Consider the following 72,089-nt stretch of genomic DNA (forward strand, 5'->3'; position numbering starts at 1 on the left):
TGTTAAAGATGCCCTCTTTCTTCCATTGTGTACTTTTGGCTCCTTTATCAAAAATCAGGTGTTCATAGGTTTGTGGTTTAAGATCTGGATTTTCTATACGATTCCATTGGTCGACTTCTCTGTTTTTATGCTAATACCAAGCTGTTTTCAATACTGTAGCTCTGTAATAGAGTTTGAAGTCAGGGATGGTAATGCCTCCAGAAGTACCTTTATTGTATAAGATTTTTTTGGCTATCCTGGGTTTCTTGTTTTCCATATAAAGTTGGTTATTGTCCTCTCAATCTCTGTGAAGAATTTTAATGGGACCTTGATTGGGATTGCATTAAATCTATAGATTGCTTTTGGTAGAATTGCCATTTTCACTATGTTGATCCTCCCAATCCACGAGCAGGGGAGATCCTTCCATTTTCTGGTATCCTCTTCAATTTCTTTCTTCAAAGACTTAAAGTTCTTGTCAAATAAATCCTTCACTTCCTTGGTTAGAGATACTCCCAGATATCTTATGCTATTTGTGGCTATTGTGAAAGGTGATACTTCTCTGATTTCCCTCTCTGCTTCCTTATCCTTTGTGTATAGGAGGGCAACTGATTTTTTGGAGTTGATCTTGTAACCTGCCACGTTACTGAAGGAGTTTATCAGCTGTAGGAGTTCTTTGGTGGAGTTTTTGGGGTCGCTTATGTACACTATCGTATCATCTGCAAATAACGAAAGTTTAACTTCTTCCTTTCCAAATCGAATCCCCTTGATTCCCTTATGTTGTCTTATTGCTATTACTAGAACTTCAAGCACTATATTGAAGAGATAAGGAGAGAGTGGACAGCCTTGTCGTGTTCCTGAATTTAGTGGGATAGCCTTGAGTTTCTCTCCGTTTAATTTGATGTTAGCTGTTGGCTTGCTGTAAATAGCTTTTATTATATTTAGGAATAACCCTTGTATCCCTAATCTCTCCAAGACCTTTATCATAAAAGGGTGCTGAATTTTGTCAAATGCTTTTTCAGCATCTAATGAGATGACCATATGGTTTTTTTCCTTCAGTTTATTTATATGATGGATTACATTGATAGACTTTCGTATGTTGAACCAGCCCTACATCTCTGGGATGAAGCCTACTTGATTGTAATGGATAATTTTTCCAATGTGTTCTTGGATTCGGTTTGCCAGTATTTTATTGAGAATTTTTGCGTCAATGTTCATGAGTGAGATTGGCCTGTAATTCTCTTTCTTGGTTGAGTCTTTGTGTGGTTTAGGTATCAGGGTAACTGTAGCTTCATAGAAGGAATTTGGCAGTGACTCTTGTGTTTCTATATTATGAAATACCTTAAGGAGTATAGGTATTAGGTCTTCTTGGAAGTTCAGATAGAATTCCGCATTGAAACCATCTGGTCCTGGGCTCTTTTTGGTAGGGAGGTTTCTGATAACAGTTTCTAATTCTTCGCGACTAACAGGACTATTTAGAGCATTTACCTGGTCCTGGTTTAACTTTGGTACATGGTATTTATCTAAAAACCTGTCCATTTCTTTTACATTTTCCAATTTTGTGGCATATAGGCTTTTGTAGTAAGATCTAATGATTCTCTGAATTTCCTCTGTGTCTGTGGTTATGTCCCCCTTTTCATTTCTGATCTTATTAATTTGTGTGTTCTCCCTCTGCCGTTTGATTAGTTTGTCTAAGGGTTTGTCAATCTTGTTGATTTTCTCCAAGAACCAGCTTCTTGTTTCATTGATTCTTTGGATTGTTTTCTGTGTTTCTATTTTGTTGATTTCTGCCCTCAGTTTGATTATTTCCAGTCTTCTACTTCTCCTAGGTGAGTCTGCTTCTTTTTTTTCCAGAGCTTTCAGGTTTGCTGTTAAGTCACCAATGAGTGCTTTCTCCGTTTTCTTTAAGTGGGCACTTAGTGCTATGAACTTTCCTCTTAGCACTGCTTTCATTGTGTCCCATAGGTTTGAGTATGTTGTGTCTTTGTTTTCATTAAATTCAAGAAAGACTTTATTTCTTCCTTGACTCAGGTGTGGTTCAGTAGTTGACTGTTCAGTTTCCATGAGTTTGTGGGCTTTCTGGGGGTAGCGTTGCTGTTGAATCCTAATTTTAATCCATGGTGATCCGATAAGACACAGGTGGTTACTAATATTTTTTTGTAACTGTGGAAGTTTGTTTTGTTACCAAGTATATGGTCTATTTTCGAAAAGGTTCCATGAGCCGCAGAGAAGAAGGTATATTCTTTCCTATTTGGGTGGAATGTTCTATAGATGTCTGTTAAGTCCATTTGGTTCATTACCTCCATTAAGTCTTTCAATTCTCTGTTAGGTTTCTGTCTGATTGACCTGTCCATTGGTGAGAGAGGAGTGTTGAAGTCTCCAACTATTAGTGTGTGTGGTTTGATGGCTGCCTTGAGTTCTAGAAGTGTTTCTTTTACATAAGTGGGAGCTTTTATATTAGGGGCATAGATATTCAGGATTGAGACTTCATTCTGATGGATTTTTCCTGTTATGAGTATAAAGTGTCCCTTTCCATCTCTTCTGATTGATTTTAGTTTGAAGTCAACTTTGTTGGAAATTAGTATGGCCACACCCGCTTGTTTCTTAGGGCCATTTGCTTGATAAACCTTTTCCCAACCCTTTACTCTGAGTAGGTGTCTGTCTTTGTGGTTGAGGTGTGTTTCTTGTAAACAGCAAAATGTTGGGTCCTGTTTTCATATCCAGTCTCTTAGCCTGTGCCTTTTTATAGGTGAATTGAGTCCATTGATATTAAGTGATATTAATGACCAGTGGTTGTTAACTTCGGTCATTTTTTGTAGTAGAGTTTGTGTGTTTCCCGTCTTCAAGTTGTGCTGATGAAGGGTCGCTAGATGCCTGAGTTATTGTGGGCCTTGTTGGACTCCTTGTTTTGTGATTTTCCTTCTATTACTTTCTGCAAGGCTGGATTTGTGGCTGCATATTGTTTAAATCTGTTTTTGTCCTGGAATATCTTGTTTTCTCCATCAATGGTGAATGCAAGCTTTGCTGGGTATAGTAGTCTAGGCTTGCATCCATGTTCCCTTAGTGTCTGTAGCACATCTATCCAAGCTCTTCTGGCTTTCATGGTTTCCATTGAGAAATCAGGTGTAATTCTGATAGGTTTCCCTTTATATGTTACTTGACCTTTTTCCTTTGCAGCTCTTAATATCTGTTCTTTATTCTGTATGTTTTGTGTTTTGATTATTATATGGCGTGGGGATGCTTTCTTTTGATCCAGTCTATTTGGTGTTCTGTAGGCTTCTTGTACCTTCATAGGAACATCCTTCTTTAGGTTGGGGAAGTTTTCTTCTATAATTTTGTTGAATATGTTTTCTGGGCCTTTGAGTTGTAATTCTTCTCCTTCTTCTACCCCAATTATTCTTAGGTTTGGTCTTTTTATGGTGTCCCAGATTTCCTGAATGTTTTGTGTTAAGAATTTGTTAGATTTGTTTAGTTCTTTAATCTGTGAATTTATTTCCTCTATAGTATCTTCAGAGTCCGAGATTCTTTCTTCCATCTCCTGTACTCGGTTGGAAATAATTGTCTCTGAAGTTTCTGTTCGTTTACTCAGAGTTTCCATTTCCAGTCTTCCCTCAGATTGTGTTTTCTTCAATACCTCCATTTCATTTATCAGGTCTTGTACTGTTTCCCTTACCTGCTTGATTGCTTTTTCTTGTTTTTCTTGTTCTTCTTGGGTATCTTTGAGAGATTTATTTATTTCGTCTACCTTTTTGTTTGTCATCTCCATTTCTTTATGGCAGTTTTTTACCTCCTGTTTAAGGTCCTCTATTATTTTCATAAAGTACTGTTTAAGGTCGTTTTCTTCTATATCTTATGGGGTAGGGTGTTCAATTCTTGTTGTTTCGGGATGTCTGGATTGTGGTGATGTCATGTTGCCTTTCATGTTGTTGGAGGAGCTCCTGCATTGGCGCCTGCCCATCTCTTCCTTCAAAAGGAGCTGGGAGGCGTTTGGTGTCCTAGACTAATCTTTGCTGTGACTGAAACTGGTTGGATCTCCCCAGTGCCAGAGGAGGACCTATTCCTTGCGTCACAATCTGAAGAAGCCCGCACTCCCTTGCAGGAATCCTCAGACCTGCCTGGAGGCCAGAGTCTGACCCCTTTGGGTGGATGGCCTTAGAACAGGAGCAGGACACCTGAGAACACTAGGGAAAGCTTGGGAGACACAGGGACGGGAGAAACAGAGACAAGCCTGCAGAGGGAGCTGGGGGAGAGGGTCTGTGCTCTCTTCCAGGGCAGGTTGCCCCAGGGTCCGCATTCACTCACCAGTTCAGATGGAATGTCAGGGCACAGGGTCAGGGATTCCTGGCAGCCCAGGGACACTGCCCAGACAAAAGGGCCAAGGTGGGGGCAGGGTGGGATGAAATATCACACAGCGAACCTGGCAGCACAATCTGAAGGAGCCCGCACTCCCTTGCAGGAATCCTCAGACCTGCCTGGAGGCCAGAGTCTGACCCCTTTGGGTGGATGGCCTTACAACAGGAGCAGGACACCTGAGAACACTAGGGAAGTTAGATTCTTGATGAAGTTCATCACCACTTGCCTCGGAAAAAATTGCTGTGATAAAGTTGGTGTCTATTTTTCATCTGAGAATCATTAAGTTTGTTTTCAACCTTCCTTATGGCTAAACTCTTGTGTAATTATAGAGTATTCAAAATATAGCTTCTATTTTCAATAAAGCAGCAGCTATCCTGATTCACACTCAGATCATTTTAATATCCTTCCTTCACTGACTCCACAACTTCTTTTTGAGACCTGATGCCTGCTGGAGCTGGTCTCTGGAAAGTACCTCTTGTATAAAACACAGTTCAGTTTCCAATGCCCACTGCTCCCTTCTGTAACACCAAAGTTACAGGGGATCCAACCAATTTTGGGGGCCTAATGGCAGTGCTCTTATAAGAGAACAGATATACAGATATATATGTGTAACTACACCTTAAGGAGACTTATTGGGAAGAATCATTTATGTAAAAAAAAAACCCTCACTCTTGTGTTCTAATGTCTGGACCCCAGATTCACCAGCTGCCTCTGTAGCTCAGTCATATGTTCAGGTAGGGGGCCCAGACCTTTACTGGCTGCATTGGAACAAGGTATGAATAAAGCTACCTACCCTCTCCCAACAGATGAGTATTTCATCATGTTTCTGTAGTTATGTACTTCTAAAGATATTTTGTCACATTTTATTTCTTTGGGGTGCATCTATAAAGTATGCAAATACAAAAATGTACATTAGTGACAGAGGACAACTAGAGAAATGGTTTTCTCCTTCCATCATGTGAAGAACAATCTTGTATAAGTAGGGTTATAAGAGCTATTCTCTACATTGATAGCTTTCAAACAATGACATAGAGGCATTTTATGACTTAAAAGCTTGCCCTTAGCTTAGCTTAGACTTTTCAACCAGCTCTTATAACTTAAATTAACCTGTATTTTTAAGTCTACCATCCGTCACATGGCTCTAGTATCTCATTTCCACACTGTTCATACTGCTTCCTCTGCATCTGACTAGTGACGTCATGTTTCTTCCCATTGTCCCCCCCTTCTCCCCAGAAATCCCAGCTATATTCTTCTGCCCAGCTATTGGCCATTTATATTTTAATTAACCCAATAACAGCAGCACATCTTCACACAGTGTAAAAGAATATCCCATAACATCCCCCCTTTTAGAATAAATAAGAAGGAAAGGTTTTACTCTAACATAGTAAAACTAAATACAATTAGAACAATTATCAGGTAAGAATTACATTTACAATATCCGGTCCATTTGTATCTGTCAAACTCAGAGAAAGTGCTGTATTACCTATCCTATCTTAGTGACTCCAAAGTTTTATGCCTAAACTACTTTCTACCATAATTTGTGTTACCACTTTAAAAATTGTTTTAGAATTTAAAGCATCATACACAAACAACTTAAGATTTTTATGTGTTTCAATCTTATAAACTTTACATCTTATGTAAACTTCTTTTATTGGGTAACAAGAAAATCTGTAGCAATCCAGTTTTCAACCCTATCAAAGACCCGAGAAAGATATATTACCTGAGTGCAGATCCAGCTACTTCATAAACTATAGAAGTGACAGGCTGACTGCCTGGACAGTCACCTAAGGTTCCTCTGCACTTCTGGGGCATTCATCTTTATCCTAAAGGCCTACAATATCTGACAAACCTTTTTGAGAATTAGGATATTTTAAAGGACTATTCCACCTTGTCTTGGCAAAGTTTGGCATTCTTATTCCTTTGAGTCCTGCTTTTTCAGTTTGGACAGCATACTGTCAGCAGTTGAAGCAAAGGCAGTTCTTTGCCCACTGGTAGCTTTGCCACAAAGGACACAAACTCCATCTCGGGGTTCTTTGATGCCAATCATCCTTTTTTGAAGTATACTGGTGCTGCCAGTAGCAGATGTGCCTCATATTTTCTGCTATTAAAACAATTTCAATTCCATATTTTGTAGGTCTCTGAAGTGTTTGAAGTCATCTATTTAAATAGATCTGTCTGATTTTGAAACCATATCTAACATTGACTCAAACTTTGATTGTTATAGATGACTATCTACTGTCTTTCTTTATTAACCTAAATAGATATCAAGGACTAAAATTTCACACTACAATTAAACAAGCTGCATAGGTACAATACCTTAAAAAGTATAGGAACATATCCATAACAATGAAAATATTTGAAATTATTAATTGCTTCTTAGTTTAAAGTAGATCCATCTATACCTGTTTTCCTATCATTTCTAAATACCATCCATTTCTCTTCAGAAAGAGATCTCTGATGCTAGGCTCCCTTGCTTAGTTTCCTCCCTTATCAAAACCAGTAATAATTTGCAACTAACCCCCGAAAACATGATAAACATCCATAATCCATTGAAGGACAAAGAGCCCCCCACCCCAACTTTTGGAAATGTGGGTGCTGTATTCTTTAAATTACTTTTTATTGTCTGGGGCAACAAAATCTTTAGGGAATCCTGAGAAAATTGTAATAATGGTCAAGTCCTTGGAAAACTAAGCGTAACATTTATTGTCCAGCCTCTGTGTAATAGAATAGTGCAGAGCTTACGTAAAGTCTTGACTGGAGTAATCTGTGAGACTGAATCATCTCAGTTGACAGCTTTGATTTTCGATGTATATTTTCAAATAATCTGTAATGGGGCAGTTTAGGAGGCTGAATCACCTGGGTTACTTGTCTTCATTGGTATCTGGCCATTTTTTTCTGAAAACATACAATTTTTTAAAAAACACACAAACTTTTAGAGGTAAAATACATATCTGCATTAAGACAAGCATATGAAATATGTGTTGTAAACAAGCCAGCTAAAGATGTTTTTTGTTTGATATTTGAACAGGTAAAGGCATTTGTCAACCTTATAAGTCTATTTGGACTGCATAACCAAATTGTAATGTCATTATGTCATGAGTACTCTGTAACCAACAAGATTTGCCATATCTCACCCAGTTTCCAAGATGCCCCATAGTAGAAAAAAAATGGCATATACACAACCTGTCTTGTAGTTGTTTTTTGTTTGTTTGTTTTTGTTTTAATGTTTGTAGTCAAGATTCTCGAGAGGTCTCCACTGATCATACAGAATCCAGACTCCCTGTATAACATAATTCTCTTGATGTGAATGAATCAAAAAAGGATCTGGTTGAGTGAAGATGAGATCACATTATGCTAGGGAAAGTTCCAATATGTGATATGTACTTTTTAAAAATTATTTTCACTTTATGTGAAGTGTTTTGGCTACATGTACAGCTATATGAGGATTTTGAATCCCCTGGAAACTGAATTATAGACAGTTGTGAGGTTCTATAGGATGATGAGAATAGAACCTGGTACCAATGAAAAAGCATCCTTCTTTTCAGTTCAACTTTTTTATTTTGATTTTTGGAACAGGATTTCTTCATATACATAAGGCTAACATGAAATGAAATATCAGATCATAAGGCTTAGCAGCAACCACATTTACCCACTGATAAAATTCTCGGCCATTCATTTTTTTCTGAGAATATGAAAAGAGCAAGTTTTTAGTTCCAATGAAGAAACATAATCCAATAATAACAGATGACAATTGTGGTAGCTGGAATATTATTGGCGCCCATACTTTCATAGGGAATGACATTATTAGGAAGTTTGGCCTTGTTGGGGTGGATATGCCTTGTTGGAGGGAATGTGTCACTGTAGGTGTAGCCTTTGAGGTTTCCTGTGCTCAGGACACTGCTGAATGTCTGTTGACTTCCTGTTGCCTGCAAGATGTAGCACTCTCAACTCTAGCACCACATCTGCCTACACACCACCATGTTCCATTGTAAAAATAATGGATGAACTTCTGAAACTATAAGAAAGTCATCTCAATTGAATGTTTTTTATAATAGTTAGTGTAGCCATAATGTCTCTTCACAGCAACAAAAGCCCAAACTAAGACAACAGCATAAATAGCATTTTGCACTGGTGAGATATATAGGGAAAATGTATGTGGACTGCAAGGCTATACCTCTTGGGGATTTTCACCACTGTGAATTTTTTTCAAGATTTTGAATGCTGCTGCAATATGCAAAGACTTTGTTACTTTAACATTCATAGGATTTCTATCTAGTATGACTTCTTTCATGCCTATAAAGATTACACTTATCTGCAAAAACTTTACTACATTGATTACATTTATAGGGTTTCTCTCCCCTATGACTTCTTTCATGACGGTAAAGATTGTACTTCTGTACAAAGGCTTTACCACATTGAATACATTCAAAGGGTTTCTCACCAGTATGCCTTCTTTTATGCATGTAAAGAGCACTATTACATGCAAAGGCTTTACCACATTGATTACATTCATAGGGTTTCTCTCCAGTATGAATTCTTTCATGACTGCGAAGATTGTTCTTCTGTGCAAAGGCTTTTCCACATTGATTACATTCATAGGGTTTCTCTCCTCTATGGCTTCTTTCATGATTGTGAAGATTATTCTTTTGTGCAAAAACTTTACCACATTGATTACATTCATGGGGTTTCTCTCCAGTATGACTTCTTTCATGCCTGTGAAGATGACTTTTATGTGCAAATGCTTTACCACACTTATTACATCCATAGGGTTTCTCTCCAGTATGAGTTCTTTCATGACTGAGAAGATGACTTTTATGAGCAAAGGATTTACCACATTGATTACATCCATAGGGCTTCTCTCCAGGATGATTTTTTGTACGTATTTGAAGATAAGGAGGCAATGCAAACTCCCTACCACAGTAATGATATCCACACCTTTTCTCTCTGACATGAGCTCTATGTATTTGATGAATACTATGACATTCATAGGCTTTATCACTGTTATCATATTCACAGGGATTCTTTTCCAAATGAGTTCTTTCATGTACATGTAAAGAGGAATCAGATATAAAGGCTTTACATTCATAGAGATCCTCTTCATTATTGGTTGTTTTGTGTGTTTGGAGACATTTGTAACAGCTGAAGTCTTTAGGAGATGGCTCACATTTATTATTTCCTCTTCCCGTATGAGTTTTTAAATGCCTTTGAAGAGAACTGGAAGGACTCACAGTTTTACCGCACTGATTGCATTCATAGCATTTTCCTGTCATGTGAGTCACATGACCTGTGCAAAGTGATCCAGGATAGAAAGACACATTTCCATATTCCTTGTACCCAGAAGGTTTTTCTTCAATATGACCTTGTTGATATATTCCCACTGAAGTTGGAATACCAATTACTTGTAAGCTTATTTCACAGTCACCATGTCTTTTCATAGAGGGAGCTATTACACATCTTTTATTTGTTCTGAGAGAGACAGGAGTACCATATTTCTTTCCACATCCCTTATGCTCACATGGCTTGAATCCACAGTGACAGATGATATACCTATTAACAAGAGAATAACCAATAATTTTACATTGCATTCACATAGTCTAATGTTTTGTATCTCATACAGATGTGGTATAGGGATTCAGGTTTCTACACCACAGTAAATTTCTTGTCTCTCATCAAATGCTCCTTTTACTAAACTATGGTAAGTCACTCTATGACTTATGAGAAACACTAGCTTTAATATGGAAGATTTGCTTATGAAAGGTCTTGGACATTGACTAATACACCTATCAATGTAAATAACTTTTATGATAATTGAATGATATGCAAGCAAGTAGATACACAGATCTACAACATACCTTTCATTTGCCTATGATTAAAACTGTGACACCTTTTAGGACATTGATTTCTTATCTTGTTCTTAATAGAAGGCTTTGCAAACAATGATCAGCTACTTAACATTAAAGTACAGGATGTTGTGAGAATTTAATAATTGTCACAGAGCTGTGCTTATTTACACTGCTGCTTTACATTAAAACTTCATGGTATATTAACATCTCTCCAGAGGTACATATCTATCAGCTTGAACATGAAGATTACCTTCCAGGTCTCCCAGAACTTTGACAATGTTCTTCAATATTGTGGTCTTCCCATTCATATCCTAAAATACAGTACCAGAAAAAATATATATATCACCCACAATTAAGCACAATTTAAATTACTCTCTTTTGTGACCCTTAGAACAATGCTTGATTTATTCACTTGATTATACTTCTTTCACATTTGAAATTACAGAAGAGCAATGATCTCAAAGAAAGGCATCGCTCCTTAAGTTAAAAAGTGACAGAAAGCTCACATTATTACCTATAGAAGTGAGGTTCCAGTAGGTTTCCAGCATCACATCTTTGTAGAGACTCTTCTGAGATGGATTCAGCAAAGCCCACTCTTCATGAGTGAAGTTCACATGCACATCCTCATAGGCCACTGCATCCTAAAATATCCCAAATATGTACATAATAGAAAGATTGAAAAAATAGAAAGATTGAGACAAACCATATTTCAAATGTCCACTTCATTGAAAATATATTTAGAAAATTCTGTATATTCAAATATATTCAATGAAATGGAGCATAGAATTTCAAATGCAGCCACCAACTCATTTCCTAAGAAAATAGAAAAGGAGAATGATGTTTTCTACTTCTGTGCTCACCAAATAGAATATGGCATTGAAAGAGAAATAATATATTATTTCTATATAGTAATATATACAGGGAGATATGCAAACAGTTTAACACTATTTAGAATATATCAGAAAAATTGTATCCAAACTGTTAACTAGAAAAAAGGGTAGACAATATGGGTATGGTGGTACACACCTTTAACCCAAGCCTCAGGAGGCAGAGATAGAAACTGTTATTCCTTGCCAGCCTAATCTATGTGTACATTTCCAGGACAGCCAAAGTTACATAGTGAGATCTTGTCTGAAACAAAAAAAAAGAAAGCACTCAAGGACTTCCTCAAAATTGCTCCATAGAGTTAAACATTCACTCTAATTCTGTACTAGTGTATTATAAACTGGAGTGGCCTCTTACAAATTGTAAGGCTAAAAAATCCTAGGAAGAGAAGTCTTTTTAATAAGTTATGGACTGACAGATAAAAATTTCTCAAGAATATTAGTAAATGCTTATCCTAAAACAATAACAATAAAAAATGATGGGGTATATAAAGAATAGTCAACAGATAAGATCACCTTTTGCTTTGGAAGAGATCCCAGATCAATCCCTATCACTCACTGGAGGCACTCAACTGCTTAACTGAAGGACCTGGTTTTAGCTCTGAGCACCCATATGGTTGCTCAAAATGACCTGTAATCCCAGTTCCAGATGATTTTCTGGTCTCCATGGGTACCAGTCATACACAGGAATGTAAGCAGGCAAAATATTCATATGTAGCTAAATTATAATTAAAATCCTATTAAAATAAAAAACAAAGGGATACAACTCAACCTCAAGATATATATATATATATATATATATATATATATATATATATAAATAACCTCAGAGTGAAAAATTGAGAAAAGATTTTCCAATCGAATGAACCTAAGAAACAAGCAGGTGTAGTTATGGAATATTTAATAAAATAGACTCCAAACTAAATTCAATCAAAAGAGATGGAGGAAGAGAGTTCATATTAATCACAGGGAAAATCCATCAGATCAAGTCTCAATTATGCACATATATGCCCCAAATACAAGGACACCCACATTTGTAAAAAAGCATTACTACAGCTTAAATCAAACATCAAACCCCATACACTAATAAGAGGAGACTTCAATACCTCAACTCACCAATGGACAGATCTACCAGACAAAAAATTTAACAAAGAAATAAGGGAAGTAACAGATGTTATGACTCAAATGGACTTAACAGACATCTATATATCATTTGATCCAAACACCAAAGACGATATCTTCTTAGCACCTTATGGATCCTTCTCAAAAAGTAATTACATACTCGGTAACAAAGCAAACATCAACAGATACCAAAAAAAATGGAATAACTCCCTATGTCTTATCAAATCACCATGGCTTAAAGTAATAATTCAACAACAATACTAATAGCAGAAAGTCTATAAACTGGTGGAAACTGAACAGTGTTCAATTAATTCATCGCTGGGTCAAGGAAGAAATAAAGAAATATAAAACTTCCTAGAATTCAACAAAAATGAAAGAACAACATATGAAAATTTATGGGGCACTATAAAAGCAGTGCTAAGATAAAGTTCCAAGCATTAAGTGCTTACATAAAGAACATGCAAAAAGATCACACTAGTAACTTAACAGCATACCTGAAAGATCTAGAACTATACGAAGCAAACTCACCCAGAAGGAGTAGATGACAGATAATAATCAAATTGGAAGCTGAAATGAATGATATAGAAATAAAGAGAACAATACAAAGAATCAGTGAAAGAAAAAGTTGGTTCCTCAAGAAAAATCAACAAGATAGACAAAACCTTATCAAAACCCACCAAAAGGCAGAGAGAGAAAATCCAAATTAAGAAAATCAGAGTGGGGGGTCAGACTCTGGCCTCCAGGCAGGTCTGAGGATTCCTGCGGAGGGATGCGGGCTCCTTCAGATTGTGCTGCCAGGTTCTCTGTGTGGTATTCCATCCCGCCCTGCCCCCACCTTGGTCCTTTTGTCTGGGCTGCGACCCTGGGCTGCCTGGAATCCCTGATCCTGTGCACTGACATTCCATCTGAACTGGTGAGTGAATGGGACCCTGGGGCAACCTGCCCTGGAAGAGAGCACAGACCCCCTACCCCCACTTCCCTCTGCAGGCTTGTGTCTGTTTCTCCCATCCCTGTGTCTCCCAAGCTTTCCCTAGTGTTCTTAGGTGTCCTACTCCTGTTCTATGGCCATCCACCCAAAGGGGTCAGACTCTGGCCTCCAGGCAGGTCTGAGGATTCCTGCGGAGGGGTGCGGGCTCCTTCAGATTGTGCTGCCAGGTTCGCTGTGTGGTATTCCACCAGTTCAGTTCCATCTGAACTGGTGTCCTGCTCCTGTTCTAAGGCCATCCACCCAGAGGAGTCAGACTCTGGCATCCAGGCATGTCTGAGGATTCCTGCAAGGGAGTGCGGGCTTCTTCAGATTGTGACGCAAGGAATAGGTCCTCCTCTGGCACTGGGGAGATCCAACCAGTTTCAGTCACAGCAAAGATTGGTCTAGGACACCAAACGCCTCCGGGCTCCTTTTGAAGGAAGAGATGGGCAGGCGCCAATGCAGGAGCTCCTCCAACAACATGAAAGGGAACATGACATCACCACAATCCAGACATCCCGAAACAACAAGAATTGAACACCCTACCCCATAAGATATAGAAGAAAACAACCTTAAACAGTACTTTATGAAAATAATAGAGGACCTTAAACAGGAGGTAAAATACTGCCATAAAGAAATGGAGATGACAAACAAAAAGGTAGACGAAATAAATAAATCTCTCAAAGATACCCAAGAAAAACAAGAAAAACAAGAAAAAGCAATCAAACAGGTAAGGGAAACAGTACAAGACCTGATAAATGAAATGGAGGTATTGAAGAAAACACAATCTGAGGGACGACTGGAAATGGAAACTCTGAGTAAACGAACAGAAACTTCAGAGACAAGTATTTCCAACCGAATACAAGAGATGGAAGAAAGAATCTCAGACTCTGAAGATACTATAGAGGAAATAAACTCACAGATTAAAGAACTAAACAAATCTAACAAATTCTTAACACAAAACATTCAGGAAATCTGGGACACCATGAAAAGACCAAACCTAAGAATAATTGGGGTAGAAGAAGGAGAAGAATTACAACTCAAAGGCCCAGAAAACATATTCAACAAAATTATAGAAGAAAACTTCCCCAACCTAAAGAAGGATGTTCCTATGAAGGTACAAGAAGCCTACAGAACACCAAATAGACTGGATCAAAAGAAAGCATCCCCACGCCATATAATAATCAAAACACAAAACATGCAGAATAAAGAACAGATATTAAGAGCTGCAAAGGAAAAAGGTCAAGTAACATATAAAGGGAAACCTATCAGAATTACACCTGATTTCTCAATGGAAACCATGAAAGCCAGAAGAGCTTGGATAGATGTGCTACAGACACTAAGGGAACATGGATGCAAGCCTAGACTACTATACCCAGCAAAGCTTGCATTCACCATTGATGGAGAAAACAAGATATTCCAGGACAAAAACAGATTTAAACAATATGCAGCCACAAATCCAGCCTTGCAGAAAGTAATAGAAGGAAAATCACAAACCAAGGAGTCCAACAACGCCCACAATAACTCAGGCATCTAGCGACCCTTCACCAGCACAACTAGAAGAAGGGAAACACACAAACTCTACTACTAAAAATGACTGAAGTTAACAACCACTGGTCATTAATATCACTTAATATCAAGGGACTCAATTCACCTATAAAAAGGCACAGCCTAAGAGACTGGATACAAAAACAGAATCCAACATTTTGCTGTTTACAAGAAACACACCTCAACCACAAAGACAGACACCTACTCAGAGTAAAGGGTTGGGAAAAGGTTTATCAAGTAAATGGCCCTAAGAAACAAGCGGGTGTGGCCATACTAATTTCCAACAAAGTTGACTTCAAACTAAAATCAATCAGAAGAGATGGAAAGGGACACTTTATACTTATAACAGGAAAAATCCATCAGAATGAAGTCTCAATCCTTAATATCTATGCCCCTAATATAAAAGTTCCCACTTATGTAAAAGAAACACTTCTAGAACTCAAGGCAGCCATCAAACCACACACACTAATAGTTGGAGACTTCAACACTCCTCTCTCACCAATGGACAGGTCAATCAGACAGAAACCTAACAGAGAATTGAAAGACTTAATGGAGGTAATGAACCAAATGGACTTAACAGACATCTATAGAACATTCCACCCAAATAGGAAAGAATATACCTTCTTCTCTGTGGCTCATGGAACCTTTCCGAAAATTGACCATATACTTGGTAACAAAGCAAACTTCCACAGTTACAAAAAATATTAGTAACCACCTGTGTCTTATCGGATCACCATGGATTAAAATTAGAATTCAACAACAATGCTACCCCCAGAAAGCCCACAAACTCATGGAAACTGAACAGTCAACTACTGAACCACACCTGGGTCAAGGAAGAAATAAAGAAAGAAATTAAAGTCTTTCTTGAATTTAATGAAAACAAAGACACAACATACTCAAACTTATGGGACACAATGAAAGCAGTGCTAAGAGGAAAGTTCATAGCACTAAGTGCCCACTTAAAGAAAACGGAGAAAGCACTCATTGGTGACTTAACAGCAAACCTGAAAGCTCTGGAAAAAAAAGAAGCAGACTCACCTAGGAGAAGTAGAAGACTGGAAACAATCAAACTGAGGGCAGAAATCAACAAAATAGAAACACAGAAAACAATCCAAGGAATCAATGAAACAAGAAGCTGGTTCTTGGAGAAAATCAACAAGATTGACAAACCCTTAGACAAACTAATCAAAAGGCAGAGGGAGAACACGCAAATTAATAAGATCAGAAATGAAAAGGGGGACATAACCACAGACACAGAGGAAATTCAGAGAATCATTAGATCTTACTGCAAAAGCCTGTATGCCACAAAATTGGAAAATGTAAAAGAAATGGACAGTTTTTTAGATAAATACCATATACCAAAGTTAAACCAGGACCAGGTAAATGCTCTAAATTGTCCTGTTAGTCGCGAAGAATTAGAAACTGTTATCAGAAACCTCCCTACCAAAAAGAGCCCAGGACCAGATGGTTTCAATGCGGAATTCTACGAGAACTTCCAAGAAGACCTAATACCTATACTCCTTAAGGTATTTCATAATATAGAAACACAAGAGTCACTGCCAAATTCCTTCTATGAAGCTACAGTTACCCTGATAACTAAACCACACAAAGACTCAACCAAGAAAGAGAATTACAGGCCAATCTCACTGATGAACATTGACACAAAAATTCTCAATAAAATACTGGCAAACCGAATCCAAGAACACATTAGAAAAATTATCCATTACGATCAAGTAGGCTTCATCCCAGAGATGCAGGGCTGGTTCAACATACGAAAATCTATCAATGTAATCCATCATATAAATCAACTGAAGGAAAAAAACCATATGGTCATCTCATTAGATGCTGAAAAAGCATTTGACAAAATTCAGCACCCTTTTATAATAAAGGTTTTGGAGAGATTATGGATACAAGGGTCATTCCTAAATATAATAAAAGCTATGTACAGCAAGCCGACAGCTAACATCAAATTAAACGGAGAGAAACTCAAGGCTATCCCACTAAATTCAGGAACACGACAAGGCTGTCCACTCTCTCCTTATCTCTTCAATATAGTGCTTGAAGTTCTAGCAATAGAAATAAGACAACATAAGGGAATCAAGGGGATTCAATTTGGAAAGGAAGAAGTTACACTTTCATTATTTGCAGATGATAAGATAGTATACATAAGCGACCCCAAAAACTCCACCAAAGAACTCCTACAGCTGATAAACTCCTTCAGTAACGTGGCAGGTTACAAGATCAACTCCAAAAAATCAGTCGCCCTCCTATACACAAAGGATAAGGAAGCAGAGAGGGAAATCAGAGAAGTATCACCTTTCACAATAGCCACAAATAGCATAAGATATCTGGGAGTATCTCTAACCAAGGAAGTGAAGGATTTATTTGACAAGAACTTTAAGTCTTTGAAGAAAGAAATTGAAGAGGATACCAGAAAATGGAAGGATCTCCCCTGCTCGTGGATTGGGAGGATCAACATAGTAAAAATGGCAATTCTACCAAAAGCAATCTATAGATTCAATGCAATCCCCATCAAGGTCCCATTAAAATTCTTCACAGAGATTGAGAGGACAATAATCAACTTTATATGGAAAAACAAGAAACCCAGGATAGCCAACAAAATCTTATACAATAAAGGTACTTCTGGAGGCATTACCATCCCTGACTTCAAACTCTATTACTGAGCTACAGTATTGAAAACAGCTTGGTATTGGCATAAAAACAGAGAAGTTGACCAATCGAATCGTATAGAAGACCCGGATCTTAAACCACAAACCTATGAACACCTGATTTTTGATAAAGGAGCCAAAAGTACACAATGGAAGAAAGAGGGCATCTTCAACAAATGGTGCTGGCATAACTGGATGTCAACCTGTAGAAGAATGAAAGTAGATCCATATCTATCACCATGCACAAAACTCAAGTCCAAATGGATTAAAGACCTCAATATTAATCTGAACACATTGAGCTTGATAGAGGAGAAAGTGGGAAGTACTCTACAACAAATGGGCACAGGGAACCGTTTCCTACGCATAACCCCAGCTGCACAGACTTTAAGGGCAACATTGAATAAATGGGACCTCCTGAAGTTGAGCAGCTTCTGTAAAGCAAAGGACATTGTCACTAAGACACAAAGGCAGCCTACCGACTGGGAAAAGATCTTCACCAACCCTGCAACTGACAAAAGTCTGATCTCTAAAATATATAAGGAACTCAAGAGACTAGACGGTAAAATGCTAATTAACCCAATTAAAAAATGGGGCGCTGAACTGAACAGAGAATTCTCAACAGAAGAAGTTCGAATGGCCAAAAGACACTTAAGGTCATGCTCAACCTCCCTAGCTATCAGGGAAATGCAAATCAAAACAACTTTGAGATATCATCTTACACCTGTCAGATTGGCTAAAATCCAAAACACCAATAATAACCTTTGCTGGAGAGGTTGTGGGGTAAGGGGTACACTCATCCATTGCTGGTGGGAATGCACACTTGTGCAACCACTTTGGAAAGCAGTGTGGTGGTTTCTCAGGAAATTCGGGATCAACCTACCCCAGGACCCAGCAATTCCACTATTGGGTAATCTACCCAAGAGATGCCCAATCATACAACAAAAGCATATGCTCATCTATGTTCATAGCAGCACTATTTGTAATAGCCAGATCCTGGAAACAACCTAGATGCCCTTCAGTGGAAGAATGGATGAAGAAACTGTGGAATATATACATGCTAGAATACTACTCAGCGGTAAAAAACAATGACATCTTGAATTTTGCAGGCAAATGGATGGAAATAGAAAACACGATTCTGAGTGAGGTAACCCAGACCCAAAAGGATGAACATGGGATGTACTCACTCATAATCGGTTTCTAGCCATAATTAAAGGACATCGAGCCTATAAATTTGGGATCCTTGAGAAGATAATAAGAAGGTAAACTCCCTACAAAAAAGATATAGTAATCCTCCAGGATATTGGAAGTAGACACGATCGCCAGGCAAAATTGGGAACTTGAGGGTTGGGTGAGACTGGGCCAAGGGAAGATGGGGAGAGAAAAGTGTGAAGGGGAGAACGGGGGGAACTCGGAGGAATGGGGTGCTTGGGATATAGGAAGGGTGGATATGGGAGCAGGGAAGCATATATCTTAATTTAAGGAGCTACCTGAGGGTTGTCAAGAGACTTGACCCTAGAGGGGTTCCCAGGTTTCCAGGGAGACGCCCCCAGTTAGTTCCTTGGGCAGCTGAGGAGAGGGAGCCTGAAAAGGCCAGTTCCTATAGCCATACTGATGAATTTCTTGCATATCACCATAGAACCTCCACCTGACGATAGATGAAGAAAATGACAGAGCCCCACATTGGAGCACCGGACTGAGCTCCCAAGGTCCTGATGAGGAGCAGAAGGAGAGAGAACATGAGAAAGAAAGTCAGGACCGTGAGGGAACCTCCAGCTGGCGACAGATGGGGAAGGTGACTGAGCCCCACATTGGAGCACTGGACTGAGCTCCCAAGGTCCTGATGAGGAGCAGAAGGAGCGAGAACATGAGGGAGAAAGTCAGGAACGTGAGGGGTGTGTTCACTCATGGAGACGGTGGGACAGAACTAATGGGAGATCACCAACTCCAGTTGGAATGGGACTGATGGATCATGCGACCAAACCCGTCTCTCTGAATGTGGCCAACAGCGGGGGCTGACTGAGAAGCAAAGGACAATGGCGCTGGGCTCTGATTCTTCTGCATGGACGGGCTCTGTGGGAGCCTTCTCAGCTTGGTAGATCACCTTCCTGGTCCTGGGGGGAGTTGGGAGGACCTTGGTCTATCCTAGAGTGGGGAACCCTGATGGCTCTTGGCCTTGAGAGGGAGGGAGGGGAGGTATGGGTGGAGGGGAGGGGTGGGAAGGGGGAGAAGGAGGGGAGGGAAGGGGGAGGAGGAGGGGAGGGAGGGGGGAGGAGGAGGGAAGGAGATGGAAATTTTTAAATATAAAAAAAATAAACCATGAGGAAAAAAAAAGAAAATCAGAGTGTAGTGGAGTTCCATCTGGACTGAACCTCCACCTGGCGATAGATGAAGAAAATGACTGAGCCCCACATTGGAGCACCGGACTGAGCTCCCAAGGTCCTGATGAGGAGCAGAAGGAGAGAGAACATGAGAAAGAAAGTCAGGACCGTGAGGGAACCTCCAGCTGGCGACAGATGGGGAAGGTGACTGAGCCCCACATTGGAGCACTGGACTGAGCTCCCAAGGTCCTGATGAGGAGCAGAAGGAGCGAGAACATGAGGGAGAAAGTCAGGAACGTGAGGGGTGTGTTCACTCATGGAGACGGTGGGACAGAACTAATGGGAGATCACCAACTCCAGTTGGAATGGGACTGATGGATCATGCGACCAAACCCGTCTCTCTGAATGTGGCCAACAGCGGGGGCTGACTGAGAAGCAAAGGACAATGGCGCTGGGCTCTGATTCTTCTGCATGGACGGGCTCTGTGGGAGCCTTCTCAGCTTGGTAGATCACCTTCCTGGTCCTGGGGGGAGTTGGGAGGACCTTGGTCTATCCTAGAGTGGGGAACCCTGATGGCTCTTGGCCTTGAGAGGGAGGGAGGGGAGGTATGGGTGGAGGGGAGGGGTGGGAAGGGGGAGAAGGAGGGGAGGGAAGGGGGAGGAGGAGGGGAGGGAGGGGGGAGGAGGAGGGAAGGAGATGGAAATTTTTAAATATAAAAAAAATAAACCATGAGGAAAAAAAAAGAAAATCAGAGTGTAGTGGAGTTCCATCTGGACTGAACCTCCACCTGGCGATAGATGAAGAAAATGACTGAGCCCCACATTGGAGCACCGGACTGAGCTCCCAAGGTCCTGATGAGGAGCAGAAGGAGAGAGAACATGAGAAAGAAAGTCAGGACCGTGAGGGGTGCGTTCACCCATGGATACGGTGGGACAGAACTAACGGGAGATCACCAACTCCAGTTGGAATGGGACTGATGGAACATGAGACGAAACCGGACTCTCTGAATGTGGCCGACGGTGGAGGCTAACTTAGAAGACAAGAACAAAGGCGCTGGACTGATTCTTCTGCATGGACGGGCTCTGTGGGAGCCTTTTCAGTTTGGTTGATCACCTTCCTGCACCTGAGGGGAGTTGGGAGGACCTTGGTCTTGAAATAGAGTATGGAACCCTGATGGCTCCTTGGCCTGGAGATGGAGGGAGGGGGGTATGGGTGGAGAGAATGGGAGGGGAGGTAAGTGGGAGGAGAAGGGGAGGAGATGGAAATTTTTAAATATAAAAAATAAACCAATAAAAAGAAAATCAGAAAAGAAAATGGGGATATACAACAGATATTGAGGAAATCTAGACAAGCATTAGGTTATACTTTGAAAACCTGTACTCCACAAAATCGGAAAATATAAGAGAAATAAATAATTTTCTAGATAGGTACCACATACCAAAATTAAATCAAGACCAGATAAACAATTTAAATAAACCTATAACCCCCAAGGAAATAGAAGAAGCCATTAAAAGTCTCCTAACAACAACAACAACAAAAGGTTAGGGCCTACAGAATTCTGCCAGAATTTAAAAGAAGAGCTAATATCAACAGTTCTCAAATTGTTCTGCACAATAGAAACAGAAGGACCAATGCCAAACTCTTTTCACTAGACTACAGTTACCAATAGCCAAAGCACACAAAGACACAACTAAGAAAGAGAAGTGCAGAACAATCTTACTCATGAACACTGTTGCAAAACAACTCAATAAAATACTGGTAAACATCCCTTTTGTCCGGGTGGCGTCCGTGGGCTGCCTGGAATCCCTGATCCTGTGCCATGGAGTTCCATCTGGGCTGGTGAGTGGGTGCGGACCCTGGGGCAACCTGCCCTAGAAGAGAGCACAAACCCCCTCCCCCAGCTCCCTCCGCAGGCGTGTCTTTGTTTCTCACGTCCCTGCCTCTCCCAAGCCTTCCTTAGTGTTTTCAGGTGTCCTGCTCCTGTACTAAAGCCATCCATCCAAAGGGGTCAGACTCTGGCCTCCAGGCAGGTCTGAGGATTCCTGCGGGGGAGTGCGGGCTCCTTCAGATTGTGCTGCCAGGTTCACTGTGTGATATTCCATCCCGCCCTGTCCCCACCTTGGCCCTTTTGTCCGGGCAGCTTCCCTGGGCTGCCTCGAATCCCTGATCCTGTGCCATGGAATTCCATCTGGACTGGTGAGTGGGTGCGACCCTGGGGCAACCTGCCCTGGAAGAGAGCACAGACGCCCCTCCCCCAGCTCCTGCTGCAGGCTTCTCTTTGTTTCTCATGGGTCCCTGATTCTCCCAAGCCTTCCCTAGTGTTTTCAGATGTCCTGCTCCTGTACTAAGGCCATCCACCCAAAGGGGTCAGACTCTGGCCTCCAGGCAGGTCCGAGGATTCCTGCAAGGGAGTGCAGGCTTCTTCAGATTGTGACGCAAGGAATAGGTCCTCCTCTAGCACTGGGGAGATCCAACCAGTTTCAGTCACAGCAAAGATTGGTCTAGGACACCAAACGCCTCCGGGCTCCTTTTGAAGAAAGAGATGGGCAGGTGCCAATGCAGGAGCTCCTCCAACAACATGAAAGGCAACATGACATCACCACAATCCAGACATCCCGAAACAACAAGAATTGAACACCCTACCCCATAAGATATAGAAGAAAACGACCTTAAACAGTACTTTATGAAAATAATAGAGGACCTTAAACAGGAGGTAAAAAACTGCCATAAAGAAATGGAGATGACAAACAAAAAGGTAGACGAAATAAATAAATCTCTCAAAGATACCCAAGAAGAACAAGAAAAACAAGAAAAAGCAATCAAACAGGTAAGGGAAACAGTACAAGACCTGATAAATGAAATGGAGGTATTGAAGAAAACACAATCTGAGGGAAGACTGGAAATGGAAACTCTGAGTAAACGAACAGAAACTTCAGAGACAATTATTTCCAACCGAGTACAAGAGATGGAAGAAAGAATCTCAGACTCTGAAGATACTATAGAGGAAATAAATTCACAGATTAAAGAACTAAACAAATCTAACAAATTCTTAACACAAAACATTCAGGAAATCTGGGACACCATAAAAAGACCAAACCTAAGAATAATTGGGGTAGAAGGAGAAGAATTACAACTCAAAGGCCCAGAAAACATATTCAACAAAATTATAGAAGAAAACTTCCCCAACCTAAAGAAGGATGTTCCTATGAAGGTACAAGAAGCCTACAGAACACCAAATAGACTGGATCAAAAGAAAGCATCCCCACGCCATATAATAATCAAAACACAAAACATGCAGAATAAAGAACAGATATTAAGAGCTGCAAAGGAAAAAGGTCAAGTAACATATAAAGGGAAACCTATCAGAATTACACCTGATTTCTCAATGGAAACCATGAAAGCCAGAAGAGCTTGGATAGATGTGCTACAGACACTAAGGGAACATGGATGCAAGCCTAGACTACTATACCCAGCAAAGCTTGCATTCACCATTGATGGAGAAAACAAGATATTCCAGGACAAAAAGAGATTTAAACAATACGTAGCCACAAATCAAGTCTTGCAGAAAGTAATAGAACGAAAATCACAAACCAAGGAGTCCAACAAGGCCCACAATAACTCAGGCATCTAGCGACCCTTCATCAGCACAACTTGAAGAAGGGAAACACACAAACTCTACTACAAAAAATGACCGAAGTTAACAACCACTGGTCATTAATATCACTTAATATCAATGGACTCAATTCACCTATAAAAAGGCACAGGCTAAGAGACTGGATATGAAAACAGGACCCAGCATTTTGCTGTTTACAAGAAACACACCTCGGGGCTGGAGAGATGGCTCAGAGGTTAAGAGCATTGCCTGCTCTTCCAAAGGTCCTGAGTTCTATTTCCAGTCAACCACATGGTAGCTCACAACCATCTATAATGGGGTCTGGTGCCCTCTTCTAGCCTGCAGGCATACACACAGAATGTTGTATACATAATAAATAAATAAATAAATAAATAAATAAATATTTTAAAAAAAAAGAAAAAAGAAATACACCTCAACCACAAAGACAGACACCTACTCAGAGTAAAGGGTTGGGGAAAGGTTTATCAAGCAAATGGCCCTAAGAAACAAGCAGGTGTGGCCATACTAATTTCCAACAAAGTTGACTTCAAACTAAAATCAATCAGAAGAGATGGAAAGGGACACTTTATACTCAAACAGGAAAAATCCATCAGAATGAAGTCTCAATCCTGAATATCTATGCCCCCAATATAAAAGCTCCCACTTATGTAAAAGAAACACTTCTAGAACTCAAGGCAGCCATCAAACCACACACACTAATAGTTGGAGACTTCAACACTCCTCTCTCACCAATGGACAGGTCAATCAGACAGAAACCTAACAGAGAATTGAAAGACTTAATGGAGGTAATGAACCAAATGGACTTAACAGACATCTATAGAACATTCCACCCAAATAGGAAAGAATATACCTTCTTCTCTGCGGCTCATGGAACCTTTTCGAAAATTGACCATATACTTGGTAACAAAGCAATCTTCCACAGTTACAAAAAAATATTAGTAACCACCTGTGTCTTATCGGATCACCATGGATTAAAATTAGAATTCAACAACAATGCTACCCCCAGAAAGCCCACAAACTCATGGAAACTGAACAGTCAACTACTGAACCACACCTGGGTCAAGGAAGAAATAAAGAAAGAAATTAAAGTCTTTCTTGAATTTAATGAAAACAAAGACACAACATACTCAAACTTATGGGACACAATGAAAGCAGTGCTAAGAGGAAAGTTCATAGCACTAAGTGCCCACTTAAAGAAAACGGAGAAAGCACTCATTGGTGACTTAACAGCACACCTGAAAGCTCTGGAAAAAAAAGAAGCAGACTCACCTAGGAGAAGTAGAAGACTGGAAATAATCAAACTGAGGGCAGAAATCAACAAAATAGAAACACAGAAAACAATCCAAAGAATCATTGAAACAAGAAGCTGGTTCTTGGAGAAAATCAACAAGATTGACAAACCCTTAGACAAACTAATCAAAAGGCAGAGGGAGAACACGCAAATTAATAAGATCAGAAATGAAAAGGGGGACATAACCACAGACACAGAGGAAATTCAGAGAATCATTAGATCTTACTACAAAACCCTATATGCCACAAAATTGGAAAATGTAAAAGAAATGGACAGTTTTTTAGATAAATACCATGTACCAAAGTTAAACCAGGACCAGGTAAATGATCTAAATCGTCCTGTTAGTCGCGAAGAATTAGAAACTGTTATCAGAAACCTCCCTACCTAAAAGAGCCCAGGAACAGACGGTTTCAATGCAGAATTCTATCAGAACTTCCAAGAAGACCTAATACCTATACTCCTTAAGGTATTTCATAATATAGAAACACAAGAGTCACTGCCAAATTCCTTCTATGAAGCTACAGTTACCCTGATACCTAAACCACACAAAGACTCAACCAAGAAAGAAAATTACAGGCCAATCTCACTCATGAACATTGATGCAAAAATTCTCAATAAAAATACTGGCAAACCGAATCCAAGAACACATTAGAAAAATTATCCATTACGATCAAGTAGGCTTCATCCCAGAGATGCAGGGCTGGTTCAACATACGAAAATCTATCAATGTAATCCATCATATAAATAAACTGAAGGAAAAAAACCATATGGTCATCTCATTAGATGCTGAAAAAGCATTTGACAAAATTCAGCACCCTTTTATGATAAAGGTTTTGGAGAGATTAGCGATACAAGGGTCATTCCTAAATATAATAAAAGCTATTTGCAGCAAGCCAACAGCTAACATCAAATTAAACGGAGAGAAACTCAAGGCTATCCCACTAAATTCAGGAACACGACAAGGCTGTCCACTCTCTCCTTATCTCTTCAATGTAGTGCTTGAAGTTCTAGTTATAGCAATAAGACAACATAAGGGAATCAAGAGGATTCGATTTGGAAAGGAAGAAGTTAAACTTTTGTTATTTGCAGATGATATGATAGTGTACATAAGCAACCCTAAAAACTCCACCAAAGAACTCCTACAGCTGATAAACTCCTTCAGTAATGTGGCAGGCTACAAGATCAACTCCAAAAAATCAGTCACCCTCCTATACACAAAGGATAAGGAAGCAGAGAGGGAAATAAGAGAAGTATCACCTTTCACAATAGCCACAAATAGCATAAGATATCTGGGAGTAACTCTAACCAAGGAAGTGTAGGATTTACTTGACAAGAACTTTAAGTCTTTGAAGAAAGAAATTGAAGAAGATACCAGAAAATGGAAGGATCTCCCCTGCTCGTGGATTGGGAGGATCAACATAGTAAAAATGGCAATTCTACCAAAAGCAATCTATAGATTCAATGCAATCCCCATCAAGGTCCCATTAAAATTCCTCACAGATATTGAGAGGACAATAATCAACTTTATATGGAAAAATAAGAAACCCAGGATAGCCAAAACAGTCTTATACAATAAAGGTACTTCTGGAGGCATTACCATCCCTGACTTCAAAGTCTATTACAGAGCTACTGTATTGAAAACAGCTTGGTATTGACATAAGAACAGAGAAGTTGACCAATGGAGTCGTATAGAAGACCCGGATCTTAAACCACAAACCTATGAACACCTGATTTTTGATAAAGAGCCAAAAGTACACAATGGAAGAAAGAGGGTATCTTTAACAAATGATTCTGGCATAACTGGATGTCAACCTGTAGAAGAATGAAAGTAGATCCATATCTATCACCATGCACAAAACTCAAGTCCATATAGATTAAAGACCTCAATATTAATCTGAACACATTGAGCTTGATAGAGGAGAAAGTGGGAAGTACTCTACAACAAATGGGCACAGGAGACTGTTTCCTACGCATAACCCCAGCAGCACAGACATTAAGGGCAACATTGAATAAATGGGACCTCCTGAAGCTGAGCAGCATCTGTAAAGCAAAGGACATTGTCACTAAGACACAAAGGCAGCCTACTGACTGGGAAAAGATCTTCACCAACCCTGCAACTGACAAAGGTCTGATCTCTTAAATATATAAGGAACTCAAGAGACTAGACTTTAAAATGCTAATTAACCCAATAAAAAATGGGGCACTGAACTGAACAGAGAATTGCTAACAGAAGAAGTTCAAATGGCCAAAAGACACTTAAGGTCATGCTCAACCTCCTTAGCTATCAGGGAAATGCAAATCAAAACAACTTTGAGATATCATCTTACACCTGTCAGATTGGCTAAAATCCAAATCACCAATGATAACCTTTGCTGGAGAGGTTGTGGGGTAAGAGGTACACTCATCCATTGCTGGTGGGAATGCACACTTGTGCAACCACTTTGGAAAGCAGTGTGGCGGTTTCTCAGGAAATTCGGGATCAACCTACCCCAGGACCCAGCAATTCCACTATTGGGAATCTACCCAATAGATACCCAATCATACTACAAAAACATTTGCTCAACTATGTTCATAGCAGCATTATAATTAATATGCAATATTAATTATAATTATGTAATAGCCAGATCCTGGAAACAACCTAGATGCCCTTCAGTGGAAGAATGGATGAAGAAACTGTGGAATATATACATGTTAGAATATTACTCAGCGGTAAAAAACAATGACATCTTGAATTTTGCATGCAAATGGATGGAAATTTGAAAACACTATTCTGAGTGACGTAACCCAGACCCAAAAAGATGAACATGGGATGTACTCACTCATAATCGGTTTCTAGCCATAATTAAAGGACATCGAGCCTATAATTCAGGATCCTTGAGAAGATAATAAGAAGGTGAACTCCCAAAAAAAGATATAGTAATCCTCCTGGATATTGGAAGTAGACATGATCGCCAGGCAAAAATTGGGAACTTGAGGGTTGGGCGAGACTGGGCCAAGGGAAGATGGGGAGAGAACAGCATGAAGGGGAGAATGGGGGGAGCTCAGAGGAATGGGATGCTTGGGATACAGGAAGGGTGGATATGGGAGCAGGGAAGCATATATCTTAATTTAGGGAGCCATCTGAGGGCTGTCATGAGACTTGACCCTAGAGGGGTTCCCAGGTTTCCAGGGAGATGCCCCCAGTTAGTTCCTTGGGCAGTTGAGGAGAGGGAGCCTGAAAAGGCCAGTTCCTATAGCCATACTGATGAATTTCTTGCATATCACCATAGAACCTCCACCTGGCGATAGATGAAGAAAATGACTGAGCCCCACATTGGAGCACTGGACTGAGCTCCCAAGGTCCTGATGAGGAGCAAAAGGAGAGAGAACATGAGAAAGAAAGTCAGGACCGTGAGAGGTGTGTTCACCCATGGAAACGGTGGGACAGAACTAACGGGAGATCACCAACTTGCAGTTGGATTGGGACTGATGGAACATGAGACCAAACCAGACTCTCTGAATGTGGCCAACGGTGGAGGTTGACTGAGAAGCCAAGGACAAAGGCACTGAGCTTTGACTCTTCTGCATGGACAGGCTCTGTGGGAGCCTTCTCATCTTGGTTGATCACCTTCCTGGACCTGGGGGGTGTTGGGAGGACCTTGTTCTTAACATAGATTAGGGAACCCCGATGGCCTCTTGGCCTGAAGAGGGGGGTATGGGTGGAGGGGAGGGGAGGGAAGGGGGAGGAAGAGGGGAGGAGATGGAAATTTTTTAAATATAAAAAAATAAACTAAAAAAATACTGGTAAACAGAATCCAACAACACATCAAAAAAACATGGACCTTGATCAAGTAGGCTTCATCCCAGAGATGCATGGTTAAGCATACAAAAATCTGTCAATATAATCCACCATATAAATTTAAAGAAAAAAACACATGATCATCTTATTAAATTCTGCAAAATCCTTTGACAAAATACAACACCCCTTCATCATAAAGATTTCGAAAGATCAGGGATATAAGGAACATATCTAAATATAATAAAGGCAATATACAGCAATCTAACAGCCAACCATTTAATTCAATGAAAATTCAAAATGATTTTACTAAAATTATGAACAAAACAAGACTATCAACTCTCCATATCTATTCAATATAGGGCTTGAAGATCAAGCTATAGCAATAAGGTAACAAAGGGAGATCAAAGGGACACATATTGAAAGGTAAGAGGTTCAACTTTCACTATTTGCAGAAAATATGATAGTATACATAAATGACCTCAAAAATTCTACCAGGGAATTCCTACAGCTGATAAACACCTTCAATAATGTAGTGCATTAACTCAAAAAAATCAGTACCCCTATTGTATACAAATGACAAGTGGGTTGAGAAACAAACTCAGTTACACTGAACCTGATAGATAAGAAAGCCCAACTTTGTAGAAACCTACCTAATTGGCTGGATGCCAATTGAAGGGAGGTGAAAAGAAGCTGTCTCAGAGGAGGATTGCTGCCATCCTTCAGATACCAACTCCAAAGAACAGCAAACAGGATCAAAAGTTCCTAGATGCTGCTGGATAGTGCTATCTCTGGATACCAGTTTGCATAAATTGCAAAGCCTCTATACAACAGCACCCATGGAATGTACTGAGTACCTAATCTGGACTAAGATTAAACAAAAGGCATTTAAGGCTTTAAAAATAGCTCTGCCTTCCACTTCAGCCATAGACTTTCTAGATGTCACCAAACCTATTTATCTGTTTATCCATGAAACAAGACAAAGGGGGTTTTACCCTAAACTTTGGGCCATGGAAATGCCCTGGGATACACACACACACACACACACACACACACACACACACACACAGGATTGGATCCTATTGGCTCACCCATCTAAAAGCAGTAGTGACTACTGCTTGTCTAATGAAGAGAAACAAGTAAGACTCTGGGTCAAGCTCTTATACTGACAGCACATGATGACATGGTGGAGCACCAAAACACTGGTTCTCTAATGCCTGTGTGATCCAGTACCAGGCCCTACTCTTGGCCTACCCTCATCTCTAATTTGAGTAACCCATCAACATCAATTTGGTGGCCCTCTTGAGTGTTGACACAGGTGGATGTCCATATCTCTCAGGTGATGAAATTAAACCAGGTATATGGGAGCTGTAACAGTACCATTAACTGAAACAATTAGGATCCATGCCAGGTACCTCAGACCAGAAAGCAGATCTGATTGATCTGAGCCAGGCTCTCAGGTGAGGAAAAGGAAAGTCCTACACCGTATACACAGTCACTTGGTGTGGGAGGTCTTTTTATTTGTTTGTAGCTTTCTTTGGCTAATGAATAAAGAAACTGCCTTGGCCTAGTTGATAAGGCAGAACTTAGGTAGGCGGAGTAGGAGAGGAATGCCATGGATCTGCAGCCAGAGGTAAATGTGCTGAAACTTTTCTGGTAGGCCATGACCTCATGGTGATATACAGATTGACAGAAATGGATTAAATCAAGATGTGAGAGTTAGCCAATAAGATGCTAGAGTTAATGGGCCAAGCAGTGTTTTAATTAATACAGTTTCCGTGTGGTTATTTTGGGGCTAAGCTAGCCGGGCGGCCAGGAAGAACAAGCGGGCCCGCTCCCTACAACAGTCACTATGCTTTTACTGCTCAGCATATCCACAATGTGATCTATAGAGAAGGAAGGCTCTCACTACTGAGAAAAGAGACATTAAACAATCTTGACCCTCATATTTGGTTTCCCCTACAATTTGCAGTCTCCCACTGCTGAGTTTCTGACCTGGCTGCCCACCAAACCAGTGGAGCCTATTGAAATTATGATAAAATACCATGCTCTTTTACTGCCTGAGACTCTATGGTTAAAAAAAAATCACATGATGGACACCAGAGACAATAATCATTCTCCCCCAAACAATTGACTGGACTGTTGGTAATTAATCTTTACCAGATAGTCATATGGGGTCTACAAAATTATCTGAGGTGCTCAGAGGAAGACATATTTAACTTCAACAGACAGCCTAGCAAAGGATGACTCAGGCAAATGACAGGTCTGTGCTCAAGTGAATCCAAAACAGTGAACCCTTACCCAGGAAAGCATGCAAATGTCAAAGCAAGACCCTAGAAACTCAGGGAAAACTGACTTCACCAGGATACACTCTGTCTGAGAAAGTTACAAGTTCTTGCTAGTTTTATAGATACCACTTCTGGGTCAGTAAAGGTGTTCCCCACCCAGACTAAACCTATTGAAATGGTAGCTTTAAAAGTTCCTTCAGGGACTGATCCCCTGATTTGGTCTACCCCAGCAAAGGGGTCCAACAATGGCGTGGCTTTCATCATCAAATCTCTCAATAACTAAAGCTATATAAATAGAATGAAAACTTCATTACCTCAGACCTCAGGGTTCGAACTAGGTAAAAAGAATAAATAGAACATTAAAAACACCTTAACAAAACTCTCATTAGACTCTACTAAAGAATGAATAGGACTTACTTTTCTTTGCTTCTGCCAGCTGTGCTCCATGGGGTGGGGGAGATTTACTAAGATTTACAAATCCCACTAAGAAATATTTGTAAAAATTCTCCCACTGTTTTCGAGGTCTAGAAAGTAAATAGAACTATCCAACCATTATTTCTCAAGTCATGACAGACACTCCAGTCCTCCATAATGGTTGTTAATTGAACTATTTGTGACTATAATGACTATTTGAGAGACCCACCTGACCTCTGAGTTCACCAAGTTTCCCCTTGTTCCAGTACAATGTACTGTCTGGGTCAAGTGAATAGCCAAAGGGACACTGGAACTAACCTGGAAATGACTCTAAAAGGTGATTCTCTTCCCTTCTATGGATGTGAAGATAGCTTCCATTACACCATGGACAAATCAAGTTAAGGTCAAGAAAGCAGATGCCAAAAATACTGCCAAATGGTCTGTATCTGAACTATGGACCCATTAAAATTAGGTTTTGTTGGTCCCCAAGACTTTCAAATCCCTGTCCATCCTGAAGCCTCCTGAGTTTTACATTTAGTATAAATACAGGGTCATGGTCCAACCACCACAGCCCAGAGGCCTGGACCTAGCAACTAAGAAAGACAGATAAAAGGACAGTATTAGCTAATACAAAAGTAACTAAAAACAAGCAACCCATATCCATTTGAACTTTGCTCATTGATGACCACTTTAAAAAAAGATGAGGGTTTATCTTTTTATGAATAATAAATTGTTTATTTACTTAAGGGAAAATTTACAGATCACTGTCCTAGATAACAATCCTCTGTGTGAAGAGGAACAGAGTATAGCAGCCAGAAGCAGGAGCCAAAAGCAAGAGAGAGAGAACTAGGATGCTTTACAACTGCTTTTACAGTATCAGAGGCTACGCCCAAGTGGGCTGGTATCTTAAAGGCTATTGGCAGAAGGAGCAGAATATGTTCCCACAGCAAGAATGATGGCTCAATGGTGAAAAACAACATTGCTCTAGTAGAGGATCTAGACTGCTACCAGCACTAACATAGTGGCTCACAGTCTTCTGTGATTTCAGTTTCAAGGAATCTGGACTTTCTCCTGACCTCTCTGTGTACCAGGCACACATGTGGTGCAGATAAAATACCTAATACACATACAAGTAAATAGGTAAAATTTCAAAGATAAATAAAAATGTAAAATCTCTGTCCATGTTATAAGAAGCCAGTTTGGCATATAAGAATAATCAAATTTTTTATACATTCTGTATTTTTTTATTAAATTATATAATTTTACAAATTTTCACCTCCTCACCTCCTCCCATTCCCCCTCCCCCTCCCTCTCCAGTCCAAGGAGCAGTCAAGGTTCCCTACCCTGTGGGAAGTCCAAGTTCCTCCCCCATCCATCCAGGTCCAGGAAGGTGAGGATCCAAACAAACTAGGTTCCCATAAAGCCAGTACATAAATGGACTTAACATGCATCTATAGAACATTCTACCCAAATAGGAAAGAATTTACCTTCTTCTCTGCAGCTCATGGAACCTTCTCAAAAATTGACCACATAGCATTATTTGTAATAGCCAGAACCTGGAAACAACCTAGATGCCCTTCAATGGAAGAATGGATAAAGAAAATGTGGAATATATACACTTTAGAGTATTACTCAGCGGTAAAAAACAATGACATCTTGAACTTTGCATGCAAATGGATGGAAATAGAAAACACTATTCTGAGTGAGGTAACCCAGACCCAAAAGGATGAATTTGGTATGTACTCACTCATCAGTGGATTCTAGACATAAATAAAGGTCAGTGAGCCTATAATTCCTGATCATAGAGAAGCTAAATAAGAAGGTGAACCCAAAGGAAAACATATAGCTATCCTCATGGATATTGGAAATAGACTAGATTGCCAGGCAAAAATTGGGATCTTGGGGGTTGGGGTGGGGTGGTGGTTAGTGGTTATGGGGTGATGTGGAGAGAAAAGTGAGGAGGGGAAGATGGGGAGACCCTGGGGGAATGGGATGGTTGGGATGGAGGAAGGGTGGATGGGGTACAGGGAAGAAGATATCTTAATTAAGGGAGCCATTTTAGGGTTAGCAAGAGACTACACTCTAGAGGGGTTCCCAGGTATCCATGGAGATGTCCCCAGCTAGTTCCTTGGGCAGCTGAGGAGAGGGAGTCTGAAATGGCCCTTTCCTATAGCCATACTGATGAATATCTTGCATATCACCATAGAAGCTTCATCTGGTGATGGATGGAGATAGAGACAGAGACCCACATTGGAGTACAGGACTGCGCTCCCAAGGCCCAAATGAGGAGCTGAAGGAGGGAGAACATGAGCAAGGAAGTCAGGACTGCGAGGAGTGCGCCAACCCACTGAGACGGTGGGGCTGGTCTAATGGGAGCTCACCAAGGCCAGCTCAACTGGGACTGAAAAAGTATGGGATCAAACCGGATTCTCTGAATGTGGCAGACAATGAGGGCTGACTAAGAAGCCAAGAACAATGGCACTGGGTTTTGATCCTACCACATGTACTGGCTTCGGGGGAGCCTAGTCTGTTTAGATGTGCACCTTCCTGGCCCTGGATGGAGTGGGTTGGACCTTGGACTTCCTGCAGGGCAGGGAACCCTGATTGCTCCTTGGACTGGAAAGAGAGAGGAAGGGGAAGGGGAAGGGAAATGGGAGGTGGGGAGGAGGTGGAAATTTTTATTCTTTTTTTTTTTTTTTTTTTTTTCTCATGGTTTATTTTTTTTATATTTAAAAATTTCCATCTCCTTCCCTCCTCCTCCCCCCTCCCTCCCCTCCTTCTCCCCTTTCTCTCCCCTCCTTCTCCCCCTTCCCTCCCCTCCCCTCCACCCATACCTCCCCTCCCTCCCTCTCAAGGCCAAGGAGCCATCAGGGTTCCCCACTCTATGCTAAGACCCAGGTCCTCCCAACTCCCCCCAGGTCCAGGAAGGTGATCGACCAAGCTGAGAAGGCTCCCACAGAGCCCGTCCATGAAGAAGAATCAGAGCCCAGAGCCATTGTCCTTTGCTTCTCAGTCAGCCCCCGCTGTTGGCCACACTCAGAGAGACGGGTTTGGTCGAATGATCCATCAGTCCCATTCCAACTGGAGTTGGTGATCTCCCATTAGTTCTGTCCCACCGTCTCCATGAGTGAACGCACCCCTCTCGTTCCTGACTTTCTCCCTCATGTTCTCGCTCCTTCTGCTCCTCATCGGGACCTTGGGAGCTCAGTCCAGTGCTCCAATGTGGGGCTCAGTCACCTTCCCCATCTGTCGCCAGCTGGAGGTTCCCTCACGGTCCTGACTTTCTTTCTCATGTTCTCTCTCCTTCTGCTCCTCATCAGGACCTTGGGAGCTCAGTCCGGTGCTCCAAGGTGGGGCTCTGTCATTTTCTTCATCTATCGTCAGGTGGAGGTTCTATGGTGATATGCAAGAAATTCATCAGTATGGCTATAGGAACTGGCCTTTTCAGGCTCCCTCTCCTCAGCTGCCCAAGGAACTAACTGGGGGCGTCTCCCTGGAAACCTGGGAACCCCTCTAGGGTCAAGTCTCTTGACAACCCTCAGGTAGCTCCTTAAATTCAGATATATGCTTCACTGCTCTCATATCCACCCTTCCTATATCCCAAGCACCCCATTCCTCCGAGCTCCCCCCGCTCTCCCCTTCACACTTTTCTCTCCCCATCTTCCCTTGGCCCAGTCTTGCCCAACCCTCAAGTTCCCAATTTTGCCTGGCGATCGTGTCTACTTCCAATATCCAGGAGGATTACTATATCTTTTTTGGGAGTTCACCTTCTTATTATCTTCTCAAGGATCCCAAACTTATAGGCTCGATGTCCTATAATCATGGCTAGAAACCGAATATGAGTGAGTACATCCCATGTTCATCTTTATGGGTCTGGGTTACCTCACTCAGAATAGTGTTTTCTATTTCCATCCATTTGCCTGCAAAATTCAAGATGTCATTGTTTTTTACCGCTGAGTAGTATTCTAGCATGTATATATTCCACAGTTTCTTCATCCATTCTTCCACTGAAGGGCATCTAGGCTGTCTCCAGGATCTGGCTATTACAAATAATGCTGCTATGAACATAGATGAGCATATGCTTTTGTTGTATGATTGGGCATCTCTTGGGTAGATTCCCAATAGTGGAATTGCTGGGTCCTGGGGTAGGTTGATCCCGAATTTCCTGAGAAACCGCCACACTGCTTTCCAAAGTGGTTGCACAAGTTTGCATTCCCACCAGCAATGGATGAGTGTGCCCCTTACCCCACAACCTCTCCAGCAAAGGTTATTATTGGTGTTTTGGATTTTAGCCAATCTGACAGGTGTGAGATGATATCTCAAAGTTGTTTTGATTTGCATTTCCCTGATAGCTAGGGAGGTTGAGCATGACCTTAAGTGTCTTTTGGCCATTCGAACTTCTTCTGTTGAGAATTCTCTGTTCAGTTCATCGCCCCATTTTTTAATTGGGTTAATTGGCATTTTACCGTCTAGTCTCTTGAGTTCCTTATATATTTTAGAGATCAGACCTTTGTCAGTTGCAGGGTTGGTGAAGATCTTTTCCCAGTCAGTAGGCTGCCTTTGTGTCTTAGTGACAATGTCCTTTGCTTTACAGAAGCTGCTCAACTTCAGGAGGTCCCATTTATTCAATGTTGCCCTTAAAGTCTGTGCAGCTGGGGTTATGCATAGGAAACGGTTCCCTGTGCCCATTTGTTGTAGAGTACTTCCCACTTTCTCCTCTATCAATCTCAATGTGTTCAAATTAATATTGAGGTCTTTAATCCATTTGGACTTGAGTTTTGTGCATGGTGATAGATATGGATCTACTTTCATTCTTCTACAGGTTGACATCCAATTATGCCAGCACCATTTGTTGAAGATGCCCTCTTTTTTCCATTGTGTACTTTTGGCTCCTTTATCAAAAATCAGGTGTTCATAGGTTTGTGGTTTAAGATCCGGGTCTTCTATACGATTCCATTGGTCAACTTCTCTGTTCTTATGCCAATACCAAGCCGTTTTCAATACTGTAGCTCTGTAATAGAGTTTGAAGTCAGGGATGGTAATGCCTCCAGAAGTACCTTTATTGTATAAGATTTTTTTGGCTATCCTGGGTTTCTTGTTTTTCCATATAAAGTTGATTATTGTCTTCTCAATCTCTGTGAAGAATTTTAATGGGACCTTGATTGGGATTGCATTGAATCTATAGATTGCTTTTGGTAGAATTGCCATTTTTACTATGTTGATCCTCCCAATCCACGAGCAGGGGAGATCCTTCCATTTTCTGGTATCCTCTTCAATTTCTTTCTTCAAAGACTTTAATAATAAAATTTTATTAAAAATTGACCACATACTCAGTAACAAAGCAGACTTCCACAGATACAAAAAGTATTAGTAACCACCTGTGTCTTATCGGATCACCATGGAATAAAGTTAGAATTTAACAATAATTCTACCCCCAGAAAGCCTACAAATTCTTGGAAATTGAACAGTCAACTACTGAACCACCTCTGGGTCAGGGAAGAAATAAAGAAATTAAATTCTTCCTTGAATTCAACGAAAAAAAAGACAAAACATACCCAAACCTATGGGACACTATGAAAGCAGTGCTAAGAGGAAAGTTCATAGCTCTAAGTGTCCACATTAAAAAAATGGAGAAGGGGGAAAGAGGGTTTATCTTTTGAGACAGAAATACAGCTTACAAATCTATGCCCCTTGGCTAGGCTCCATGGTTTCCAGAAACAAGGGAGTTTCTGATGTGGGAGAGTCTTCTGTTTGTGTTGATTTCATTGGTTAATAAAGAAACTGCCTTGGCCCATTTGATAGGCCAGCCCTTAGGTGGGTGGAGTAGACAGAACAGAATGCTCGGAAGTTAGTCAGTCGCCATGACTCTCCTCTCTGGGACAGATGCCATGGAGCTAGCCGCCAGGTCAGACATGCTGAATCCTTCCCGGTAAGCCATGATCTCATGGTGGCAGATTATTAGATATGGTTTAGTCAAGATGTTAGAGTTAGGCAATAAGAGGCTGAAACTAATGGGCCAGGCAGTGTTTAAATAAATACAGTTTGTGTGTTGTTATTTCGGGGCATAAGCTACCCAGGCAGCCGGGAGCCGGGTGGGAATGCAGCTCGTCACCTCCTCACTACAAGTTTTCATTACAAAATAAAGGGCTTGTGAAACAGATTTCCTGATAAAGCTCTTTTTTAAAAAAAATATTCTGGCCTTTAAGAAACTAGAAAAATCTAGAAAATCAGACTCTATGACACAGGAAGGGTCCTTGGGATGGAGCTAATCATTCACAACCAGAATCTGGTCAGGATTGCTGGTTATGCTTCAACATCTGACACCTATCATACTGCATAGGGATAGGACTTAACCAGATGGTCAACCCTTGACTCACAAAACTCACTGTGAGGGCAGCCCAAATTAATGTTATGCTTTATAGGTTAATCATCTGGATAACAACAATATTATCAAGCCCCTGAGACTACCTGGTAGACGTGTATCAATGGTTTCATTAATGTGCATCTTCTGATGCTTTTGAAACTAACTAGACAGGTTGATCAGAACCTAACGGTATTACAAGTTTTCATTTCTGAATTAAAACAAGTTAGATTCCCTTACAAAAAATATTTTATAAAATTTGAAATGGTTTAGACTTACTTTGCACAATATAAAGGAAACTAAGAATGGCTTTGGAAAAACTGTTGTGTCCATACTAATTGGTTAAGAGTAGTTTTCTTGCTCCCCTGGATAACTACTCTACTTTTATTCTGATCAGATTAGTGGTGAGGCTCTGCATCTAAAACGGGATGAGTCCATGACTTCACTTATTCACTGAGTCCAGTAGGAAATGTAACAGGCCTCAGATCTTAGTACAATTGACTCAGTTTCAATCCTAGTCTGCTTGCTCCAAATATCCTGGAAGACTGTGAGAAAGTTCTGATTAAGCCCATGAGGAAGAACATTTTTGCCCAGATGGAAGCACACATTATCTATAAAGATTTGGGCTGGTGTATGCCACTCTGGGGAACTCCTACTCAGTGATTGGTAGCTGCTTGCTACTAGCTGAATTCTTGTATTGAGATAATGCGCCTGCTTGAGCTTCCTCCCAAGGACCATACAGGGAGGCAGCTAGCTGATTTTACTGTCCTTTGTTCTGCTTTTGCCTATAATTAATATGGATGCTGGCTGAGAAATAAACTGGGGCTATTTGGTATTTACCTTCAGTCTATCCTGGTATATTCTGTTTTTCTTTGTTTCTCATAATCTGCCACTTCCTATAACCTCATGTCCTGCTGTGGGACAATGATCTCATACTCTGTAATGTTTTGTTGCTTGTACTGGTTTAATAAAATGTTGATTGGTCAGTAGACAGGCAGGAAGTATAGGTTTGGAGACCAGAACAGGAGAATTCTAGGAAGAGGAAAGGCTCAGTCTGGAGTTGTCACCCAGACACAGAGAAAGAAATATGAGAATGCCCCACTGATAAAAGATACCAAGCCACATGGCTGACACAGACAAGAATTATGATTAAGATGTAAAGATTAGTTAATAAGAAAGCCTGAGCTAATAGGCCAGCCAGATTATAATTAATGTAGCCCTCTGTGTGTTTCTTTGGGGCTGAATGGCTATGAGATGGAGTGGAACAGAAACTCTGTCAACAAATGTCACCAACATGGACAACTACATCCACTTAAAACCTGAGAGAGCTTGGGAAGTAATTTTAGACACAAAAGAACAGAGGTAAGCATGGTTTCTTAACAGCAGTATTTTCTCATGTGGACTCTGTTTGCTAGAGGCAAGCATGTCTCATTTAGGAGAAGCTTCCTGATTCAGATTTAGCTGCAAAAACCTTGCATCCCTCTTAAGAGGCCCTACCACAAAACACTTAAATGGTGTTTATGAATAGCCAACAGCATACTTCTTGGTGGCAGCAGAGACCTTGAAACTATAGAGTTGTGGCAATAAACATGGTTCCTGCTGAAGGTGTAAGTCACAAAACAATCCTATATCAGTTTAAAATTATGATTAATAAAAGGGTTATTTATTTAAAGGGAAAACTTACAGATCACTGTCCTAGACAACAGCCCTCTGCACAATCAGGAAAGGAGTCTAGTAGCCAGAAGCAGAGCCTGAAGCAAGGGAGAGAGTACACAGCTATGGCTGCTTTTTAAAGCAAAAAAAGACCATGCCAAAGTAGGCTGGTATCTTAAAGACTGAAGGAGTGGAAGGAGCTCCCGCAGCACCTCCCCATTTTGTTTAAGTAAGAGAGTTCCAAACCCAATACAAAACAATATACACTAGGAACAGATATCAATTGTAAGGTACAATCAGCATAAACAATATTATGCATGGGGCATATGCTAAATGCTTTAATAAACATTCTATCCTATGGAGTCTAAGTCTTGTATTGGAAATAGCTTGGCTAGATCATAAGAGGACAGTAACTATGACTATCTAATCTTCAACCCCACCGAAGGCCTGAGAAGGGATATAATATTACTTGAGCAGGCAGAAAATGCAATCAAGTAGTTTCCAAAGCGAGCAATATATGACAGAGACAATTAGCTACCTGAGCAATCACCCAAAGTCTCACTCATTTGCAATGTTGAAGCAACCAAATTTGGCTATGGCCTAGCATAATTGACAGACCATTTTCAGAGGCAGGAAATTTTTCAAAACCATCTTATCCTGTCTTGGCAAGATTTGACAGTCCTGTTTACCCATTTCCAGATATCATGTAACTTGTCAGTGGTTGAGGCATTGTCAGTTCCTTGCCCAAAGGCCAGTTTTTCCAAGAAGAAAACAAGCTCCAAGTAGAGTGTCTTTGGTGCTCAACATTCTCTCGGGAATAGATTGGTGCTGTCAGAAGCAGTCATGTCTCATGTCAACAAACCCTAAGTTATTTAAATGCCATGTTCCACAGATCCTTGAAGTGGTTGAAGATTACCTATCTAGACAGAATACAATCTCTATTATCTAAAGAACCTAATTAATCTAACTGTATGTACAGCAAGCATGAACAACTATTGACCTATAATAGTTAATACTTGTATAACTTAAAGACTAAAACTTCATGTCAGAATATTAAATAACCTGTAAACAAATGTGCAACAAATGAGGACAATGACCTCAAAATGTATACAATATATAAGTATCTTGATCAGAGGTAGGAGTAATATGTAATGCAATATGAAAATATATCAGTATGTAAATACAAAAAAAAATCCCTGTTGAAGTATGCCATAAAACTTGATACATATAAAAAGTTGAAGCATATTTTTTTCTAGGATTATTTGATAATATCTTTTACAGATGTATCCCATAGTAGTAGTATCATTTTATCAGATAAAGATAGACATAAATGTAGATTCATAAATCCATGTAGTACATTTCGAATGAGTTGGTTGGTTAGTTATATTGTTTCTGCTTAACTAAGAAAATGCTTGATATTGTAGCTCAAGACAGTCTGCAAATTACTATGTAGTCACACTGGCTATGAACTGGAGGCAAAACCTCATCCTTACTACTTATAAAGCAAAATTGTACACTAATTTATGCACATATCTCTATACAGATGGAGTTTTCTAACAGTGTTAGGAATTTTTTCTAACGGGAAGTCTCTGCCAACACAAATTCCCAATCAAGCCAAATCAAACCAAGCCAAATTAAGAAATACCCAGGTTTAATGGGATACCTGCGCTATCGGGTGGCCCTGACAGGGAACTGGGAGGCTGCAACCACCAGGAGGAAGGAAAAGAGACCGTGTTCCTTTTTGGGGAGTTCACTTAAGTACCCTGTTGTGGTCCTGACTCTCCACCCCCCCTCAACGGAACTGGCATGCTGGGATTTGGAGTCCAGACCAATACATCTCTCAGGCCTGGGGGCTAGGATAGATGCGAGGGGCTGGAGGTCTATGCTCCCAACTTAACAAGCAGTTCCTTGGAATTGTCTATATTTCTCAACAACTCAACAATAGTACTGTCCTCCTTGGTAAATTTTCTACAGTATTTTCTCAAATTTGAGTATGTAATGAGAAATGTCATATTTCAAGCAAAGTTGTTTTCCTGTTTGTTTTTTTCTTATTTTTCTGCTCCACTTCAATCAGTCTTCACTGTTTTAGGATGGCAATTCTACTTTGGCAAAATGTATGTATGAATTTTTGATCATTATTATTATATTATTATTATATATTATATTATAGCTAATCATATTTATGAAAATTATTTCAGTCCTCTTGGACTACTATGACTAGAGAGAAAATATATAAAAATAATAAAGGTTTTGTCTCCTACTGTAAAAAAAAAAAGATGCCTAGTACATTCTGCTAGGCTAGGGTAAGCATTCACCAAGAGCCAAGGAGGGTTTCCTTTATTTTCCTCCAAATTTACCTCTTATTCTGTGAGCAATGAAACTGATGAAGAAGGCTAACATTCAAAACCTTAACGGCAATGGCAAAAGCAGGATTTGCATGCTTCATCCAACTGTTTCCTGCTTTCCTGTTTGCTGGCCAGCGATGGCTGCCAGGTCCTTTTGTGTGCTCAGTATTGGGTGTGCCCAAGGTGTGGCTCTGAAAGATGCATAACCAAAAGACCCAGACCAAACCTGATAGAAAAGTTGAACTGGAGACAGAAAGACAGTGGTGAATTCTCAGAGAGAGAATTGTGTCCCTCAGAGGGGCTGGGAGTTCTTTGTATGACAGTAAAGACATGCTACCACCTGACTTACCTTCAGGGCCATCTGAGTGGGGTCAATAGGGTCATATCTGAATATTTGGAGGCAGTACATTTCCAAACATTGCTTTCCCTCTTGATCCTGGCCATGTGAGATGAGGCACCAGAGGCTATTTCCAGCTGGGCTCTCATATGAGGCAGCACCAACCACCAGTCAGGCTTCAAGTACTTTGTCTGCCCCACAGGGGAATTTTGCTGTTCTATTTTTAGCCCTCTTATTCTGGTCCTTTCACATGGGCAATTAAACCCAGAGCCTCATAAATTAGCAAGCATCCTACCAGTCAGCTATTATCAGTTCCTTTCCTGGGTGGATTTCATTCCACACCCAGTGGTAAATCGATATGCATATAATTTAGAGATTATATTGTACATATAGATGCTTGTACAGAAAGCTCATGCCATTGTAGTTACGAGTACAGAGCAGAGACATGGGCACAGTGTTCTGAGAAAAGGTACCAAGCCATAGATGAGAACTATGGGTTAATTTAAGTCTAAAAGTTAGCTAGTAACAAGCCTGAGCTACTTGCCGAGCATTTATAATTAATATTGTGTGTTTGTTTGGGAAGCTGCCATAGCACAGGAAAACTCCGCCTACACTTTCCTTTCTTCTTTTTCTGTAAAAATTTGAATCTTATTAGCCCCACGAAAAATGAGGGAAACGTACTCATAAGACTGATCAAAAACTATTGGAACTTATACAAGATAGGAAAGCCCACAAATATTTTTAAAAATGCATCTCATTTCGAAAATGCTTCTTTGTCTCCTGCCTTCTCTCTGTCTGGCCCTCCATCACTTGACGCTCAGGACTCTGAACAATAACTTTTCAGAAAGGCTGCAATGTTATGTAGTAATGGAGCTAAGATTTGCGACTGACTAGGCATCTCTAACCAAATGCCAGGCCCCAGTGTGCGATGCTATGACTGTGATGTAATTGCTTCTATAATAAAAAAGCAACTTTACAATTTGTAAAAAAAAAAAAAGAAAATATATCTAAAAAGTTGTATCAATATACAAAATGTCCTAAACCGGGATAATAACATACATATACACAATCTGACAAAATAACTTTGTATAGGTGTACAAATAATGTAAACAAAACTAACAAATATAATTTGAACTTGTAGCAATATACAAAATCTATACCAATGAAAATTATCACAAGTATTCACTCTATTACCCACTATTACTATCCCCCCCCCTTTTTTTAACAAACATAGTTTTCACACCAACCCGCTATCTAATACAAGTAATAATCAACAACCCCTAAACAGTGTTCCAATCCTGTGGACAAACTTTTTGGGATGGGGGCATCGTCTTCTAGAATTGCTTCCTGCTGTCATGGGGGCAATGTTCTCTTAATAGGATCCTGCAAAATTAAAGTGATGGTTAAGATTCAAAATTACTGTCTAGTATAATGCAAAGAATTTCTGAGCAGTCAATAGATAGGTTTTTTTCAAAGTTTTTATTTGGAGTTCTGGCCAGAATGTCATGAGAAGGTGCACCATTTCAGCAGCTGGCACCCAAAAAAAGAAGTGGTCTTATAGTATCACTGTCTGCATCACAATGTCATCTCAACTAGGTAGAGTTGTTGCTGTGGGACCCCATTTTCTTCCTGGAAACTTCTAAGATTTCTGCAGGAAAAGGATCAGTAGGAAAATCTATTGTTCATCATGAAAAACTTAAACATCATTCATATATACATCATTCAATAAAGAATATGATATAGACAAAAAAGGCATGGAGAAAGTAAAAAAATTTTTCTAAAGTCTTTCTTCTGTCCCATACCAGATGGCTCCTGATATGAGACAGAAACTCTGAATGCTCCCTTTAATAACACACTTGGATTTAGAGCAGTACAGAGCCATTGTCCAACTCCAAAACAGCTCAATATATTTATATATATATATATATATTCATATATATATTCATATATATATATATTCATGTGTGTATGTGTAAATGTAAGGGTAACCCATATTTGGATTCATAAACCAAATTCTGTTTTCTAGATGCTCCTTAGTGGATAGTTATTGTTTCTTCTGTCAGCATTCACACATCCAAGGTCTTTTGAATTTTTTGAAGATGAGTATTGTCCTGCAAAGACAAGAACAGAACCCTGCTCCCATCCTATGTGATTTTCTTTGCCACCTGTATGGTTATCATCATTGTAGATGAGCTGTCATTTCTCCTTTTCAATACGTTTCTCATTTTCAAAGCGAATCTTTATTAATTATGATGGTATCCATAATTTTTCTTCTGTGGAAACAAGAGCGAAACCCCTTCCACAACACGGTACATCTCCTGGTTTCTTTTTTTTTTTTTTTTTTTTTTTTTTTTTTTTTTTTTTTTTGGTTTTTCGAGACAGAGTTTCTCTGTGGCTTTGGAGCCTGTCCTGGAACTAGCTCTTGTAGACCAGGCTGGCCTCGAACTCACAGAGATCCGTCTGCCTCTGCCTCCCGAGTGCTGGGATTAAAGGTGTGCGCCACCACAGCCCGGCCATCTCCTGGTTTCTATTGTGAGGTCAACACATCCTTGAAATATACTGGTTGGTGCAATTCAGAAGTTTTTTCCATTATCCAAAAATTGACATTTGTAGACTTCTGTCTCAAAAGTAATCTGCAATTCCAGTACTTGGAGGCTGAGGCAGGATGATTACATGCAAGATCAAACTCTTCCTGGCAAGCTTGGGCTATAAAGAAATTTCAGAATCTATCTCTGAAAGGCACAGGGTCTTTTAAAAAGATAATAGTGGACTAGTGATTTGGCTTAGTGGGTACACATGCTTGACATGCTAGTACAAGCCAAAAGACATGAGTTTGAACCCAGGTATGCATATGAAGGTGGAGGAAGAAAACAATTTCAGAAAATTTGTTCTCTGACCTCTCCTTACATTCATGTACCCTGGTGCCTATTACAGACCCAGAGGATTGTGTATACTAGCATCTTAGAGTTTCTAAGAATTAAAATTAGGACTTAGCTTTGTCTTTCATATTATGTCCTGAAGATAATGATTTGATAACAGAGCCAAGAATGATGTACTTTTAGAAATGATGCAGTCTTTACAGACTAATAATAAACAGATAGCTAAAAATTAATACCACTGAAAAGGATAACATTAATTTGACAAGCAAAATTTCATCCATGTCAAAGGGTGCTGAGAAATTATCTGAAAGAATTCGTACCATTGAATTTAACAATCAAAATCTGTTAAAAAAAAAAGTTATGCTAAGTTAAAAGATAAGTATCTCCCCAGTTAGACAATTTGCACACCATTCAAATAATGTACAAGGATGAGATGTTATCACTACTGGAAAAATTTATTACCTTAAAATTATATGTGCAGAATATGGACCAGATGCTAAATGACTCAGTGAAAGCACTAGATTATACTCAGTTCAAGAAGTTCAGGCTCTACAAAAGGCGGTGGCAAAAGGATTTGAAATGATTGAGGAAATTGGTGGAACTAATAAGCAGGGAGAGAAGGTACGAAAACAAGTTTTAGCCTCACCAGTTTGTGTGAGGGTCAGAGATAACTTACCCAGGGTTCTAACTACATACACTGTCATTGTCTCTAACAAGCCATCCAGTACTTAATACCCAAAAGGATTCAAAGAATGAAAATTGCAACATATGAGTATGAACGATCTAAAAGAAATTAAGCAAGCAATAGTATTTTATGACTTGCATTCACCATTTGTTAGCGAAATAGTGAAAACGGGCTTCAAGCAATAAGGATAGCCTACATGACTGGCTACAATTAGTTTCAGCAGTCATTGAAGATGGCTCCAGCTGCTATAAATATGCTACTGGTGAGAAGAGGCAAAAATTTCAGAACAGGGAAAAGCTAAAAGATTTGAGGCTTCCCAAGATAAAATTCTTGGTGAGGGCTATTACACGGATCAATAGGACCAGACTCTTTATAATGAACTGATGGAGGAGGGTCATCTACCTATGTTACTTTCATTGGTTAAGAAAGAAACTGTCTTGGCACTTTGATAGGACAGAAAATTAGGTAGGCAGAGTAGATAGAACAGAATTGTGGGAGAAAGCTGGGTCAGGCAGATGCCTCAGACAGTCATCATGACTCTCCTCTCTGAGACAGACACAGGCTAGAATCTTCCTGGTAAGCCACTTTATGGTGGTACACAGATTATTAGAAATAGGTTAATCAAGATGAGAGAATTAGCCAATAAGAGGCTGAAACTAATGGGCCAAGCAGTGTTTAAATGAATACAATTTGTGTGTTGTTATTTCGGGGCATAAGCTAGCCAGGCAGCAGGGAGCTGGGCGGGAATGCAGCCCGCCGCTCCTTCTACAAATGGTGCCCAAACGTGAATAACTGAATTCACAGAAAGCCTGAGAAAACTTGGGAAAGAATAGAGTAAAGCATGTTTTCTTGGTAGCAGCAATTTCTCGGGTCTGCTCTGCTTGCTAGAGGCAAGCAAGTGCTCTCATCTAAGAGAGGCTTCCTGACTCAGCTTTAGCTGCAAAACCTTGCAGCTCTTTTTAAAGGTCCTGCCAAGTACAGAGAGACATTTCATTGTATATACTGCTAAGCTAAACCAGTATGTATATTATAAAGGTATCATGACTTCCAAATTTAGGTTTAAAGATATGTTCCTTTGGAAAAGAGGTTTTTCTCTTGTTTCCACAGAGGATAAGAACCTATGGATTGCTTCCAGACCAGTGTGGTTTGATGGACAAAGAACCCCTGAAGGTCGCCATGAACACCCCTAAAAATTACTATATCCAACAATCAGCAGAAAGCAGTATGGAGAAAACTACATCCATATTCCCAAATATTGTCTATAAATGTTTTACATTTAAAGGGGGATATGATATAGATATAATTTGCACTGGCACAGATCTTGGTTTATTGATACAAATTTAAGGTTAATTTTGTTATATGTATATTTCTGCTCTTGATTAAGGTATCGTGCTTGTGTAGCTTATTTTAAAAAGTAATGTATAATTAAAAATATAGGTTAATAGATAATTATCTATAATAGTCAAGCTTGTAGTCATGTTAGTTAGATTTCCTAGATGTATAGACATATATTTCAGTTAGATGGATATTCTTCAAATCTTTCAGAAACCTTCAGAATATGGCACTTAAAATGTTTAAAAACTTAAGACTTTTCATGACAGTGAAACACACCTGTTCCTGGCAGCAAAAGCTACTTCAAGAGGAAGATGGGCATCAAAGAGGCTCCTTATGGAGTTGGTTAGCCATTTGGGCAAGAAACTGTTCTTGCCTGGACTGCTTGGTGTTATGCTGTATGAACTGGACATGCAGGACCCACAGAAAAATGACTGCTGAAGTTGTCTAAAGGTGAGACCATCCTTCAGGGTTTCTGCTTCATGAAAGAATCTGCCAGACATTCTTCAGGACACAGAAGAAAATGACTGACAAACTGCCAATATAGGCAGAACTGTCTTTGAAATTTCCTGCTCCATGGAAAAGTCTGGTCCATACTATGGCCCTGTAGGCTGAAGACAGATGCTCCAACAGTACAGAAGAACTTTAGGTGATTGTCCAGGTAGTGAGATGTCTCTGTCAATTCTAGAGTTTTGGAAGCTGCTTACACTGTATTTCCTGTTTACTTAGGTAATTTATCCTTCTGGAGTCGTTAATGGAGTTGAAGAATTTACACTTATAGTTTTCTTAGGTATGATAAAAGATAAAGTAGATATAGTGTAACTGTAATTCTTGTTTATCAGTTGTTTATTCTTGATAGTATCAAGAATAAATGAACGCATACATATTTGATGATAATTTTATCAGTTTTGTTATATGTAATTTTACTATGTTAAACTTAAAACCTTCTTTTTATTCAAACAGAAAGGGGAAGTGATGTGGGAGTCCCCTCTGTGTGCTGTGATTACCATTAATGAATAAAGAAACTGCTTTGGACCTTTAGCAAGGCAGAACTTAGCTAGGCAGGGAAAGCTAGGCTGAATGCTGGGAAAATAAGAGGAGGAATCAGAGAGAAGCAATGGAGCCATCTCCAGGTCAAACATGCCAAAGCTTTCCCAGTAAGCCACTGCCACATGGCAATACACAGATTAATAGAAATGTATTAAATTAATATGTAAGAGTTAGCCACTAAACTAGAGCTAATGGGCCAAGCAGTGATTTAAATAATACAGTTCCTGTGTGATTATTTCAGGTATAAGCTAGCCAGGCAGCCGGGAACCAACAAGTGATCCCTGTTCATTTCAACACACTCTTCCAGGATTTGACACAGAGTCATGGTTTCTGTTCAAGGCAGGGAAGAGAAATTGGATTTGGTCCAGGTGATCAGACTCCCAATATGATGCTAATGTCCACAGTACCTGAATATTCTCAAAGCTCCATTCCCCCGAGGGTAACTGTTCTGGTCATCTACAAAGGGCAGAGTAAACCTATAGGGGCAGATAGCTTGCTCAAGGTCACACAATGCAAGAATGCCACAACCTAATCCACCAAATACATCAAATATGTATGCGTTCATTTATTCTTGATACTATCCTTGGCCATATAGCCAATATATTTTCAAGCTCATGATCTTCCTGCCTCAGTGTGCCAATTATTGGCATTTCGGGCCTGTGTGGCCATGCCAGGTCAAGAAATGTTGAAGTAGTGCATACCAGAACACAGGACTTGGACTGATTGCTTATGAATATGACTGTGAAGCTGAATGTGCTGCTACTGTGTGGATAGTTAGTGAAAAACAGATCAGGACAGCAAAGAGGTTTTGTTTATTTATTTATTTTTGCAAAAGGGGGTGTCTGATTATCTTAGGATTTCTATAGTTATATTAAACACAATGACAACAGCAGCTTGGGTAAGAGGGTTTATTTGACTTACACTTTCATATCACTGTCCATCATTGAGAAAAGTCTGGACAGGAACTCAAGCAGGGCAGAAACCTGAGGCAGGAGCTGATGCAGACGCAATGGAGGGTGCCACTTACTGGCTTGTTCTGCATGGCTTGCTCGGATTGCTTGCTTAAAGAACCCAAGACCACCAATCCAGGGATGGCACACTCATAATGGGCTGACCCTCCCCATTAATCACGAATTAAGAAAATACCCTATAGGCTTACCTACAACCTGGATCATATGGAGGAATTATCTCAGTTGAGGTTCCCTCTTCTCAGATGACTACAGTTTATGTTAAACTGGAATAAAACTATCCAGACACTGATTTATTCACCTAAGCTGGATTAAATGGAATCCTGAATGAGTGACCTCTGAAGTGAGGGAGAACAGAGAGGAGATCCCAGAGTCTATGTCATGTTGGATTTAATTCCTGGGGCTAGAGGATTATAAATGCACTCTGCTGTTATTACTTCTGTCTGATTAAGAAATCTTTACCCGCTCTTGAGTCACCTCCGCGCAGCCTAGGCTTGGCGTGCGATTCGGACGCGCTCTGTGCCCACCCTGCTCTGTGCTACTACTTGGCTTTTCTGTCAAGATGCCTGAGGAAGTGCACCATGGAGAGGAAGAGGTGGAGACCTTTGCCTTCCAGGCAGAAATTGCTCAGCTCATGTCCTTAATTATCAACACTTTTTATTCGAACAAGGAAATTTTCCTTCGAGAGCTGATCTCCAATGCTTCTGATGCCTTGGACAAGATTCGCTATGAGAGCCTGACAGACCCTTCCAAGTTGGACAGTGGTAAAGAGCTGAAAATTGACATCATCCCCAACCCTCAGGAGCGCACACTGACTTTGGTGGACACAGGCATTGGCATGACCAAGGCTGACCTCATAAATAACTTGGGAACCATTGCTAAGTCTGGCACAAAGGCTTTCATGGAGGCTCTGCAGGCTGGTGCAGACATCTCCATGATCGGGCAGTTTGGAGTTGGGTTCTACTCAGCCTATCTGGTGGCAGAGAAAGTGGTTGTGATCACAAAGCACAATGACAACGAGCAGTATGCCTGGGAGTCTTCTGCTGGTGGGTCTTTCACAGTGCGTGCCGACCACGGTGAGCCCATTGGCCGGGGTACCAAAGTGATCCTGCATCTCAAAGAAGACCAGACAGAATACCTGGAAGAGAGGAGGGTCAAGGAAGTGGTGAAGAAGCACTCACAGTTCATAGGCTATCCCATCACCCTATATCTGGAGAAGGAACGAGAGAAGGAGATCAGTGATGATGAGGCAGAGGAAGAGAAGGGTGAGAAAGAGGAGGAAGATAAGGATGACGAGGAGAAGCCGAAGATTGAAGATGTGGGATCGGATGAGGAGGATGACAGTGGCAAAGATAAGAAAAAGAAAACAAAGAAGATTAAGGAGAAATACATTGATCAGGAAGAGCTGAATAAGACTAAGCCCATCTGGACCAGAAACCCTGATGACATCACTCAAGAGGAGTATGGTGAATTCTATAAGAGTCTCACCAATGATTGGGAGGACCACTTGGCAGTCAAGCACTTCTCTGTGGAAGGTCAGTTGGAATTCAGAGCATTGCTCTTCATTCCTCGGCGAGCTCCCTTTGACCTTTTTGAGAACAAGAAGAAGAACAACAACATCAAACTCTATGTCCGCCGTGTGTTCATCATGGACAGCTGTGACGAGCTGATACCTGAGTACCTCAACTTCATCCGCGGCGTGGTGGACTCTGAGGACCTGCCCTTGAACATCTCCCGAGAAATGCTGCAGCAGAGCAAGATCCTGAAGGTCATCCGTAAGAACATCGTGAAGAAGTGCCTTGAGCTCTTCTCCGAGTTGGCTGAAGACAAAGAGAACTACAAGAAATTCTATGAGGCCTTCTCCAAGAATTTAAAGCTTGGGATCCATGAAGATTCTACTAACCGTCGGCGCCTCTCTGAGCTGCTCCGCTATCACACCTCTCAGTCTGGAGATGAGATGACCTCCCTGTCAGAGTATGTGTCTCGCATGAAGGAGACACAGAAGTCCATCTACTATATCACTGGTGAGAGCAAAGAGCAGGTGGCCAACTCTGCCTTTGTGGAACGTGTGCGGAAGCGGGGCTTTGAGGTGGTGTACATGACTGAGCCTATTGACGAGTACTGCGTGCAGCAGCTCAAGGAGTTTGATGGAAAGAGCCTGGTCTCAGTGACTAAGGAGGGCCTGGAGCTACCAGAGGATGAGGAAGAGAAGAAGAAGATGGAGGAGAGCAAGGCAAAGTTTGAGAATCTCTGCAAGCTCATGAAGGAGATTTTGGATAAGAAGGTTGAGAAGGTGACAATCTCCAATAGGCTTGTGCATTGTGACAAGCACCTATGGCTGGACAGCCAACATGGAGAGGATCATGAAGGCCCAGGCACTTCGAGACAACTCTACAATGGGTTACATGATGGCCAAAAAGCACCTAGAGATCAACCCTGACCACCCCATTGTGGAGACCCTGAGGCAGAAGGCCGAGGCTGACAAGAATGACAAAGCTGTTAAGGACCTGGTGTTGCTGCTGTTTGAAACTGCTCTGCTCTCCTCTGGCTTCTCACTTGAGGATCCCCAGACCCACTCCAACCGCATCTACCGCATGATCAAACTAGGCCTGGGCATTGATGAAGATGAGGTGACAGCAGAGGAGCCCAGTGCTGCTGTTCCTGATGAGATCCCCCCACTTGAGGGTGATGAGGATGCCTCCCGCATGGAAGAAGTAGATTAGAGATGCCCTGGGAAGACCATGTCCTCTGTATAGTTTCCCTGTACTCCCCCAGCAGCCTTGACTGGCCCTGACCTACCTGGCTCTCTGCTCATGCTAGAGGATCTCTTACCCTGTCTTGTGCCTTAAGGCAGGAAAATCCCCTCCCACAGAATAGCAGGGTTGGGTATTGTGTATTGCGTTTTTTGTTTGTTTTATTTTGTTCTGAAATTAAAAGTATGCAAAAATAAAGAAAATGCAGTTTAAAAAAAAAAAAAGAAATCTTTACCCAAACTCTTCAGGAGACTTTTAAACAATATATCAAGCTGACTAAGTGATACATGCCTGTAATTCAAGCAGTCAGACTAGCATGGGCTATACAGGGAAATACAGAAGATCAGGTACCATACTGAAGGATTCTATTTCATGTAATATGTTTTTGTGAAGTGCTACAATTGGACACAGAGCTTTGTATATGCTAGGGCAATTGAGGTACCCCTTCCCTACATCCCCAGCACCTTGGTTTCCATGTTTGGTGGCATAAATATTACACACATTTACGCATCCACTTGTAGGTTTTCTTTGTTTTCACAGGTTATGACATCATGCATTATTTTGTTGTTGGGGACAAGGTCAGGACTGATCTGGAACCACATGCTAACACTAGGTTGAACTTACTTGCATCCTTCTGCCTCTGCCTCTGCTTCTGCCTCTGCCTCTGCCTCCTGAGTCCTAGTATTACATTTGTGCACCACCATCCACAGTTTTTGTTTGGGGGAAACAGGTCTCAAACAGGTTGGCCTCATAAATAGCTGGGTAGCCTTGCATTTCTTCCCTACCAAGCTACATCCTCTAGGTAGTGACACTTTAATACTAAACACTGAGACTGGGCATAATGACATGCACTTTTAATATCAGCAGTGGAGGACATAACAGACACTGAAGAAACCCAGAGGATCGTAAGGACATACTTTATAAACTACTCAGTCAAACTGGAAATCTAAAACAAATGGATAATTTCCTTGGTAGGCATCACTTGCTAAAATTAAATGAACATTGAATAAACAACTTAAATAGACATATAACCCCTTAGGAAATAAAAACAATCATCAAAAGCCTCCCAATCAAAAAAAGCCCAGGGCCAGATGATTTTAGTGCAAAATTCAACCAGACTTTCAAACACTTAATGCCAATGCTACTCAAATTACTCCACAAAATAGAAACAGAAAAATAGGGCAGTGGTGACCTACGCCTTCAATCCCAGCACTTGCAGAAGCAGGAAGATATCTCTGAGTTCAAAGTCAGCCTACTATACAAAAGCTAGTTCCCTGACAGCCAGAGCTGTTGTTGCACAGCGAAACACTGTCTCTAAAAGTCAAAATAAATAAATAATAAAAGAAGAAAAAGAACAAGGACATAGTAGGAACACTGCCAAATTCATTTTATGAGGACAGTTACCCTGAACCCAAACCACATAAATGAATACCCAACAAAGAAAAAGAATTATAGACCAGCTTCCCTTACAAACATAGATGCAAAGCTTGTCAATAAAATACTCACAAACCAAGTCTAAGAACACATCAAAAAGATCAAAAGATCATCCACCCATGATCAAGTAGACTTCATCAAAATTCAGAAATGGTCAGCAGACAAAAATAAGAGAAGTAATCACCATGTAAACAAACAAAAAGAAAAAAGACCATCTCATTAGATGCAGAAAAGACCTTTGACAAAAATCAAACAATTCTTCATGATAAAAGTTCTGCAGAGATGAAGGATACAGGGAACATACCTAAACAAAATAAAGGCAATTTCCAGCAGGCCTACATTCAACACCAAATTAAATGAAGAGAAACTCAAAGTTATTTACCTAACTCAGGAACAAGACAAGGCCGTCCACTCACACCATATTTGTTCAATATAGATATGGAAGTCTTAACTAGAGCAATAAGACAAATGAATGAGATCAAGGAGATAAAATGGAAAGGAAGAAGTAAAAGTATTTTTATTTGCAGGTGATGTAAGTGACCCCCCCCCCCAAAAAAAAAAAACTTACAGAAGAATTTCTACAGCTGATAAACACATTCAGCAAAGTAGCTGGATATACAATTACCTCACAAAAATCAGCAGCTCTCATATGTACATATGACAAAAGAAGTGAGAAAGAAAACAGGGAAATAACACCATTCAAAATTGCTCAAATTATATAAAATATCTTGGGGTAACTCTAAGCAAGTGACTTTATAATAAAACTTCAAGTCTTTGAAGAAAGAATTGAAAAGTTATGAGAAGATGAAAAGATCCCCATGGCAAAAATGGCAATCTTACTAAAAGTAATCTACACATTTAATATCAGTCCCATCAAAATCCCAACACAATTGTAAACACATAGTCTGTAAACAGACTATGAAAGGACAATTCTCAGCTTCAAATGGGAAAAAGAAAATACTCAGGATAATAAAAACAATTTGAACCATAAAAGAAATGCTAGAGGTCTCACTATTCCAAATTGCATGTTGTACTATAGAGGTATAGTAAAAAAGTAATTAACAAATATTAATTAAAAAATACATGGTATCAGAAACAATGATCAATAAAATTGATGACCCAGAATTAACCCACACTCCTATAGACACCTGTATTTTTTTATTTTTGTTTTTGTTTTACAAAGAAGCAGAAATACATCCTGGAATGAAGACAGCATCTTCAACAAATGGTGCTGGTCAAACTGGATGTGTGCATGTAGAAGAATACAAATAGATCTATACTCATCATCCTGTACAAACTCAAGTCCACATTTATAAGAGAGTGTATGACCCTGCCCTGTGTAAAATGTTAGTTGCTGAGTTGTAGGCTGAAACACAAGCCACAGCCAAATGTACTGTGTCTCAATCTCGTTTCCTGACTGAAGTGGGTCAACCAGGTTTGCACTTACCAATATGAGAGAGTTTCCCACCTGGAAATTTCAGTGGCTCAAGTTAACCTCCCCAAATTATCACACACCAATTTGGTTTCCTTTCATTCATATAGTATGAATTAATGCATACTGGAAAAGTACACAAAACTCACCCTGCCCAATCAGATCCTTCTTTATAACAGGGACACCTGTGGGCCAATGACTTAAACAGCCTCTAATCTAGCTATGGCCTAGTCTTTTTTCCCCTGCAGATACACAATTATTCCTTCTATCCTAATCTCAATGGAGAAGCTGTTTCACACACAAGTCATTTTCATTCTAGTACAAAGGACAGCCTACCCTGTGACTCAAGTGGAGTCTTTAAGAACTTTGTGCTCCTACAAACCTTTCATCAACCACTGAAGAGATTGAGGACAACAGGGTCACTGCCCCGGAGCCTAAACACTGAGGGATCTAGGCAAAGAATGTCAACATGACAAACCTTGTCTCAAAATAATTTTCTGAAAGCTTCAAGGAGCAACTGTTCTAGAATTCATGTGCCATGACAACGAGAAATCATGCCACACACTTAGAGAATTAACCGAGAAAAATAAAATCTCTTCAGTAATTACAAGTCTCCAGATCAACCTAACACACAAAGAGGATCTGTCCAGGAACAGATCTGCTAGCTCATATACACCACAGGCTTATGCACTCCACATGTGCTGTCAACCTGGAGAAATGCTGCTGACCGCACTCCTGCTATCATGGCCTGCTCAGTTTGCTTCCTTATATAACTTGGAATCACCTGCCCAGGATGGCACCAACCACCCTATGGAACCACATGTGCTGTCAACCTGGAGAAATGCTGCTGACCGCACTCCTGCTATCATGGCCTGCTCAGTTTGCTTCCTTATATAACTTGGAATCACCTGCCCAGGATGGCACCAACCACCCTATGGAATGGACCCTATTGCATCAAGCACTAATCAAGAATATATATACCTTATAGATTTGCCTACAGACCAGAATGACTCTAGCTTGTGTCAAGTTGAACAAATCTAACCTGGATACCTACTGAGTCATATCCCGAACACCAATGACAGAGTGTTAAGCAAATCTCAACACTCTTAACACTTGCTTTTCAGCATATACTTATGGATGCATGCACATGCCTTTAATCCCACATTTGGGAGGCAGAGGCAGGCAGGTCTTTGTGAGTTTGAGGCCAGTCTGTTCTACAGAGTGAGTTCCAGGTCAGGCTCCAAAGCTACACAGAGAAACCCCCATCTCAAAAAAAAAAAAAAAAAAAAAAAAAAACTGTCAAGTTTAGGATTGGAGAGATGACTCAGCAGTTACCAACACTTTTTCCTTGTAGAAGTCCTGGGTTTGGTTCCCAACACTAACATGGTGCACACAATCATCCCAGATGCTGTTGCAGGGGATCTGATGCCTCCTGTCTTCTGTGGGCACAAAGCACACACGGTGAACATACACATATGCAAACAAATCACGCATACACATGAAATAAAATAATACAGGAAAATTAAAAATATCATTATATCTCTTATAAGTCATAAATAAACCAGAAATATACAGAAATGTAACAAATCTCTGTAGCAGAAACTATAAATTTGTAATTAAGAGACTCAAAGGATTGTAAGACAAAAAGACTAAGTATGTTTCAGTACAGAATTTAAGCTATAGATTCAGCAACAGTCTAACATTTTTTCCTATCAGTAACAGAAAACTGCTCACAAAAGACAACATGAACAAAAAAATTATCAACACAACACTGAGTAAGTAGCACACTCAGTAACACACTCTGGTTCAAAACGTCTCAGACAACAATAAGGACTTAAGCGTGGGAAAGAACAAAGAGATCAACAGAACATGAGAGTAAACTTTGACATAGAAACACAATTAATATAGTCAATTTTGACACATGGGGTCAGGAAACCCAGTAAGTCTGGATGCCTTACTAACACACTGACTGGACCACTCTGACATCTCCATGCAGATGTGTTCATGACGCAGACGTTACGCCCTGCACAGAATTAACTGCAGTCGGATCCTACACCTGAATGTTCAGTGCCAAGTGCAGAACTTCTAGAAGACACTAGAGGAACCAGGGCTCTGCGAGTTAACAAGTCTGCCTCCCAGTAGACAATGAAAGCCTCACAAGGCGCCAGTCATCAATAAAGACAAATGCACACAGTCACCCCCGTAACACACACACACACCACACACACACACACCACACACCACACACACACCCTCAGTCACTGTGTTCTGCGCAGCCGCAGCCCGCACGGGTGTCATTGGGAGGCAGCAGAGACCTCGGGGAACTTGCGGACCCCACGGGGCTCGCGGCCAGCCGTTGTCTGCCACAGCCCGGGGAGGACCTCACACCGGCTCCTCCTCACGTGGGGCGGCGGCCCTCGCTCACCATGCCGGACTCTGAGCTCGCCCCGCTCTCCCCACAGCTCCAGAAAGCGGGTCACAGCGCTACACAGGGAACGAGTGTCTCCCTCAGGCCGGGAAAGGCAGCAGAGCCGGCTGCATGGCGGACCGGAAGTGCCCGCCCTTATTCTGAAGGGCAGTACGGTTGGGAGCCCTGATTGGCTAGTGTGGCTTGAGTGGCAGGAGCAGCTCCCTTAGCGACTCCTTACCGTGAAGAAACTCTGCACAGTGGTTCTCAGCGCTGACTTCCACACAGGCACAGAATTGCCCCAGGCATGCAGATATTAGCATCGCTGCAGAACTTGCGCCTGGACTACAAAGTCGTCCCTGCCCTAGAAGGCACTTCCCCTCCGTCCTTCTGGGCACAGAGCTCAAACCTGGGACCAGCCGCTGAGGAGCCTATTTAACATATCAAAGCAGACACTGGAGGCCTGATTCTACAGGCAGCCCTCTATCCCAACCTGTTACCGGAAAAGACTTGCATACCCCGCCCCCTATCCTGAACTTCTCTGGTCCAGAGTCTGACCAGACCTTCCCCGAGCTGCCCTTTCCCACGTAACCCAACCATTTTGGTAACCTTCCCTCCCATCTACCCTTTACCAAAAATTTAAATAAAAGATTTTAGTTAACTAAATCCTATGGGGTCAAAGTGAGTATTTTTAATTAATCCATATTTACTATAGGGCATTAATATTTTGATGACTAAATTATACTTATTTTAACTGCGCACTTGAAATAGGAGTCTAAAGATTTATTTTTCTCTCAATTCTGCATCATTAGTGAAAACAAGTGAACCAAATTAAGAATACTTATTTTTACCTTATGCTCCTAGTGTTTCATTTTCTTTGTCAGGGTCTCACTTTGTAGACTCAGTTTGAACAGGACCTCACTATGCAGACCAGGCTAGCCTCACGATCATAAATTGAAGACCTGCACCACCATGCCTGGTTTCTATTAATTCTGCAAAGTTACTCGTGAAATAAACAAAAGCTAGGTGTGGCACACAATTGTACTCTGGACTGAAGGCACTGGCAGGAGGATCACTATGAGATTTAGGCAAGCCTGGGTTATAAGTGAGATCCTATCTGAAAAGAGCAAATGGCAAAGGATGTGCACTCTGGACAACTGCTTTTGGACCATTAGTGTCAATTTTTGTCCTGGAGTTCCTTTGGGTCTATGGTACCCTCGTCTTTGCCCACATGTCCACAGTCTACTTTTTTGACATCCTGCTTGGAATCTGTGATACTGAAGCAAAAGTCAGGAGCAGTGGAAATGACATGAAGAATCCCTGTCCATCTGCTTTACTGCTGTGCTCCACTGCTGTGGGGAGGAATTTCATCCTGTGTCCTGCTTGCAGGCCTTCCACTTAGGATCCTTTAAAGTCATACTAACATTTGACTGGCATGTTCACGCTGGCAAAATATGCAATTTCTAGCTCAGGTAATCTATTTTCCCAGGGCTATTGATTCCTATCTGATCTTGGAAAACAGCAGGTGCAGTCACATGCTAATGGCAATTACAGAAGTGTTGCACAGTAATTGACAGCTCCTGGATGAACTACAGGTTTGTAATAGGATATTTGGCCACACTGTGAACACCGAATTTGCATTTTTTTACTATGTAAAGATGTGTTGTTGTTTTACCTTGAGTGCCTAAGACACTTAATTGGTCTAATGAAAAGCTGAATGGTCACTAGCTAGGTGGAAGAGGGATAGGTGGACAGTGAGAAAGGAGGAAAGAAGAAAGGGGAGTCAGACAGACAGACACAGAGGAAGTATGGAAGCAAGATGGACAATGCATATATGAAGTAATTGAGCCTCAGGGCAACACATAGATTAATTGAAATTGGTTAATTGAAGTTCAAAACGCTAGTTAGAAACAAGCCTAAGCTAAAGCCAAGCATTCATATTTAATAGTAAGTCATGATTTGGAGATTGGTGGTCCAAGAAAGTTTACTATATTTGATGCCCAATGTGAGACCCATGTATTCCTCATAGGGCCTAGGAAAGCTGAAAAAAATGAAAAGAAAAACAAAGGACATGGCTTCCTAGTAGCTCGGTAGCTGTAGCACACAGAGGCAGAGTCCTGTCATACAGCAGTCAACTGGAGCAGCCAGCACATTAAGTAGAAACAGCATGCTTAGGGAAAACACCTGGCATAGCACAGGCGCAAAAATCCCAGAGCTGGGGCAGTTAAATGCAGTTCTCAGTGAGGCCCACTGGCACAAGACTGGCTCTTACAGACCTGAGGAGGTGGCAGAGTGAGCCACCAGTGCCAGGTTCCAAACAGGTTATAGTGTGCATAAAGTGTGCTTAGGCAATTTAGAAAGGAAAGAAAGTGGATATGGACACTTAAATCTTTAAAGAGAGAATAAAAGAAAAGAAAAAAGCCATATAAAGATGGAAAATACAAAGGGATATTGTATACTGTAAGGTATTGTGTTGATTTTGAATTTTTTGAATGCTGATAGAAAAATGACAGCTGCAGAGAGACACTGAATTGTAAACGGAACTGCTGAATTAAATGAGCCTAGATACGTAAGGGATGTCTTAACTTTAAAATGGAAGTCAGAAAATGTATTATGTTGTGGGAGAGGTTTTGCTTTTGTGGATTCCTTCAAAATTGATAGAGATCAGGTTTGATCAGGGGAGAACCCCCTGAAAATGTTGACTACAGACATAAAGAAATAAACCAGAAAAAACTACAAGTCACTATTGTTAGTTTTGTTTTTTTTTTCTCTTTTATTCCTTTAGCTCTTTATGGGACCCACCACCCAATTCCCAAATCATGACAGGAAGGCTTATTTTTAGTCGTAAACACCTGGCCTTAACTTAGCTTATTTCTAGCAAGTTTTCCTTAACTTAATTATCACATCTACCTGTTTCATTTTCATGATTTGGGAACAGATGCTCCAAGAAAACCTGCTTCAGAAGTATATTGTCACACATTGTGAGCAACTGCTAAAAACACTGAAAGCAATAGGGGATAGGAGGCTGAAGATGTATTTCTCTTCTAAGAAAATCACACTGGGTTCACATTATAGCACAAGCTCTGACAATTTCAAAGCATAACCTTATTTATTTACACCATTGTAAAAAAACATTGTATTTGTGAACATGAAGATAGTCATGATGACCACTGTACTGTTCACCTGTACAACATGTACTACTTACTGTACTATGCCTTGAGATTTAATGCAAGGGCCTAGAGATTTAACACACAAAGATACACAGAGACACAGAAATGTGGGTCATTCTTAAATTAAGAATGCCAAGAATGCCCCCCTTTATTGTCATCTTATATAGGGCTCTGGACATGCCCCAGTTCTCAGAATCTTTCAGCTGCAGTCCCACAAGAAACCAGTACCCTGCCATCAGGGTCTTGTAGTGAGGAGCTGTGGCAGGCAGTGTTTAAATGAAAACAGTTTGTGTGTTGTTATTTCGGGGCATAAGCTAGCCAGGCGGCCTGGAGCTGGGCAGCAGGAACACAGCCCGCCGCCCCTCACTACAGGGTCTTGTTCTCAGAGAAGCTGCAGGCTGCTCAGAGCAGAGGAAAACAAGTTGTTTACAAGAAATTCAGGATCTGGTGGTCTGCAGTCCCCAACAGACAATGACCAAGAATTCTATAGCAACAATTGCTTTGATGGTGCAATGAGTGAATTCACTTTGGTTGATAAGTTTAAGTCATGTGAAAATAAAGGTTAAGTAAAATGGTCTCGCAATGGTACTGGCTCATCAGCTTCAGAAACCTGCAGTGCCTGCAATAAATACTCAGCTATCAAGAGTGTGCTGCTTTTGCAATAGACCTGAGTCTGGTTCCCAACATGCAGTATGGTTTGCTTATATGCCTATATAATTCCAATTTCAAGGAATGTGACCCATCTTCTGTCCTGAGGGAATTAAGCATGCAGATATAAATATTCAGGCTTGCACACAACAAACACAAAATACAGGAATAAAGCTCAACAAAGAAACTGAAATAAAAATATGGGGAAAGATCCAGACAATACTTTTTAAAAGCACACTATAAACACTGTATATTTACTTGAGATCTAGAAGACATTTTTTGCTTACTTGTTTCTCATCTTGTGATTTTTGTGTAGATGTTATATAACTGTTATAGATATATCCAGCTATGGTGACTTATGCCTTTAATCCTAACCCTTGTAGGGCTGGGGCAGATGGATCTGTGACTTGAAGAAAAGCTATGACCACACAGTGAGACTGGATCTCAAAAATAAAAATAAATATGTAAGGAATAGAGGTGATGAACAGAAATTCTTTGTTCTGTGTAGAAAACTCTTTTGAATGTAATTCTTGAATATCATTAGTGTATCCTGTGAATTTACTTTTCTCATATAAATAATTATTTTAGTACTTCTGGGTTGATAAAAGGATCAAGTTTCAAATTTTTGAAAAAGTAAAGCTATTGATTTAAAATTATCCAGATTCAATACATGTAAATTTGGCTGGAGAGATGGCTCAGCCATTAGGAACACAAATTGCTGTTCTAGGGAATTCAAGTTTCACTTCAAAACCTATATCAGGCAATTACATACACAGACCTTGAATCAAAATTCTTTTAAAAAATAAACATATCCATTTTAAGGTTTTTTTTCCTTTTTTGAGGCATCAATTCTTTTCTCTGTATAGCCTTGGCCTGCTCTACAGACCTGACAAGAATTGACCTAACAGAGATCAATCCCCCTCTGCTTATTGAGTGTTGGGATCAAAGGTTCAAGCCACCAATATGCACCTTCTTAATAGTGGTTTGTTGTTGTTGTTGTTGTTGTTGTTGTTGTTGTTGTTGTTTGGTTTTGGGGGGTGGCAGGCTTTCACTATGGAGTCCTAGCTGGCCTGAAACTCACTATGTAGATTATGTTGGCCTCAAACTCACAAATATCATCCTCTCCTTCAATCTGTTGACATGTGAATAAGAGTAAAAAGTATGGTCGAACATGAATAGAAATGGAGGTGCTGTTTATAAACACTACTGTTAGCCAATTTCATAGATTCTCATATCCCTGAATATGAAGACAAATCAACACAGTCAAGACACAAGATTGAGAAAATCTTCTTCCCTGGAGAGGGTGAGGATAGCCTGGAACTCATTTCCAAACTTATACTTTTCCTCAGCAATGGAAGCATGGGAATTGTACTGGGTCTGGACACATTTGTGTGGAGGTCAGCCTATTACTAAGGATACTGAATTAACAGGTTTACTTCTAAACATGGGCACCGTATAAAAGCACAGAAGTTTAAGGGCAGTCTTAGCTTAAAGTCATGCAGGAACAAATGTATAAAACATAAATTAAGGACATAAATGCTTTTGGAATATGCAGCTTGTACCACAAAATCTTGGCTGAAAATCTAGTAAAGGATACTGTGAATGTAGACTTATTTAGAAGCCAATGTTACCTGTTGATCAAAATGTAAATGTAAAGATTGATGTGTCAATGCCAGAATTTTCACAGATATAGGGACAGAGAGCAGAAATAGAGAAAACATCAAGAAAAAGTCACCTTTCAGATCTGTGGCTCCTATTCTGAGATGAACATCTCTGATGAAGTCTTCTAACCTTAGAACAAGGCTGATTTGTCTCTGAGCAGACTGGCTAAGTGGAAAGCTATAGCAGCTTCCATGCCATACCAGGAATAATTTATTTTAATAGCCCTGACAGATGGATGGCTCAGGATAGTGACATCATTATAGAGAATTCCATTCTTTTATTTAATTTAAATTTCACTTTTATACATTTCATTAAAATACAATTATATCACTTGTTCCCTTCCCTTTCTTCCCTCCATCCAACTCTTTCTATGCCTCCCAAATTTCAAATTGATTGTTTCTTTTTCTTTGTTTTTTTTATTCATATATTGTCAGAGACAAACTTCAACAAAAATACCACTTACAAGGGTAGGGACATGAGGATTATAAAAATAAGTAAAGAGTACAAAGAAATGAGTGAAAGTAATAAAACAGAAACATAGGATAGTACCAGAAAGTAGTTCCAGTGAATATTGAAATCCACCAACATTTAATTTTCTATATTGTAGAAGGAGCAGCGGGCTGCGTTCCACCGCCCGGCTCCTGCATGGCTAGCTTTACCCAAAATAATTACATGGCAACTGTATTCATTTAAACACTGCCTGGCCCATTAGTTTCAGCCTCTTATTGGTTAATTCTCACATCTTGCTTTAACCCATATTTAGTAATCTGTGTAGCACCATGAGATGGTGGCTTACCAGGAGAGATCTTAACCTGTGTCTGTCTCGGAGAGGAGAGGCACGGTGACTGACTGAGGCATCTGCCTCCCTGCCTTCTTCCTCCCAGCATTCTGTTCTGTCTACTCCACCTACCTAATTTACTGTCCTATTAAAGGGCCAAGGCAGTTTTCTTTATTAACCAATGAAAGTAACACATAGACAGATGACCCTCCTCCACCACTATACAATTTTATACCCCAATACAACAGGGGAAAGAAGACAAAAGACTGCTTTAACATGCTACAAAGGACAGCTAGAACATTTATTTGCTTCAGTACTTTGAGACATCAAGTCATTAGTATTCTGTTGTTTAGGCAGTAAACTCACCCTAGACCAAATATCCTGAAGGCAGCCACTCCCTAGGTCACACCTCCTATTTCAAAAGAAAAAGCAAAAAGTATGCTTGAATTTCCTGATCTTTGGTCAGGGTGGAATGGACCTACCTGTATGGACCATCTTAATGTCAAAAACAACAAATAACCACACCCTAGTTCAGGCTGTTTAGCCATACTTGTCAACAACTTTGAACAAGATAAAACTAGCTAAAACTCTCTGACCTTCTCATTTTGGGGCTCCACACATTCCTCCCTTTTATTAATTTTATTAAAGTCTGAGCTTTTGCTACAAGACAGATGATCACATCTACCTTAGGTGAACATTTTCTTATTTTTCAGATTTATGCATCTTTGGTACATGCTTCACAATCATACATGCCCATGTCTTAGGCTCCTGGGTGGGAAAGAATCATACCTACCTCTGACTGCCAACCTTTGTAAGCAAAGGGTTAAGGAAGAAAGCAAGTACCTCTAGACACTATGAGACTTTGAGCAAAATTTTGGCAAGAGAGCTTATCAATAATGAGATAATCATGTGCAAACAGGTAATGCTTTCCAACAGGTATGATCCTATGGCTAAAGTATCTCCTAATTAAAGGATTACAGGATCACCAGGGGGTGGAAACACCCTTTTGAATTGGTCTAGAGTATTTCTTTGTCAAAGTTGGTCTCTGACAATATATATATAGTTAAGTATGGACAAGTATCAATGAAACCTGCTAAGTCTGTTTTTGTTGTTTGTATGTATATGACTTTATGACTGACCACTTTGTATTAGATAATAACCAAGTTGGGAGCTCTTCCATTCTGAAGGATGAGTTCTCTTGCAGGAGGAATCCTTTCTTTATTGACCAGCAGAAATCTGACCCTTAGTGACATAGGCTGCCTTAGGCAGGGAGCATTGTCAAGAAAGGAGAACTCGCTGTTCTAAGGCCATCCACGCAAAAGGGTCAGACTCTGGCCTCCAGGCAGGTCTGAGGATTCCTGCCGAGGGGTGCAGGTTCCTTCAGACTGTGCTGCCAGGTTTGCAGTGTGATATTCCATCCCGCCCTGCCCCCACCTGGGCCCTTTTGTCCGGGTGGAGTCCCTGGGCTTCCTGGAATCCCTGATCCTGTGCACTGACATTCCATCTGAACTGGTGAGTGAATGCAGACCCTGGGGCAACCTGCCCTGGAAGAGAGCACAGACCCCCTTCCCCCAGCTCCCTCTGCAGGCTTGTCTCTGTTTCTCCCATCCCTGACTCTCCCAAGGCTTCCCTAGCGTTTTCAGGTGTCCTGCTCCTGTACTAAGGCCATCCACCCAAAGGGGTCAGACTCTGGCCTCCAGGCAGGTCTGAGGATTCCTGCAAGGGAGTGCGGGCTTCTTCAGATTGTGACGCAAGGAATAGGTCCTCCTCTGGCACTGGGGAGATCCAACCAGTTTCAGTCACAGCAAAGATTGGTCTAGGACACCAAGCGCCTCCCGGCTCCTCTTGAAGGAAGAGATGGGCAGGCGCCAATGCAGGAGCTCCTCCAACAACATGAAAGGCAACATGACATCACCACAAGCCAGACATCCCGAAACAATAAGAATTGAACACCCTACCCCAGAAGATATAGAAGAAACCGACCTTAAACAGTACTTTATGAAAATAATAGAGGACCTTAAACAGGAGGTAAAATACTGCCATAAAGAAATGGAGATGACAAACAAAAAGATAGACAAAATAAATAAATCTCTCAAAGATACCCAAGAAAAACAAGAAAAACAAGAAAAAGCAATCAAACAGGTAAGGGAAACAGTACAAGACCTGATAAATGAAATGGAGGTATTGAAGAACACAATCTGAGGGAAGACTGGAAATGGAAACTCTGAGTAAATGAACAGAAACTTCAGAGACAAGTATTTCCAACCGAATACAAGAGATGGAAGAAAGAATCTCGGACTCTGAAGATACTATAGAGGAAATAAATTCACAAATTAAAGAACTAAACAAATCTAACAAATTCTTAACACAAAACATTCAGGAAATCTGGGACACCATGAAAAGACCAAACCTAAGAATAATTGGGGTAGAAGAAGGAGAAGAATTACAACTCAAAGGCCCAGAAAACATATTCAACAAAATAATAGAAGAAAACTTCCCCAACCTAAAGAAGGACGTTCCTATGAAGGTACAAGAAACCTACAGAACACCAAATAGACTGGATCAAAAGAAAGCATCCCCACGCCATATAATAATCAAAACACAAAACATACAGAATAAAGAACAGATATTAAGAGCTGCAAAGGAAAAAGGTCAAGTAACATATAAAGGGAAACCGATCAGAATTACATCTGATTTGTCAATGGAAACCATGAAAGCCGGAAGAGCTTGGATAGATGTGCTACAGACACTAAGGGAACAAGGATGCAAGCCTAGACTACTATACCCAGCAAAGCTTGCATTCACCATTGATGGAGAAAACAAGATATTCCAGGACAAAAACAGATTTAAACAATACGCAGCCACAAATCCAGCCTTGCAGAAAGTAATAGAAGGAAAATCACAAACCAAGGAGTCCAACAACGCCCACAATAACTCAGGCATCTAGCGACCCTTCACCAGCACAACTAGAAGAAGGGAAACACACAAACTCTACTACTAAAAATGACTGAAGTTAACAACCACTGGTCATTAATATCACTTAATATCAATGGACTCAATTCACCTATAAAAAGGCACAGGCTAAGAGACTGGATACGAAAACAGAATCCAACATTTTGCTGTTTACAAGAAACACACCTCAACCACAAAGACAGACACCTACTCAGAGTAAAGGGTTGGGAAAAGGTTTATCAAGCAAATGGCCCTAAGAAACAAGCGGGTGTGGCCATACTAATTTCCAACAAAGTTGACTTCAAACTAAAATCAATCAGAAGAGATGGAAAGGGACACTTTATACTCATAACAGGAAAAATCCTTCAGAATGAAGTTTCAATCCTGAATATCTATGCCCCTAATATAAAAGCTCCCACTTATGTAAAAGAAACACTTCTAGAACTCAAGGCAGCCATCAAACCACACACACTAATAGTTGGAGACTTCAACACTCCTCTCTCACCAATGGACAGGTCAATCAGACAGAAACCTAACAGAGAATTGAAAGACTTAATGGAGGTAATGAACCTAATGGACTTAACAGACATCTATAGAACATTCCACCCAAATAGGAAAGAATATACCTTCTTTTCTGCGGCTCATGGAACCTTTTCGAAAATTGACCATATACTTGGTAACAAAGCAAACTTCCACAGTTACAAAAAATATTAATAACCACCTGTGTCTTATCAGATCACCATGGATTAATATTAGAATTCAACAACAATGCTACCCCCAGAAAGCCCACAAACTCATGGAAACTGAACAGTCAACTACTGAACCACACCTGGGTCAAGGAAGAAATAAAGAAAGAAATTAAAGTCTTTCTTGAATTTAATGAAAACAAAGACACAACATACTCTAACCTATGGGACACAATGAAAGCAGTGCTAAGAGGAAAATTCATAGCACTAAGTGCCCACTTAAAGAAAACGGAGAAAGCACTCATTGGTGACTTAACAACACACCTGAAAGCTCTGGAAAAAAAAGAAGCAGGTTCACCTAGGAGAAGTAGAAGACTGGAAATAATCAAACTGAGGGCAGAAATCAACAAAATAGAAACACAGAAAACAATCCAAAGAATCAATGAAACAAGAAGCTGGTTCTTGGAGAAAATCAACAAGATTGACAAACCCTTAGACAAACTAATCAAACGGCAGAGGGAGAACACACAAATTAATAAGATCAGAAATGAAAAGGGGGACATAACCACAGACACAGAGGAAATTCAGAGAATCATTAGATCTTACTACAAAAGCCTGTATGCCACAAAATTGGAAAATGTAAAAGAAATGGACAGTTTTTTAGATAAATACCATATACCAAAGTTAAACCAGGAGCAGGTAAATGCTCTAAATCGTCCTGTTAGTCGCGAAGAATTAGAAACTTATCAGAAACCTCACTACCAAAATGAGCCCAGGACCAGATGGTTTCAATGTGGAATTCTACCAGAACTTCCAAGAAGACCTAATACCTATACTCCTTAAGGTATTTCATAATATAGAAACACAAGAGTCACTGCCAAATTCCTTCTATGAAGCTACAGTTACCCTGATACCTAAACCACACAAAGACTCAACTAAGAAAGAGAACTACAGGCCAATCTCACTCATGAACATTGATGCAAAAATTCTCAATAAAATACTGGCAAACAGAATCCAAGAACACATTAGAAAAATTATCCATTACGATCAAGTAGGCTTCATCCCAGAGATGCAGGGCTGGTTCAATGTACGAAAATCTATCAATGTAATCCATCATATAAATAAACTGAAGAAAAAAAACCATATGGTCATCTCATTAGATGCTGAAAAAGCATTTGACAAAATTTAGCACCCTTTTATGATAAAGGTCTTGGAGAGATTAGGGATGCAAGGGTCATTCCTAAATATAATAAAAGCTATTTACAGCAAGCCAACAGCTAACATCACATTAAACGGAGAGAAACTCAAGGCTATCCCACTAAATTCAGGAACATGACAAGGCTGTCCACTCTCTCCTTATCTCTTCAATATAGTGCTTGAAGTTCTAGTAATAGCAATAAGACAACACAAGGGAATCAAGAGGATTCTATTTGGAAAGGAAGAAGTTAAACTTTCGTTATTTGCAGATAATATGATAGTGTACGTAAGCGACCCAAAAAACTCCACCAAAGAACTCCTACAGCTGATAAACTCCTTCAGTAATGTGGCAGGATACAAGATCAACTCCAAAAAATCAGTCGCCCTCCTATACACAAAGGATAAGGAAGCAGAGAGGGAAATCAGAGAAGTAACACCTTTCACAATAGCCACAAATAGCATAAGATATCTGGGAGTATCTCTAACCAAGGAAGTGAAGGATTTATTTGACAAGAACTTTAAGTCTTTGAAGAAAGAAATTGAAGAGGATACCAGAAAATGGAAGGATCTCCCCTGCTCGTGGATTGGGAGGATCAACATAGTAAAAATGGCAATTCTACCAAAAGCAATCTATAGATTCAATGCAATCCCAATCAAGGTCCCATCAAAATTCTTCACAGATATTGAGAGGACAATAATCAACTTTATATGGAAAACAAGAAACCCAGGATAGCCAACAAAATCTTATACAATAAAGGAACTTCTAGAGGCATTACCATCCCTGACTTCAAACTCTATTACAGAGCTACAGTATTGAAAACAGCTTGGTATTGGCATAAAAACAGAGAAGTTGACCAATGGAATCGTATAGAAGACCCGGATCTTAAACCACAAACCTACGTTCACCTGATTTTTGATAAAGGAGCCAAAAGTACACAATGGAAGAAGGAGTGCATCTTCAACAAATGGAGCTGGCATAACTGGATGTCAACCTGTAGAAGAATGAAAGTAGATCCATATCTATCACCATGCATAAAACTCAAGTCCAAATGGATTAAAGACCTCGATATTAATCTGAACACATTGAGCTTGATAGAGGAGAAAGTGGGAAGTACTCTACAACAAATGGGCACAGGGAATCATTTCCTACGCATAACCCCAGCTGCACAGACATTAAGGGCAGCATTGAATAAATGGGACCTCCTGAAGCTGAGCAGCTCTGTAAAGCAAAGGACATTGTCACTAAGACACAAAGGCAGCCTACTGACTGGGAAAAGATCTTCACCAACCCTGCAACTGACAAAGGTCTGATCTCTAAAATATATAAGGAACTCAAGAGACTAGACTTTAAAATGCTAATTAACCCAATTAAAAATGGGGCGCTGAACTGAACAGAGAATTCTCAACAGAAGCAGTTCAAATGGCCAAAAGACACCTAAGGTCATGATCAACCTCCCTAGCTATCAGGGAAATGCAAATCAAAACAACTTTGAGATACCATCTTATACCTGTCAGATTGGCTAAAATCCAAAACACCAATAATAACCTTTGCTGGAGAGGTTGTGGGGTAAGGGGTACACTCATTCATTGCTGGTGGGAATGCACACTTGTGCAACCACTTTGGAAAGCAGTGTGTGTGTGTGTGTGTGTGTGTGTGTGTGTGTGTGTGTGTGTGTGTAGGCTGTCTCTCTATGGGTACATGCTATTGTGTAAGCATGAATGTCAGATGACACTTCCAGGTACCCATTCTCTTCTTCCATTTGGACAGCAGGCACTGAATGGAACTAGATCTCCAGGCTTGGCTCAGTCATTTTTACTCTGTACTATCTTGCTAACCTTTCTTAATGTTTTTTGCTGAAAAGTGTTACATACACTGCAAATTTTTTCAAATTCATGCATTTGAAAAATTATGTGTGTAAAATAATGAAGGATGTAAAAATGAAAACAGTAGTATTTTTTTATTTAAAAAATTTCCATCTCCTCCCCTCTTCCTCCCCCTTTCCTCCTCTCCCCTCCCCCCATGCCCTCCCTCACTCCCTTTTCAGGCCAAGGAGCCATCGGGGTTCACTACTCTATGTTAAGACTAAGGTCCTCCCAACTTCCCCCAGGTCCAGGAAGGTGATCAACCAAGCTGAGACGGCTCCCACAGAGCCTGTCCATACAGAAGAGTCAAAGCTCAGTGCCTTTGTCTTTGGCTTCTCTGTCAGCCTCCACCGTCGGCCACATTCAGAGAGTCTGGTTTGGTCTCATGTTCCATCAGTCCCAATCCAACTGGAGTTGGTGATCTCCCGTTAGTTCTGTCCCACCGTCTGCATGGGTGAACGCACCCCTCACGTTCCTGACTTTCTTTCTCATGTTCTCTCTCCTTCTGCTCCTCATCAGGACCTTGGGAGCTCAGTCCGGTGCTCCAATGTGGGGCTCAGTCATTTTCTTCATCTATCGCCAGGTGGAGGTTCTATGGTGATATGCAAGAAATTCATCAATATGGCCATAGGAACTGGTCTTTTCAGGCTCCCTCTACTCAGCTGCCCAAGGAACTAACTGGGGGCGTCTCCCTGGAAACCTGGGAACCCCTCTAGGATCAAGTCTCTTGACAACCCTCAGATGGCTCCCTAAATCAAGATATATGCTTCCCTGCTCCCATATCCACCCTTCCTGTATCCCAAGCATCCCATTCCTCTGAGCTCCCCCCATTCTCCCCTTCATGCTTTTCTCTCCCTATCTTCCCTTGGCCGCGTCTCGTCCCACCCTCAAGTTCCCAATTTTTGCCTGGCGATCGTGTCTACTTCCAATATCCAGGAGGATTACTATATCTTTTTTGGGGGGTTCACCTTCTTATTATCTTCTCAAGGATCCCAAATTATAGGCTCGATTTCCTTTAATTATGGCTAGAAACCGATTATGAGTGAGTACATCCCATGTTCATCTTTTTGGGTCTGGGTTACCTCACTCAGAACAGTGTTTTCTATTTCCATCTATTTGCATGCAAAATTCAAGATGCCATTGTTTTTTACCGCTGAGTAGTATTCTAGCATGTATATATTCCACAGTTTCTTCATCCATTCTTCCACTGAGGGGCATCTAGGTTGTTTCCAGGATCTGGCTATTACAAATAATGCTGCTATGAACATAGTTGAGCAAATGCTTTTGTAGTATGATTGGGTATCTATTGGGTAGATTCCCAATAGTGGAATTGCTGGGTCCTGGGGTAGGTTGATCCCGAATTTCCTGAGAAACCACCACACTGCTTTCCAAAGTGGTTGCACAAGTGTGCATTCCCACCAGCAACTTCCCCTGTAGATTACATCCATGTATGTCTCTCTTAGGGTCCTCTTTATTTTCTAGGTTCTCTGGGATTGTGAATTGTAGGCTGGTTTTTCTTTGGTTTATGTCTAAAAGCCACTTATGAGTTAGTATATTTGTTACCCCTCCCCAATATGATGTCTTCTAGATCCATTTGCCTGCAAATTTCAATTATGCCATTTACCACACTGTGTAGTATTCACCACGTAAATGTACCATGGTTTTCTTATACATTCTTTGGTTGAGGGGTATCTAGATGTAGTATGGAGGAGTAGGCTGCATCCCTCCTCCTGGCTAGCTTAACCCCCAAAATAACCACAAAGAAATTGAGTTAATTTAATTACTGCCTGGGCCATTATATCTAGCCTCTTCTTGGCCAACTCTCACATCCTGATCTAACCCATTTCCAATAATCTGTAGGTTACCACGAGGTCAAGGCTTACTGGGAAAGATTCAGCGTCTCTGACCTGGCAACTTCATGGCAGCTTTTCCTGTCTGCCTTCCTCCTCCCAGCATTGAGTTCTGTCTTTCCGCCTATCTAAGTACTGCTCCATCAAAAGGCCAAAGCAGTTTATTTATTTTACCAATGAAAGCAACAGAAATACAGAAGTACCTCCTACACCATGTCCCCCTTTTCTGTTTAAACAAAGAAGAAAGGCTTTCACTTTAACATAGTAAAATTACATATAACAAAACAGTTATCAAGCAAGAATTACAATTACAATTATTTATATCTACTTTATCTTTTATCATAACTAAGAAAAACTATAACTATTGATTCTTCAACTCCATAAAAGATTCCAGAAGGATATAATATTACCTAAGTGAACAAGTGTTGTGAGCTGCCCTCACTCCCCCTGACTGACAGGGGAACTTCCTTGTGGTCTGTAATTGACAAGGATGTTTGTGTTCTCTCTGGCCAGTGGTTTTCCACAGAAACAGTAGAGGTATAAAAAGCTTTAGCTGGGCAAAATA

The 72,089-nt window shown here is 40.5% G+C and overlaps 2 pseudogenes; one reads left to right on the forward strand and one right to left on the reverse strand.

Moving 5' to 3' along the window:
* Positions 1 to 8,579: 8,579 nt before the first annotated feature.
* LOC119812970 lies at positions 8,580 to 41,850 on the reverse strand (annotated as a pseudogene).
* A 7,331-nt stretch (positions 41,851 to 49,181) lies between these two features.
* LOC119813743 lies at positions 49,182 to 51,652 on the forward strand (annotated as a pseudogene).
* The last annotated feature ends 20,437 nt before the right edge of the window (positions 51,653 to 72,089 follow it).

This window comes from Arvicola amphibius, chromosome 1, assembly GCF_903992535.2.
Source record: "Arvicola amphibius chromosome 1, mArvAmp1.2, whole genome shotgun sequence".
Lineage (NCBI taxonomy): Eukaryota > Metazoa > Chordata > Mammalia > Rodentia > Cricetidae > Arvicola > Arvicola amphibius.